This window comes from Macrosteles quadrilineatus, unplaced genomic scaffold (genome assembly GCF_028750875.1).
Source record: "Macrosteles quadrilineatus isolate MER2022 unplaced genomic scaffold, UCM_ALF_1.0 Scaffold_8__2_contigs__length_117827958, whole genome shotgun sequence".
Taxonomy (NCBI): domain Eukaryota; kingdom Metazoa; phylum Arthropoda; class Insecta; order Hemiptera; family Cicadellidae; genus Macrosteles; species Macrosteles quadrilineatus.
This window is the reverse complement of record NW_026542601.1, coordinates 108,717,277-108,772,505: the sequence shown is the minus strand read 5'-3', so window position 1 is coordinate 108,772,505 and position 55,229 is coordinate 108,717,277. Positions and strand designations below refer to the sequence as shown.

The following is a 55,229-nucleotide window of genomic DNA, read 5'->3' as shown; positions in this document are numbered from 1 at the left end:
CTTAACACATAATTGACAAAATTACAAGTGATAATTTAATCTACAGACACAAGAATGTTCAAACTGTTTTCAGTGATCTGATATCAGGGAAAGCACATTCCATCATAGTGTTTAATAATGCATATTTTTTTATCTTACAATAAATTATCTTTACCGTTTTGTGTTAGTATTCAAATTCATAAGTTTACTTAGGAACTATCCTCATTACACATAGTACAAAATATGTTTTGAATAAAATATATAAAAGCAATAAAGTTTAGACAGAAATGACTCAAAGTCAAAGCCATAGGTTTATCTAAGGCACTATCCTCGTTATATATAATACAAAATATGTTTTGAATAAAATATATAAAAGCAATAAAGTTTAGACAGAAATGACTCAAAGTCAAAGCCATAGGTTTATCTAAGGCACTATCCTCGTTATATATAATACATAATATGTTTTAAATAAAATATATAAAAGCAATAAAGTTTAGACAGAAATGACTCAAAGTCAAAGCCATAGGTTTATCTAAGGCACTATCCTCGTTATATATAATACAAAATATGTTTTGAATAAAATATATAAAAGCAATAAAGTTTAGACAGAAATGACTCAAAGTCAAAGTCATAGGTTTATCTAAGGCACTACCCTCATTATATATAATACATAATATGTTTTGAATAAAATATATAAAAGCAATAAAGTTTAGACAGAAATGACTCAAAGTCAAAGCCATAGGTTTATCTAAGGCACTATCCTCGTTATATATAATACAAAATATGTTTTAAATAAAATGTATAAAAGGTGAGACAGAAAGTGCTGTATCCTCTGGAAGATGTATTTCCCGTTGTAAGGTGAATGGTGGAGTTACAGTGAAATATGCAAAAGGCAGATTATAAAGCGTCTTCCTTCTCTCGCTATAATGCTTGACAGTGCCAAAATACGAATACTTCGTCTGTTAAAAATCTCACTTACAAATATGTTAAAGTACTAGATGGGATTGTTTGGCTATTTACTATGAGATTATACTTTTATGTGTAACTAAACCTGTTCAAAAAAAGCTTTTCTTTGATCTCAACATCATTTAAATTATAAACTAGTTATTACTTACAAAACTAAGATTTATTGGACACATTTATATAATATTTAATTCAATAATCTGTTAACACAGTATATTGGAACATTTTTGATAACTCTATTTTTTATATATTTTTTTATAATACCTTATAATCGTTGTAACTTAAATAATAGCTGAAGATAGCTAAGCTTGTCCCAGACTTGAGTAGCATAATAATATCCTTGGATATAAATGCCCTCAATAACCCTACCATAGCTAGATATTTAAATAGGTTATTCCAAATTTTGATAGTTTACCTAATTTAAATGTAAAAACTTGTACAGAAAAAATGCACATATGAAACCCCCTTAGAAGCTATTTATATAAGTTTTCCATTATCAGATATTAATCTTACTTGCACATAGTTGACACTATAAACTGCAAGTGTATTTAATGTACAAACATCCGAATAAAAATAAATAAATAAAAATAAATAAATTATTAACTAAAAATACTCGCACTTTACAACCATCACTAGTAAAAAGTAAGTGCTTGTTTACTTATATGTCATAAGAGGAAATAAATTCTCACAAAAGAACCATGGTAATCGGCATAGGAAATTAAAAATATATGTATTCATAATCTATACACAACTCTGAGTGATAAAAAAAGTATTTTTATTTGACAAAAAATAAAATTAATTGTATGCTGTTTGTAATTGTAACAGAGTTTTTGGAGAGTAGCTTCAATGTTTTTAAATCGAAACACACATTATGTAATAACTCTGTGCAGATACACGTTCCTTTAGGTAGGTTTCAAACCGCTGGCTTATATCGGAACCACATGATTAATGTTTTAGTGATTAGCTTGATTTTAACTTGAAATTTTAAGCCATAAGTCACGTGCACAAACCACTACACCTTCCACACTCCATGCCTCTTAACAAAATCTCTCGTGCCTTTTTCCTAAGGTGGCTGACTTTAATAATGAATTGGTTGGTCAATATATCACAATTGTTATAGATTATTTGCATCAAAAATAGGTAAAAATCATATAATCATCTTTGAATTATAGTTAAACAAATACATTGTATACCTCATATATATTTACTGTTACGTTGCATTACTTTAAGCTTGATTAACTGATTATTAGTGTGCAGTATTACTTTCGTGCACCAATATACTATATATATTTAAAAATGTGCTCGGATGCCAGTTTAGTTTTTTTATGTATAAAGTCGTTAACGTGAACATGCCAAAGAGGGCAGTCAAAAAACTAATACAACCAAAGTGCACAACACATATAGGCTATATAAGCCAAAGTCAAAAAGCTGTTTCATTAAGTTAGCATTTTTTATATATTGTTTTTATTAATTTGTGAAATTTGAATTGAAAACTTTATCTATTCAGTTGATTATTATTTCTGCCTAGCATATATCTTTTTCATTCAGCTACCCTAGCAAAAACAATAAAGTAAATTATACTCAAGAATCTATGTTCTATGACCCTAATTACTCTTCACCATTCCTCATTCAGTTCCTCCCTAAGTACAGTCAAAGGATATAAAAGTGTACGAGTAGATGTTTTATCACACCGCGTGTCCCCGACTACTCGTTCTGCAGTTTATTGCTCGCTTTTGTTTAGTTCCGGTCACAATAGAAGACAAGCGCTGCAAATAAACCACAGCTGCAGCTAAAGTTCCGATAATTGTGCCTTTTAAAAGTATGTAAAAGGTTTCATCACTAAGCTACGATGAAAAACCTTAATAAAATGATAGCTTAAGAGTGTTGAAAATTCTGGTAATTTGAGAATTAATGTGAAAAGACGTGATAGAATAGATAGAAGTGCTATATCAATGATGTCTTAGTATTTTGTGACATTTTATGCTTGGTTTACGTCTTATTTCCTTGTAGATACCAATTTTCTAAAACATTTAAATGGTTTTGCAAATCAAATCATTGAACTTGAATTAAAATATGCATTTTGAACTTTACCATTGTATTAATTTTGTAAATTATACAAATCCCCTTATCAAAAACGCCATTACAACTGTTAAGGAAAATAAACTCACACGCTTATCTTAATTTAAGTTTACTATCATGACCTGGTTTTGAACCCCATAATGATGGAGACAAACCACATGTCTCGACTGGACGAGGATTGATCAAGGTTACATCATAAATTTAGTTGATTGCCAAACCCATACATTGTGAAACCCACCAAACACAAACAAGTTAGTTGGTTGGAAGCTTTTTTTGGTTTTTCGTTGTGTAACCCATTCAGAATTTTCCGTTTTAAATTATTTGAATTTTGATTTAGAGGGTTCAAAATTTAATCTGAATATATAATATAAAGTACGAGTATTTAACCCGTAGCACACATTATAATATGAGTAAGAATCGTAAGTCTTACCATAGCTAAGTTTTTTTTTACTACCATGCCACGTTGAAAATACCATAAAATCAACAAATATAACTATGTTTGTCAACTATAAGTAAAAATATCTAGTTCGTTAGGCAACATGCTGTTGGTAGTTGTTTGACTCAAGGTGTCACTGTCAAACTGAAAAACTTCTACGTACATTTTACAATGTAGCATGGATTGACAGTAGTACTTGTTGTATTTTATGATTACAATATTCTACCTGACGTATGGATTACATTGTTATATTTAATATAAAATTTGACATAAAATATAAATAATGTCAACGTTAGATGGTAACATAACCGGAGTTAAGGTCGGTCCCCTTCAAAACGTAAAAAGTGTCGTAAGTCAGTTTTTGGAAAACACAACAAAATGTGTAGTAACAGCACCTAAAGAACGACATCAGATTTTTTAATTTTGTCTACAGCAAAAGTTTTTTAAAAAATATGCCTCTACTTAGTCGTAGAAATTGATTTTGTAAATTTCCTTCTTCTAACAAAGTAGAGTGTATCAATGCACAAAGAGTTTGTAATTATCTTCAATTGCAAATTTATGCCCATTTGTCCGGTAATCAACCAATGTATAGCATCCAAACGCATTCCAACGATGAAGATAATCTGATAAATTACATAACCGATATCAGCTCCGATTCCATCAATAAGTTCCGTTTCAACAGTACCGTTGCGTCTGAATCATTCAATTTGTGGTTATTGGCAGATCTCATTCAACCCTTGTTCCCCACAAACTCTTTGTTCAGCTAAATCAATCCTCGAGTAGAGGTGTTCAGTAAATAGCGTTGGTCGGATATAGACTCTCTGCCTACACCAAATTGGTTAGCATTAACCTAACAAGAGTAAAATATTACTTTAGATTTTAGACTGTTAGTGCTGTGGTTTTTTTTTTTTTGGTGCTAAACCGGTTTGCTTTACTTTGTTTTCAAATACGTGTTTCAAGGCCAAACGTATCTTTTGGTGGGTAGATTTTAATTTAGAAATAGTTATTTGACACTCGTGTTTTGTATTTAGTCTTGTGTTTGTAAAGGAACAAGTTCAAACATTTTTTTACAACTATTCAACGTAAACCATTTCTTACAAAGTATTATTTTTAGCCCAGAGGGAAATGACTCCAAAACCAATCTCACTCTAAATCAGACTAGTGGCTTTCAGGTTTGTTGTCGAGCTTTATACAGATGTTCAGACATATTTTCTAGTATCAAGGGACAGTGCTTGACTCGAATCATAAGTAAAAATGGTTGGATTCCAGCATTTCCAAAAAAACTGGACCATCAACACCTTTGCTGTTTTATGCAGCAGTAAAGAGTTTTGGGGCGCTTAAAAAGCTGTTGACTCCATCCACCTCACACCGTTGCTGTCAATTGTTAATTTTTTTGGAATTCATATTTTTGGCCCATTTCTGCTATTTGGGTTTTCTCCTATTTAACTGGGAGGATGCGAGAATTCAATTTGGCACAGATTTGTTTTATGAATCAGAAGGTTGTCAGTTGAGGTCGCTCCTTAAGGGGCGTTGCTCTTAAGAGTAATGTAAGGGGCGTTACTGAGAAATGTAACGGATCTAAAAACTCTACCTACAGTACAACACGCAATGTTCTTTTCTCTCATTTGTATGTGATTAACTAATTTGGGGGGGGGGGGCACTTCAAATTCAAGTTTGCAATGCAAATATATGTTTACCAGTCTTATAATTTATTTCTAGAAGAACAGATAATTAAAACAAACAGTAAAAACAATTACTTACTCTCATCCCTAAAGCAGGCAAGATTTTTAGGATTGAAAGTTTTGTGACACGTCTTAAAATCACATTTGAATAGTACACTATAAAGGAAAACTTCACGACACCCATAATTACAGGTTAATTTGATTTTCTGATAAGTATGTTAATGTTTGTTCTGAATAATACATGTAATTCTTCCATCTGCGTAATTAAAAGGTTTTCACACTTTGTAAAGTAAATGACTAAAGTTAATGAATATTCACAGGATAAACAATCATATGAGCAGTGCGCAGCAGTTGTTTCGCAAAGAGCTAACTGAATAATTCATATTTCATATTTTCATTTATAAACAAAAATTACAATCACTCACTTCATTAAATTTAAAGAGTTTTATATAAAACTGTATCCAAATTACTCTTTAATGTAATTTTTTTACATTGCTATAAAAATATTTAGAATAGTTTCTCATTCATCCTATAAATATATAAACAAATATTTTATGAAAAATGGTTGCCGAAATCGTACCACTAAATATTGGGGTATTGCATATTCTTTTTGTCTTATTTACCTCTCCTAAAATAAATTGCATTAAGTTCTTCTTAATGGTTCTTAATTTCTTAATGGTTCTTCTTAGTGGTACAAATTACATTACTGTAACAACTTTTATAGCACTAATAAAGATCACGTTCTATCAGCCTAAATAATGACATTAACATGACAGTAACATGTACTATTTAATATATAAAAAATATGTAGTACGTTGATTTTTGAAAATATAATGATGTTAAATGGTCAAGGATATGAAGTTCCATAAAAAAAAACGAATATGATGTTAAGATTTATAGGAAAAGGAGTTAGAAAGATCAGCGACCACACAAAATTTTACATTTTTTCTTCAACTTTCCTTTAACTAAGACACAGGTATGTACCTTTGTATTTTCACCTAAAATATCAGATACTATTGTTAACTAATTCAATAGCATGGGGTTTAATCCAGTAAAAACAAAAGCCTAGTTCCCTCTCATGTAACATATTCATTTGTTATCATGGTAATGATAACACACATACATTTATAGTAGTTGATGTAAAAAATGTTATTGCATTTTTTGCAAGAAGATCTGGCTGAAATTATAGTTTTTCAATCTTTCGGTTGATTATTAAATGTTTTTAATAATTCATGTTATGTTTGTTTCTTAATCAATTGAAACCAAAAGATACATGGTTAACATGATGTTATATTTCTTTAATATTTCAAATTACAATAGTTTTATACTTGTATATTTTTTAGTAAACGTACTAAATAAAATCATAATATGTTTGCCTTTTTATTTAATGAGCTATTTTATTGTGTTTTACGAATTTCTCTGAAGTCAAATCCCTGATTTGTGTAAAAGGAAATGAAATATGATCACATTCACAAGTCCAAATATACATTCCCGTATTGGAATATGCCCACACAGTTTGACATCCAATATCCCGCCCATTATGATTTCCAAATCGAAATATGATGACTTCTGATATCATATTCAACCCCTTAATTTGGCCATAAACGTATATTAATTAAATCATCTCTTGACATTATTACTTACGAATCAGTTTTGATTGGTGTGCATAGCTTCGTGTAGTTGGTGTCTTTAACTACTTGGATCTTTATGAATTAATCCATTAAAATAATCCTTTCTTACGTATCTTTTCCTACAATCACATGTTATATCTAGGCACTAAGTATGGGAAAGAGAGCTGTTTAAGAGAAGGTTCTCATAAAAAGAGGAATCATCCTTTTCTGTTATCTACTTAGTTTGACATTAATGGTACCGTTTAATGAAGACCTACTTATTAATAAAGGGTAAGGGAAATATCACTTAGGTCATAGGGATAGGAGTTGTACCCGGGTCAACATTATACACTTTCCAGCTGATTAAATGTGTGCTGCTAAAGTTCATTAAACATTATTAATCAATTAAATACCTAAATCGCTTTTAATTTTAAAATGTTAACTATTTTTGCATTGATAATTTAAGAATAAACAACATTTTATCCATAACTATGGCACTTAACGTAATGATTATCCAATGACTTTTCTTTTAACTAGGCACGATTAAAAGACAAAAATTACTAGTTATTTACATAACGTGTTTAATCAAACCTATACCAACATTTTCTTACACAACATCGGGTTTAATAAGTCTAATCAACAAAATGAAATACATTTTGGAAAGAGATTTGAAAAATAGATACAAATACCGATATATATTTTAAATTTGTTTTAAATTTTTAACACATAGGCCTATTAGACTTTTAATTTTAAAACGACGAAAAAAATGGTTTTGGTCGATGAAGGGATATAAAAGATACCTTGGGTCTGAAGGAAATTAAAGGTAACAGAGACCGGACAACTTGTTTAGCTGTTTATCGCTCGCAATTGGACTTGCCACCTCGTCTCATTTTCCCATTCAATTTGTGTTTTTACTACTTAATTATACCGATATTTAATTAAAAACCAAGTTCATGGAAATAATAGTAAGAATTTAATTCAAAATCTAAACAAAAACGTAATAAATAACTATTATTAATTTTTAAAAAATCACCTTTTTATTTATATTACGATTTGAGTTTTTATGGTCGTACTTTACAAATATTTCTTTACGCTTTCATTTAGGTAAAAAAATCAGATGTTATAATAAAAAAACTATGGTAAAACTTAAGATTTTACATGATCGTTAGTTGTGGTAAGTTATCATTACCACACATTTTATAGCTCGGAAGTTGACTTTGTTTTAATTTTACAAGCTTTGGCTGGGTTTGAGTACTTTTCTTGTATTCTTTTTTAATTTTTCTTAACTGACGATGAGCTAAGATATGGTTACTGCATTCCAAGTAGTTTTTCCCCCGTAAACTTATTCAGACCGATGTAAGCAGGGTGACATTGTACAAGGGTATAGTAAGGAAAAAAATATTTGTAGAAAATAAAAATAAAACATTATTTTGTTCAATGGCAATGTAGCAGACTGTACAAATCGTACACAAGGAAGTAACCTCTTTTAGAGTCTGGAGCACCCACGAAAACGTGTTTCCGGTAATAAACCTGGTTTATTATGTTGTAAACCAAAGCAATCGCTGTGCTCAACGAGCCTCGCCTCTGTAGACAGTGAAAGCTACTGTATTAACGAAATGTAAGAGTATTGATTGGACTGAATCAAGATTTAAACAACCTTGTTAATGTAATAAAATTTTTCGAATTAGAGTTTTAAAACTCTTTGTGAAATAGATTCGTTTTCTAGCCATTACTTATCAGGATGAATTGGATTTATATAGATAAGTCTATTTGGTTGTTTTTTTAAGTTAAAGTAGTTATTTTAAAAATTAGTTTGGAATTTCCTAATTGAAACAATAGGAGTAAAACCGGACTAATTTAACCAATAACTGCTAACTTACATATATATATATATATATATATATATATATATATATGCCTAGTTGTGGAGTTCCTTGATATAATCTAGAATACAACGCAGGTCAAATATTTAACATAACTATTACCATAATGTGTGCCACAATACGTTTCTCAGACACTATTATTTTTAGAGGAAACATTAAATAGAGAACATTGATTATAATCTTATGATATTAAAAAATTTTCCCTATTTTTCAATACGGCAGCTAGCTTAAAATATTTAAAGGAGCGACTTTTAATTGGGGTTAAAAACGTTTTTATTAATAATAGTCTTACTATTTTATAAATGGGGGAGCGAGCTGGCGTAGTGGTTAGAGCGCGGGACTTCAGTCACTGAGGTCCAGGGTTCGATCCCCGCCAAATCACCAATGGATTTGATCTAAGTGATAATGCCGCAACCCCTAGGTCTAGCCTATTGTTTTGACAATTATACCCTGATTGAGGTTAGTAAATTCCCCTTTGTAGTTTAGATCAAAAATTTAAACAAATTGTAAAGTTATCTGTCGGAAGCTGCAAAATGAAACTTGAGTGCGCAACGGAAAATGTTAGTTTCGGTACTAAAAATTAAATGATATTAAAATTACCATACGAGAACGAATACATACAAGTCTAGAGTGCGAATATGAGTGCGCAACTTGGTTGATAGAAGTTAGTTTTATCCTGATGAAGAATACCGATCAAATTGTATCTCATATTAATGTAGTCTAGCTACTTTGTAGCTCAAAAACACATCAATCATTAACCATTGGCATATATTCAATTCACACGCAGTTTCAATAATGGTAGGGCTGATAGATCTAACTTGCCTACAGGGTGAATTCTGCATTACCAATAAATGTTGGCTTATTCACCATGGCCTAACTCTTCCATTAATAATAACTCCATTATGTTTAGATTTTTTTATTTAAGGGACATCAGTTCTTTTCTTAAATTATGCAGAACTTTAGATGCGTTGTTTCTTACAGAGCATTTCTGAATATTGCGATACAGTTTGTGACACTCTTTATTGTTCAAAACCAAGGCAGAATATCACGTTATGTTTTCCCAAAGTTGGAGTAAATATTTCGTAAGTTGGCTTTACTCGTTAATTGTTTCTTAAGTTGTTTTCTATCTGCTTACTCTAAAGATAAATTTGTTAAGAAACACTTTTTGTGGGCAAAAGCCTAAAACTTCAGATGAAGCAGAGTAATATAAAGTAGGTCGTATTAATTTACAATAACTGTGTTATTTTTATATTATTTGCTGTCACATCTGGTCATAGAAATGCGAGTAATTTACTAATCTGTAACTAAAGTATTATCTAAAGTAATCAAAACAATTAACACTTCTGTAGCTGAAATACAATTAATGTACCACCTACTTCGTTTCCTTAAATTTGCTGTTAATTTAAGCATTTAATATATATATATTATGCATTGCAGAGTTTGTATTTACAGTAAGCACTAGTGTAACATTCATGATGAGTCGTTTATGTGTATGGCATCTGGAAAATAATGAAGTTTAAAATAATATTGTGACATACTATACTGTAAGACAATATTGATGTATATTTTTATCGATTACAAATTATAGTGCTAATTAGTCAAATAATTGTGCTTCAATTGAATGTGTCATTTTGGTTGTCCTAAAAATATATGTATTGCTAAAAGTGCTAAAAGTAATACAAAAAAAATTAAAAAAGTACAATAAAATGAAATACAAAATTATATATAACATTTAAGGTTTTTCAAATTTATAATGATCCGTTTCAAGGGCTTACACATTTATATACTACAATACACATATGCTTATAAAAATATTTTATAATGGTATAAATACCTCAGACGTATTTAAATATATAATATAGATTATACATTTACTAGATTTGAGTTTTCTTCTCAAGTGAACTTACTTCTTGAAGCTAAAATACGTTAAGTTGTTAATATGACGCGACGCCTAAGTTGACGTCAGACACGAAAGGTGAGTGACGTTCAAACATGAGAACAGATGTTCTTGAAAATCCATTACTTCCACATAAACTATATTAGATACATTTACAGAAAACATAAACGCACCCATTGTTTCTACAACACGAAGATAAATAGTTTTATTTGCTTGTAATTTGAAAATTATATTTGTTAAAAGCGGGTTATGATGATTACTAAAAAATATTGACACTTAGAATGGCTATGGCTATCAATTGTATTTTATATAGTGTAAATAAGGGTACATAAACGGTGTTTTTATGTATTTTAAGTTTATTCTTCATACTCCTGGCTTAAAATAATTATTCTCATCGTCTTTCTAAAAAGATTTTACACTAAACAAAAACATCACATTGATCTGGTTTTAAAGTGAAAGGAGTAGCTTATTCTTCTAATGATAAAGAGATATATAAATGTTCCAAATAAATTTTTTGGTTCATAATAAATACTCTTAGGCCCACAAAATAACTACAAGATGTTGTACACTATTCAATCATGTCAAGGATTTTTAAGTCATTGTAGGCTACATTAAAAAAAAAGATTTACCCATGATTGTATATGACAATATGAAATTTTATGAATTTGCACCTAAAGCGTCATCATTGCTATAATTTTACTAACGGTTTAAAATTTAGGAATCGTTCTACAAAATTTTTACAATGGCTATTTTGTTTAAAATTTCTTAATTTTATAGTTTCGGTCCTGTGAGTTCTATTTTGCACCACACTATTCAGTGGAAAGTCACGAAAACATCATTCCCAGACACAGAACTAAAACATACGATCTAAATGTTCTTTAAATAAATATATAATTATAAAATAACTGATATCTTAAAACAAGGCCTATTTTTAGAATTATTTTGGTGATAAAAAATAAATATAAAGCTTATAAATGAATATTCACACCGAGTTAAATTACTGTAATCCCGTTTATATCGGACTATTAATTAGTGTCACATTTTGTATTAAATTGAGCCTGATCAAAGTTTGGGATTAATCCTCCGTAAGCTGATTAACAGTTTTATTTAATCAAGCTAATTTATTATGTGGCCGGCATTGTATAAGTATTTATGGTTGATTAATCCAATTAAATCATAGAGGATGAACAAATTTGTCAATATTAATATTGCCATTAAGTACATGGTTGTAAATTAAAATTATAATATTCCACTTCAAAATTAGTATGTTCTTTGTAGTTTTATGTTGTTATCTTATTATTAAATCCAACTACATGACTGTTTAAAATATATAAAAAACATTTTAAAAATGTATGCTTTTGGAAAAAAATGAGCTTAATCGAACCCTTGAAGACATGGTTGAAAAGTTTTATTTCGCGAATCTCTTATACTTCGACTTCTACGAATTTCGTCATACGCAATTTCTCCTACACGGCTGAAGCGATAGTTTTTAAATGTTTTATAATGAGTAATACAATATCTGTATGACGTAAAAGGTTCTAACGAAAGTTTAAAAAGTCAAGGTAACCGTTTCACTGTCCGCTAAAACAACTTATTCCTATTCGCTTATCAAATATTTTTCAATGACCCAGGTTTTTATTAGCAAAAAATAGACAAATTTCATTTCAAATCCTTAACAATTATGATATGACTACGAATAAAGGTTTATGTAGTAATGAGTAAGACAATGTCAAAACACGCAATATCATTCGATAACCTTATAAGAAATGGAACATTGTTCCGTTTGTCTTCCACTCCAATATAGCGGAAAAGAACTCTTCAACTGTAGCTATATGTGTAACTTCAAGTTTTTGAATTAGAGTTATGTGTATTTGGCAAGATTCTAAGAAACTTTCCATGTATCTTTCTTCTCCTTTAAGATATACAGGCAGACCAGTAAGTAAAAAAACAATCCCCCGAATCGGTTAAAAGGTTAAAAATAAAAAATAAAATCAAGAATGGCATTTTTGATAAACTCACTAACTTGTTTAAGATATTTATGATAAATATTGGTAAAAATATCTCAAATCTTGAATACATTTTGTAAATACATAAAATTTTAATTTTGTCCAGTTATTGTTTCAAAATTTTATTCTTAAATTTTTCTTTAATTTTGCCCATAAAAGTATTCCCCGGATTCTGGCTTTTTACTTACTGTATTAATTTTGGTTTCGAACCTTGCATTATTTATTGTGAAATGTCTTTAAGGTCTTCTAGGAATATTCAATTGATTATAATCAATAGTTATAGTATATTTTTGGATTGAAAGCCAACAATAAAATCATTTGTTTTATGATTGAAATGAAAATAAAACTAATTAATTATTAACTAAAAAGGTGTTTTTTCGAAATAACCAATCAAAAACTGATTTGAAAAAAAACACTCTAAAATACATAATTTGATGTTTAAATTATTGCTATAATCCTAATTTGTAGCACAAGATTTGGAAGTATCTTAAATTTTGCGTTAAGAAACATATACAATAAATAGGTATATATGTATTCCTTATTCTTAAAACTTAAACTAGCTTTTAAAATTCAACTACACGCCTGGAAACATATTTATTTAAATTTACGTTTTAGATCGTATGGTACCTCAAATAAGTTCCCTTGCACTTTAGTGTTAGAAAAAATTTTATATAACTTATCGATAGTTAGATGATCGAATACTTAACCTGAACTGCACCCGGTTGTAGGTATGACCAATAGATCCGGAGTATGCTTAATCTATATGGTATGACCTATGTAAAAGCAATAATAAAAATATAGCCCGGGTCATTACAAACAATATCAAATATAACACTACAAAAACATATTTACCATTTTTGTAAAATAAAGTTCTTAAAACATCAGATTTGACGGATGTTTAAGTTTTGCCTGGTAATTGGAGTATTATTTGTAGAACCTCCAGCAGACAGGTTGGTTAACTCCCGTAGAATGTGTGGCACAAGTTAGATAATTGAGTTTGTTGTTGGGTGGGATCGGAATTCTCTCATTCGTCGCCACGCTAACACTTCCCCAGCTGTGAAGAAGCGTGTCTTGTTACTGTCCCCTATTTGTAAAACCCTATTTCAAAGTGTAAATCAACAATAATAAGTTAAGAAAATATATTAAAAAATAAAAATAATAGTAATAATTATTATTAGGCTACTATAAACTCAACGAGTGACAAATATGAAGCCATATGACTATGCATGGAGTATACCTTTTACAGGGGGTTGGGGGGGGGGGGGTTCTAGGGTTCTACCAGAGTTAAGTTTTTTATTGCATTCTTATACTCATTTTTTTAATAGACAGGCAGTAAGAGGTCCCTGGATCAAATCACCAATGCATATTATCTAAGTGATAATGCCGTAAATACAATTATTAATTATTTTATTATACTTTGGTGTAACATAGTTAAATTAGTTCTCTCTCGTACGAAATTACATTTAAAGAATATTTGTTCACTAGGTGACGACAAATCGGTAAATGATAATGCAATAATTCGATCCAATACATAATATTTCTATTAATTAATAAACCTAATAATTAACACAGTATTATAATCCAGCAAAAACAGAATGATAATGTAATTAGTTCGGCAATATTTTCAAATCCCAAATGTTTCAATCAATTTAGGAGATTAAAATATTTTACACTAGCTTACACTTCCGGATGAAATGCGATGTTACGTTAACATAAGGGAATAGCAACAACAGTACTCTTACCAAAGTATTAAAGAACAAATATTATTTTTACTATATATATTATATGCAATTGGTCATAGTTGTAGACCCATGATATGATACGTATAAAAAAATAATTGTAATTGTTTTATTGTTACATTATTGTTAACTTGCGTTTGATAACTTTAAACATATTAGTATATTTCACATAACAATATTCCTAATTGAGTGATAATCAATAAATTGTGAACAATTTAATTATTTTCGTGGTGCAAAGTCAACGTTCATAAACCGGAAGTGATTACACTAATGGTGTTGAGGATAATTATTTAGAAGGCAGGGAAGAGGTCTGGATCTTCCTGAGTCACGTAGTCAATTAAGGAAGGTCACGTGGCAAACGTGATACCACGTGACCTCCAGCTGGCTCCTGATTGGTTGTAGATTCACTATAATGGTATATCCACCATCAATGCCAACTTAAAATGTGCCCATACATTCTTTAGAGACTGATTGCAGTTGTATGTCTTACATAAACACTATGATTATGTAGAAATATAAACAGATTTTGCCTCTAAATATTTGGTTTGGCTCAATAATTTTGGTTATCCAGCTTCAAAATTAAATGAATTCAGTTTCACCATTATTATCCAGCCTTAGGGGCATTTCAAGCGAAAACAGTGTATTTTGAATTAATTTCTTTTGTTCTATTTGGATGACGAAAAGCGGTTTATATAATAAAAGACATAAGAACTAAACTTCGATTTTACATAAATAAATGTTTTTATTGTCAATAGAGCAAAAGGAACAAAACGAATAATGAAAATGACAATAGTAAGCTATTGTACGTTCTTTACGCACTAAATTTGTATAGAGGTCTGATAAAAAAAGTATAAAAATGGTCAATTCTTGGAAGTGGTCTAAGTAGTCTAATAACAAAACTAAACTTTTCAAACCCAATATTTCCGTCACTGTCGGAAAGAAAATCCATGCCGAAATATTACAACTTCTATTGGTGAATGTAAATGTATTTCTAGTCACAAAAGGCAGATAAATGTTTAAAACTTATTGCAGTTACGAATGTACATAAGTGCGTGCCTTTTCTTTCGCTGCGACACATTAAATAAGGAGTTTTTGAAAGTGCGCTGTGGTAACTTAAGACTTTTGTGAGATATGTCTACCTGCTTTGCTAAACAGTCGTAAATATAAGACTTTTCATATTTTTGTAAGTTGTTGCTGTTCTTTTAGAATATAATAAATCGGGTTTAAAAACAGTGGTTTCCACTACAAAAATCAGATAAAACATTGTATCTATGTTTTTTTCTCATTAATAATATGTGCAACCTATGATATTTCTTGTAAATAAATTTTATAAATTCAAATAATCTCTATTGTTTTTATTCGAAAACCTATATTTTTAAAGATGTTTATAAGTTAATAATAATGAAGAAACATACTTAAGAGTTTATGTTGTATTACCTTAGCCTACCAGAAAACTAACCTAACAAAACTAAACTTAATAACTAACTAAAAAACTCGTTGTTGTTTAGGCTATAGATTTTGAAAAGAACCCTTACTTGTGAGATATAAAATACTAATGGAACTTATTATATTTAGTCTTTGACGCTTTAAAACCCGCAAAATAATCGCAAGAATCCTGACATTTATGTATTAAAATGGGGTTAAATATTATTTAACCGTCATCCTTGATATTTCGTTAGGAAACATCCCCATGAGAAAATACACTCAAAAGCGTAAAGCAACTTAAAAAAAATTCCATTATTAAAAATATATTTCCTTTCATGCGTAAAAACACTAAATAATTGTCCATTTGTGAAATTTATGCAAAACATGACATTTTCATATTCACAGTAAGTTTGTTTGTTAGCAACTTCAAAAATATATCCCGGTCTTTAAATAATCTTGCTGCTTATTTATACAGTAAATATAAATAACACCAAGCTACAAGTTACTGTTAGCTTCATGCAGCTCATGATTAATGCTTAGTAACGTCAGGAGATTTGCCTTTTTCAAACATAAAGAGATGACTACGTCTCTAATAACTTCCCTCAGAGACAATAGCCTTTGTAACAGCTCTTTGTGATATTAATTACTACGCCCTACAGTCCTTACAATACATATCCAATATACTGTTGTTATTCATTTTATACATCATAACTTTTGGGAACAGATTTTTCATCGGTTATTGATACATAACGCGGACATATAAAATTAATCTTTTTGCATAGGTCATTTCAATTTTAGTTACTATACTAAAACATATGCTCTAGATTTTTGCAGGAAGGTAAATTAGGTTTTGCATGAAGATTTTGTTAGATACATGGCTTAGAAAAGTAAAAAAAACCGTCAGGTCTTCATTAGGACAAGTGGCAGCGGAGACAGTCCTGAATTATTAAAAAGACAGTTTAAAAAGGCTTCCAAACGTTAGTTTATCTCCTTCCCTCCAATTCCAATTATAAATAATGGTTTATCAATATTGTTAAACTACCTTACTCATAAGTTTTCTACAAGCTACTGAATCATCCTAGAACATGTTTTTATGCTTCTCGTACGACATTGTAAGTAAATCCAACAAATCTCTCATTTCAAATATTGTATCTAAAAAAAAAAAAAAGAATTATTGAATAAGCAAAATATTTAATTATCAAAACTAACAAAATAGGTTTTTAAACAACAAAATAATAAAATTTTGCATATAGTTTATAAAAATTAGTTATGTTAAAATCAATGGTAATTTAAGTTGTGTATATTTAATCTTGTTTATGCTATGTAATAATTCCATTAGTTTGAATTGTATTTTATAACATCTAAAACAAATAACAAAACAAATATTTCAGCATTAAAAATCTATATATTAATAGGCAAGCACGTTTCTTTAAAACCTTTTCTCTCAGCTCGTGTGCATTGTAGGTAAAATATAGGCCTACACATACTGTTAAAAATATAATTTCCTGTAGGTGTGCAGAATCTCCTTATAAAATAAAATAGGCTAAAAATAAGCAGAACAAAATTAATATAACATTTATGAAAATTAATAAGCTGGTAACAAATGTAAGAAATTCTAATCAAATGTTTAATTTACAGCAAGGTAAAAATAGATAAGTATGTACATTAGATATTTTAGGACTAGTTTTTGACCACTGGACGACCTCTGGTATTATGAAAAAGCCATGCCAATTTGTAGTTCAAAATAACAAGCTACATTAATACATTTGTTGTCTAGTTACAGAAGTTCTTCAAGAAGTATTTATTTTCATAGTAAATTTGAAACATCAAATTCTAAAAGCAAATTTGATAAGTTTTATTAGTGCAAAGGTTCACTAAAAAACTGGTTGTAGGTATTTTCCATCAATCGCAATATGTACCTGGAAAGGGTTTGTTTGTGTTTGCTCTTCTATCATCGATCTCCAGTCTTTGAACAAAGAATGGTTGATTGTCTATCTCCACTAACATGGAAACGGTTTTTATCTTTTGCTTCTGAATCTTTAAAAGTTGAAATAAATCAATTGGTATCCAAACAAATCGTTTAGGATAAACGTAACTAAAGTTAAATCAAACGATATAAATCGAAAGTGTACTTAGAATGAAAGGATTAAAGCTTAACTCGTAACGTTACTACAAATTCAGAAAACTATTGAAAATACATTCCATGTTTTTTTATGTAAAATATTTTATATAAACTAGTGATTAGGTAAGTGCTAAGGCAATGGTAAACAAATGATTGTCATAAATAGTACAAGGTCACACGTTAAGATAGGATAGGGTTTACTGCCTATAAATCTGATTAAATCGATTAAAAATTAATTCTTGAATAAAAAATACAATTTAAACTCATAATTTACAAATTTGTATTCAAACTAATTGACAATGCTACAATAATTGTATACGGTAAGTAATACAACGAACAAAACATTAGCTGCTTATGCTCATTAACATAGTATTAAAACCATTATCTATAATCATGAACTTAAAAAAAACCTATTTACAACGTACACGGTACGTGGTTGTTGTAGGCCACGTTTTTTAGGGTATTTGACTGTTTTTAAACTTAGACAGTACTATAAATCTTCAACAAGATACGAAAACTTCAATTTTACTTTAATTTTAATACAACACCATTACTCTTTGGATGTTCTTATAAAATGTAAAGGGATTTTATACGAGGTAAAGAGTTGGCTGAAATAATGAAAAATCGAAATTCTTTTTCACCTTACACAATAAAACCCCGAATCACTCTAGGTTATAAATCACAGGTCTGGAATATTATTTCTCCACAACAGCGGGGAAAGGCATTCATCACTATCATAAATTTTAAACTGTGGCTTGATAAACATTGTGGGCAATCTCTTGACCCTTGGTTATTGATGGATACCTTTATTGAAGGTCTTTTGATACCCCCAAAAATAAAACAGAGATCGTAGGCTTTGTATAGTTTCCTAGCTATGTATAGCTTTAGTTATTTGATAAGAAAACTAAGAAATAAATAAAATTAATAACCCTGGTGGGTAGAGATCAAAATACTTGACTGGCACGAGTTTAAATTTTAACAAAATTATTACGATTAATTATGTCATTTGGTGGTGGTTCCACAATTACCTAAATCTATAAATTCATTGATATGGGAAATCACTTGTCTTAAACTAAATAAGAATTTTCCTCCTTTTCCAGAATGCATTCTCTTCAAGTTATACAATACTTATTATTTTAACTATTGATGAATGTAAGTAGACCTAATACTCAAAGATAATTTTATTGTAATAATTCATGTTTATTTTCTTCGGCTTTTCTGACATATTTATTATTATTACATACACATCAATCTAAAATATCTATTAAAGATAATAATTGCTTTTTTAAATCATACACAAAGTTTGAGTAATATTAAATATAGTACATTAGTTAGAAAAGCCTTTTATTTACTCGTTGTTAAGCTGCACTCCACATTTTCAAAAGTATCACAGATAAAGTTTGGATATTATCATTGCTCAATTCTGTATCTGCCAATACACTGGTTGGTGCCGCAAGCCAAACGTCACTGTAACATCTTCTTCGATATTATACTGAAATGTCGTTAAGGCAACAAATCTTTATTCATCATTTTACGTAATGAAATAACAAGATACAAAGGACTGCTAGGTGTTACGTCAGTATCTAAAATGTCAACCCTTCTAATCATCAAAATGTTTAAACATGAGATAAAAAAATAATATCTGATAGTAATGTTTAATTTATAATGGGAATTGTTAAGAGTAATGGGCTTTCAACTTATACAAAACTTTGTATTAGACAAGTGCAAAAACATTGATAATAATTCAAACATTTGATTAAAGAAACTACTGTGTAAGCAAGTGCAACTCCATACGGTCGTTGTCTTCCTATTTTGTTAATAATATTAGCGAAGCAAAATTATTGGGCACACATTTATTTAGATAATGAAGGAGAGTGTCGTTAGGGTTTTTTTGTTAATACTTTAGTGGGATGATATCAGATTTACATTCAGAAATTGAGCTCGTTATTTGGAGAATGATGTAACCAATAAAAGATAAGATCGTTACACCGTAGTCTGATTGAGACCCAACTCTCCAGGCACCAACGTCAATCTCAGAAATGTTGTATTGTGGAATACACGTTATACATACTTTATATTGTATACTTAGTTATATAAATATATTATATAGTTATATATATACTTTGACAATTTCGAACATTTAATTGTTAAAACGTGTTATAAACCTTTTAATTTAAACTAAACATTGAAATTCTACGGTATATTTCCAGTAAATGTGCTACACGTTTAATTTGTACTATAAAATACCTCGGCATAACAATAACACATGATAACAAAGAGGAAAAAGAAATCCAAAATAGAGTAATTGTAGCCTCAGCAACCTACTGGTCCCTAGTCAATATGCTTAAGTCAAAAACTCTGTCCAAAAATACCAAAATTAAAATCTATCACTCCGTCATTCTTCCAGTACTACTATATGGATCGGAAACATGGGCACTAACGAAAGAATGGGAAAAGAAACTTATTATTTTTGAAAACAAGATTCTCAGAAAAATATACGGACCAATTCAAGATGAAGAAGGCTGGAGAATTAGGAAGAATAGAGAATTGAGAGATGTGTATCACCATCCAGATGTAGTAGCAAGGATAAAAAGCAGGAGACTGAGATGGGCTGGACATGTGTGGAGGAGAGAGAACTCATCATTGATCAAAGCTGTGGACCAGAACAAACCAGAAGGCAGAAGACCACTCGGCAGGCCGAGACTGCGATGGAGGAGTCAGGTGCTGAAGGATGTGGCTGTTTTGGGCACTACTCCTGAGGCAGCGGTGGATAGAGAAGAGTGGAGAAGCATCGTTGGCGAGGCCAAAAACCTTCTGAGGTTTCAATGGCCAAGGGGGTAAGGTAAGTAATAAAAATAAATGTAATATTAATTTCGGACTATAAAAACATACGATTGTCCTGGTAGTATAAATAACTCAGACAGGCTGTTTTGCTAAATTAAATTTCGAGATTTATTTATTTAGAGATACAAAAAATGTTTCACATGCATATTTGTTCTCTTAATAGTAGTTTTCATGAATAGGAGCGAAAGTGGCTCTTTTTGGTACACCTTTTGGTAGCCGAGCTTGGGAATTCGATTAAGTACCAAAAAACACTTTAGCTCCGTGTGATAAACAATTATTTTTACCATAATGTGTAAACAACCTTCTAATCGTTACAAAGCTAGACTACATAATCTAAGGTTATAAATAGTCGTCATCAATGTTAATTTCTGTTGTTTAGAAACACACCTTTAAATGTCGTGTGATTAGAATAATCTTTATAATGCACTGATACAAATTTGAGATTAAAGAACTGAAAAAGTTTACCATATGTTTTTTCTGTTCCCTATTTGAAGTTACCCGAAAACCACGAATTTTTGGACGATTTAGAGAACTAAAAACGGTCGCTTACCGAACAGTTTGATGAATTATTTTTGCCATTTACCATTGCAAAAATAAACGTCAAAACTGTTGTACTTCCATGTCTTCTATCGTGGTAACAACGTCCTTTTAGTGACTGGTTTTTCATTCCGTCGTATTATTCAACAAGGTAAGAAAGCTTAAAGGATACAATAATGAAGCTAAGAGTTAATCAATCTGTGAAAACCAAAGCCAATAATATCAACTACTCTTGAGTATGTTGAAATTTTACTCTCTCCTATACATAGTATATGGGAAAGTATTTGTTTTGCTAAAATGTCCATATTAAAGTTTTGAGTAGGAATACCCGGGTTGGGGTCCCAAAAAAACCCTTAAAAGGGGTTCACAGTGATGTCTGTGTGTATGGTTTATCTTTATTTTTGACATTTGTTTAATGGGTAATAACAAAAATAAAAATGTAAAATGTTCTTGTAATTTGTTACAAAACCGAAAAAGAAAGATCTCTTATTAGAAAGAGCTTACACTATTTAAAACCCAATTTTAATATGTCAATAATGCTCTGGGTTTATTTAATCTAGCTTTCTGAAGAAAATTGCTGCCATAAAGTTATAACGAGGATTGTTAAAGTTGTACAGAGTAACGTTTTGCTTGTTTTAACGAGCTTCTATTAATTTACTTGTTTGCAAAAGTGGAACTGTTTTTGGTTTAGTATAAAGGAAAAAAAGCAATGATTCATAATAATTCATATGCACATCATATACGAATGTCTTTGACACAAACCCTTACATTTATCTTTTAATTAAACAATGCCATAAGGAAACTGATTTTTTAGTTTTGGAAAGATAATTATAGAGCTGGCACAAATTGACTTTTTGATTTTTAGGTCCCAGCAAGCACAATTTAAATCGTTTTATGCATTTTTGAACGACTATATCACCCAACCTTTGTAACGGATTTTTATTTTGATAAAATCAAAAACCCTTATATTTGAACTGGAGTACATGGACCATATTAATATAGGTATTTATGTTTTTAATAAGTTATTTAGGTAATTATCCATTATGATATTTGATGTTGACCTTAAGTATTTTACTAAACAGGAATACAAATGTTTGCATTAATGTTTTGGATAATGCAAACTCACTATCACACAAAAAGACATTTAAACAAATGAAAAACAATATAAATTTTCTTATTGTCTTCACAGGACGGCTTAAGTATTCATTTATAAACTTATAAAATTAATTTATATCGTGGATTTTTGTCTAAGGCCTATAGTGTTTGTTTGAGCATTCTCAAATTAGGTCTAAACCCAAATTTATTTTAAATAAAATAATACTTGTTTTGTCATTTAAATAATAGATATTTAAATGTTTTGTGTGTAAATAAATCACTGCACTTTTTGGTTCAATTCAGAATAATATTTTAAGTGAGTTCATAAAATAAAATTGTATTAAGTTAAGCCAGACAGAGAGAGAGAGAGAGAGAGATAGGCAGACATTGCAGAGGAATGTGCTGCGTATCCTGCTTATCAGTTCCAGCCGACATGATATAGACTGACCAGTGGTTTTTCCTGTACACTGCTCCAACTCACTCAGTTACTATGCAGTCTTCATGTGAATCAAACATTATGAGGGTCTCTGAATCCCTCTAATTATTTTACCATGGGTCTCAGTATCCCATATTAAATCATCAATTATTGACTCTATTGTTTCTACAGAAGTTTTATTTAACCGTGAGGAACATTCACCAGAAGTTTGTGTGCACACAGTGTTATATTTTATTTTCTCAAGAAGTGTTAATCTCCATTACTTGGTATTAACGAACATTCGATAATTTCTTCTCTTCGAGGTCGTGAGTACATCTCTACACATCATTCCTCTCTGTCTATTTCAATTTGGACTTAAATATCTCAGCAAGAGAATAGTTTTGATTTTAATATTTTTATTGTAAAGGGTTAATTTAATTTTGTATTATTATAATATTTTCTGAACTCAAATGAATTTATTATTTTTCCAGTAGTAACTCACTGCTTAGACAGATCAATAAACTTGCTTTCTACTATATTAACAAATATCTTTTGAACCAGCAATTATTCAGTTTGGTAGCAAAGTCAGGAATTTAATTTTTAATTCCCCTTTGTTCAAACATATTGGTCCTTCGAGCCGGATTAACTTAGTCATTTGTTAATAAATAAAAAATTGTAAATTAAAATATCCTTTTAAAGAAACATATTTAAGGTCATTTTTAAATTGTCAAAGTAAGGTTAATTGTATTTGAAGGTTATTGTAGATTACAGTTGAGAATTTGTTTGTTTAAAGGTAGTTATCATATAAAATATTTGGTATTCATTTTGTCTTAGATTAAATTAGATATTTAAACGTAAAACGCTCATACATTTCTCCAGTATTGGTTTTGTGATTTATTAATATTTTTAAGAGTTATTAGGGTTGTTTAGAGAATTTAATCTGAAAATATATTCTTCTGCTGAATAGTTTCTTAACACAAATAAATATTGCTGATTTATATTCTACAATCTTGTTCTATGTGCTACTGTAATATTATATAGGCTACAAGCATTATTGAATAATTTTGCAAATCATGATGTGAATTTTTTTATCTACTTTCATTCTGAATTAGTGGTATTCTTTGTTGATTTTTTTTACTATCTTGAAGTATATAGTACTTGTCATGTTCATACTTTTGTAAAGATTGCTCAAACATTTGTGCCTTTGATTATTTAAATTTTCTCTTGGTATTCAATTTCTGAGGGGAAAATGGATGCAGAAGATTTTAAGCGTAAGGTTTCTGCCTTGAAGCGAAAATTATCAGATAGTGCTAAGGAAGTCCAAACTATTAATGAGAAGGGTAGAGCAGCTCTCAAAGATCCTGCTCAAGTGAACTTATTCAAGGGTATGTTTAAGGTGTTAGAGAAATATTTTTCCAAATTTGAAACTCTTTGGGATGAACTTATTGACCTACATGAAGATGAAGGAAAAGTCTCAGAATTTCCTGTCGAAGCAGATCTGACTATCCAAACTAAGGCCAAACGTTATTACTACGAGGCACACACAAGCTATGAGGCACTTATGGCTCTTGTTCAGACAACATCACCTCCCTCACGCCAAAGCATTAATCCTAATGAATCAGTTATATCATCTGAAAACAGATCAAATAAAATTTTACCTCGGATCAATCTGCCCCACTTCAACGGACAAATTACAAACTGGCCTAAATTCCGTGATGCATTCTTATCAATTATTCATAATGATGCTTTGTTGACTAAAATGGAGAAATTCCATTACCTGGTTTCCTCACTTGTAGGCACAGCTTCTGCAGTTATAAGTAACTTGCCATTAATAGAAGACAATTATGACTTGGCATGGAAGGCATTGAATGACACGTTTAATAATAAACGTATGCTAGCCTCTAACTATTTAAATCAGCTCATCCAGTTTAAGCCACAGCAAGGCAAACCTACCATTGATTCTCTACAGAACTTTGTATCACAAGTTTCAGACAATATTGCAGCATTTAAACTGCTAAAAATTCCAAATGAAGCAGATTTTGTATTGTTTCATATTGCTGTTCGATTATTAGATTCTGCGACCAGAGAACAGTTTGAACTTCAACACAAAGATAAAGATTTTCCTGTCTTTGATGATCTTACAAAATTTCTACGGGAACGATGCCTAGCATTACAGCTCGCCCTTGGAAATTCTCATCAATCCTCACATGACAATAACTCTGCGAAGCCTAGTGGCGCTATTAAAGGATATAATACTAGATCTTCTAGCCGTGGTATGCGAGCTACACTCTTGGCTAACTCACCAGGAAATAACATGCAATCGAAAGATAACAATAAAGGTTTCACATGCTTTCTATGCAACAGTGGTAGTCATACACTCTGGAGATGTAAAGATTTTATGAATGCAACAGTTGATGAGCGACACAAGATGTTAAAAAATTGGCATGGATGTAAAAATTGCTTGTATGCCAACCACACTATAGGAAAGTGTAACTCAAAGTGGACTTGTAAATTTTGCAAGAAGAGACACCACTCGTTACTACATATTCCAACCTCAGCTGATGAAGAACTGAAAGATAATGCTACTAGTGCACCAACTTCGTCTTTGACCGCAACTCTTCCTCAACATAGCAACATATTGCTAGGTACTGTAGTTGCTGAGATAAAAGATGCTTCCGGAAGATTTCAACCCATACGTCTAGTGATAGACTCAGGAAGTCAACATTCCTTCATAACTCACAAATGCCTCACCAAACTTGGTTTATCGACAACTCCATATCCAAAGAAGATATCGGCTATTGGCCAGACCATATTTGATGGTGCAAAAGGCAAAGCACTTTGTCATCTGAAGCCAAAAAATCAGGAATCCCCTATCCTCAAAACAGAAGCTGTTGTGATCAACAATATTACTTCATACCTACCCAACTTCACTATGCCTTCTAACTTATGGTCGGAATATACCAAATTTGAACTAGCAGACCCTAACTTTTGGGAACCTGGACCTATTGAGTTTTTATTGGGCTCTGACTTGTTTCCAGATGTTTGGCTTGGATCTTCGATTACTCTTCATGAAAACCAACCCAAGCTGTTTGCATCAGTCTTTGGCTACATTGCTATTGGGAGAGTTCTTGACTGTCAATCATCCACTAATATGAATGCTTCTTTCTTCACCCTTGCTTATGATAAATATGATATTCATAATCAGCTGCAACGATTTTGGGAACTCGAGGAACCTGCTTCTATCCCAGTCAAAGAAAACCCAGAAGATTTAGCTTGTGAAAAGCATTTTACAGAGACTCACTACAGACTTGAGAGCGGCCAGTACGTTGTTCGCCTACCGTTTAAAAGTGAGCCAAAGCATCTTGGTGACTCTGAAAGAAATTCTCTGAAAAGACTATACAGTCTAGAAACAAAACTGACAAAGAATTCTCTACTTAAGTCTGAATACTGCAATTTCATGAAAGAATACCTTGAACTGGAACACATGAGCCCCACATCATCTACTTCAAAATATGTGATCCCGCACCATTCTGTTACTAAAGAAGATCGCTCACAGATTAAGCTCAGAGTAGTATTTGATGCTTCTTCCCTTACTGACTCTAACATGACTCTTAACAACCATCTTATGATAGGCCCAAAATTACAGCAAGACATCAAAAGTATCTTGACAAGATTTAGGATGTATCCAGTAGTTTTTGTGGCGGATATAATAAAAATGTACAGGCAGATTTTAGTTCATCCCTCTGATAGGGTATATCAACACATTTTCTGGAGATTTGATCCTTCTGAAGCTATTCAGAAATATGAACTGAATACAGTAACGTATGGTACTACCTCAGCACCTTTTTTAGCCTTGAGAGTCATGAAACAGCTAGCAATCGATGAAGGGACTGACTATCCACATGCAGCAAAGGCTATTCTTCAAGACATGTATGTCGACGATCTTGTCACTGGTGCTTCTACTGTTGATGAAGCCTTGAAACTCAAGGATGAAGTAATCAATCTTTTACACAAAGGTCATTTTGGTCTAAGTAAATGGGCCAGTAACTCTCAGGAAATTTTAAATGCAATCAATCCTTCAAAACATATCAAACAGATCAACCTCTCATCTAGTGAAGATTCAAATGTCAAGATCCTAGGACTTCAATGGAACCCTTCAAGTGACACGTTTGCATACCAGATTGAACAATTTACACCTGTGTTTACTAAAAGGGCTATCCTATCAGCTGTGGCAAAGATTTTTGATCCTCTAGGATTCGTTTCTCCTGTGATAATGATTGCAAAGGCCTATGGAAATTGAAGCTGGACTGGGATTCTGAAATTCCAACTAACTTGAAGACTCTATGGAATGACTTGACTACTCAGCTAGAGAAACTGCAACATCTTAGTATTCCAAGATTTGTAACATCTGACAAACCATACAAATTGCAAATAGTAGGATTTGCTGATGCTTCAGAAAAAGGATATTGTGCTGCACTTTATCTGAGAGTTATTAGTGACAAAATAACTACAAACCTTCTAACAGCCAAAACTAAGTTAGCCCCAGTCAAGACACTGTCTATCACACGCTTAGAGTTGTGTGGAGCCTACCTGCTTGCAACAATGTTCCACTCTGTTATGGAAACCCTCAGCCAATTCACCAGTAATCAGTTTCAGAAGCCTATTTTCTTCACTGATTCTTCAATTGTCTTAGGATGGCTGAATACACCAACTTACAAGCTTAAAGTTTTTGTAGCAAACAGGGTTGCACATATCTTGGAACATACTCCTGTTTCATCGTGGAGACATATTAAATCAGAGGAAAATCCAAGTGACCATGGTTCTAGAGGACTTTTACCAGATAAACTAACTAACTGTGATCTATGGTGGCATGGCCCTAAGTGGATGAATATGCCTGAAGATAAATGGCCAGAGTCTACAGTACAGTTCCAGCAGCAGCCCCTACCTGAAGTGAAAGCTGAACCACAAGTGCTTGTCTCAAATAGTACTGAGCCAGAGCTTATCAAGATGATGGAAAACTATTCTTCATACTACAAACTTTTACGTGTAATATCTTGGATCAGAAGATTTATCTACAATTGTCAAGCTAAACTACACAGTACTAGTCGTCTTAAAGGACCCCTTCAGCCTAAGGAAATTCAAGAGTCCTTACTAACCTGCATCAAGAAAATTCAATCACACTTTTTCTCTATTGATGGCGACAGAAGATGTGCAACTGCTGTCCTCAATAAGTTTCATAAACTTACCCCTTTCTTTGACAAACTGGGGATACTCAGGGTGGGCGGCAGGCTAAATAATGCAGCTATCCCAGAAGATCAAAGACACCCAATCCTTCTGCCAAAGTGTCATTTCACCTTATTGTTGGTAGATTATTACCATAAAATCTACCTACACCCAGGACCCAACTTGCTTCAAGCTCTGATTCAATTACGATTTTGGATACCATCACTGAGAAATATTGTCCGTCAGCGAACCTTCAAATGTCTAAGGTGCTTCAAGCTAAAGGCTGAAACCTTTTCCCCGATGATGGCTGATCTTCCTTCGCAACGAGTGAATGTAAGCCGAGCATTTTTACATGTTGGTGTTGACTTTGCTGGACCTTTGACTATGAGAGAGTCGTTAAGAAGAAAAGCAACCACTGCCAAGACTTACATCTGTGTTTTTGTCTGCATGGCTACTAAAGCTTTACATTTAGAGCTGGTAACCGCACTCTCAACAGATGCCTTTATGGCTGCTTTCAGACGTTTTATTTCTAGAAGAGGTCTTCCTGAACAAGTGTATTCCGACTGTGGAACCAACTTCAGAGGAGCAGCTAATCGTCTTCGAGAGTTAGGATTATGGTACTCCAATCAGACTACACAAGAAGAAATTCTACAGCAAACTACTAAACTGGAAGTAAAATGGAATTTCAATCCTCCCTATTCCCCACACTTTGGTGGACTGTGGGAGTCGGCAGTTAAATCAACAAAGACACATTTGAGGAAGATAGCTGGAGAAACTGCTTTGACTTATGAAGAGTGGTCAACCTTGCTCACCCAAGTAGAAGCAGTTCTGAATTCAAGACCACTCTGTCCTTTGTCAGCTAGTCCAGAAGAAACTAATTTTCTTTCTCCAGGACACTTTCTTGTTGGATGTCCTCTTGTTGCTCCTCCCGAACCTTCTCTTCTTGATCTTCGAGAAAACGTCCTTACAAGATGGCAACTAGTCCACAAGATGGTTCAACATTTTTGGAAGAGGTGGCGAGTGGAATACTTGAACATCCTGCAAGCGAGAGGAAAATGGACAAGATCTTTTACAAACCCTAAAATCGGAGACTTGGTTCTTCTTAAGGATCAAAATGTACCTATCTTGCAGTGGCCTCTTGGAAGAATCATCAAGACTCACCCAGGCAGTGATGGAATTGTTCGAGTGATGACTGTCAAGACCAGTGACTCTGAATTCCAACGTCCAGCTGTGAAATTGGTACCTCTTCTTTCAATCAATTCTGACCCTTTTAAGTAAGATGCTAGAAATTTCCTTTGAAATTTCGGTGGGCGGTATGTTTGAGCATTCTCAAATTAGGTCTAAACTTAAATTTATTTTAAATAAAATAATACTTGTTTTGTCATTTAAATAATAGATATTTAAATGTTTTGTGTGTAAATAAATCACTGCACTTTTTGGTTCAATTCAGAATAATATTTTAAGTGAGTTCATAAAATAAAATTGTATTAAGTTAAGCCAGACAGAGAGAGAGAGAGAGAGATAGGCAGACATTGCAGAGGAATGTGCTGCGTATCCTGCTTATCAGTTCCAGCCGACATGATATAGACTGACCAGTGGTTTTTCCTGTACACTGCTCCAACTCACTCAGTTACTATGCAGTCTTCATGTGAATCAAACATTATGAGGGTCTCTGAATCCCTCTAATTATTTTACCATGGGTCTCAGTATCCCATATTAAATCATCAATTATTGACTCTATTGTTTCTACAGAAGTTTTATTTAACCGTGAGGAACATTCACCAGAAGTTTGTGTGCACACAGTGTTATATTTTATTTTCTCAAGAAGTGTTAATCTCCATTACTTGGTATTAACGAACATTCGATAATTTCTTCTCTTCGAGGTCGTGAGTACATCTCTACACATCATTCCTCTCTGTCTATTTCAATTTGGACTTAAATATCTCAGCAAGAGAATAGTTTTGATTTTAATATTTTTATTGTAAAGGGTTAATTTAATTTTGTATTATTATAATATTTTCTGAACTCAAATGAATTTATTATTTTTCCAGTAGTAACTCACTGCTTAGACAGATCAATAAACTTGCTTTCTACTATATTAACAAATATCTTTTGAACCAGCAATTATTCAGTTTGGTAGCAAAGTCAGGAATTTAATTTTTAATTCCCCTTTGTTCAAACAGTGTTCCTAACTTAGTACCGAACGCTTCAGCTTGTCTCCATTTTATATTTATGAAAAAATAAAAAAACATGAATTTTTCGTGTTGTTATAAATTGTAAAATCATTCATAAATTAAGTTAATTGGTAAATCAAGTTAGACAGTTCATGTTTCACAGTAATTAATGGAGTTTACGTTTCAACATGATGTAACCATTGTATTAACCTTTGCTTTCCGGGTTGTTAGCACAAAACAACAAACCATTCGTTCAAAATCACAATAACTATTACATATTGTATATTCTTTTATCCTCATTAAATAATCTTTGGAAAATTTTACTAACAAATCATTTGTGTAACATAACACTTTTTTGAATTACTTTAACGTCATTGTTTGGTGCCAAAAATTTTTAAATTTGTAATTCTAAAAATATTTTTTATTTTTACAAAACTTGTAATAAATTTATATAATTTAACAGAAAAACATTAATTATGAATTGTTTGATGACATATTCTGTCGACGATTTAAATGTCTAAACAAACGTTACGACTATGTATTTATATCCCTTAACAAACCTAGAAACAGAGTTTTAGAACAAACAGCTTGGATACCAGTTAGCATAATATAAAGATTCATGACAATATTATAGATTTTAATAATTAAAGCTTTAAACAGCCCTTTTTAGTTTTTAAAGAAAACATGCCCAAACGAAAATTGTTAATGACCCAACTCTTTGTATGGCAAACTAAGCTACTGAAAAAGCTACTGAAATTCTACGCTTCAAAGACTGCACGAGCATTTATGTGTACCTCACACATTTAAGATGTGTACCTAATTAAACGGTCCAGTGCTACTTTTGGCTACAAACATCAACTTAACTACTGTGGACATACTCTTACCCTCATTACCTAAAGCAAACATAGCATTACGCTTTTGCACCTGGTTATAATACAAAGAAGTACAAAAATCTAAATATCTAAATTACATAAAATAACGGATCCATAGTTTATTTATAACAAGTTTTATATGCTACCAATAACTTAAATAAAATTTTACTTTACACACACACCTAATCATTATAAAATATTACTTATTGTAGGAGTAGGCTATGCAAAACCAGTTTTATGATTTTCTTGTGATTAATTACCAGAATATTATATTTTTTATTTTATTAATTGACCATTAATATCTAAAACTTTATTTATTTATTCATTCAAACGGCAAGCAGCCAAATTTACAAAGCTACAACCTTAGTTTTTCAAGATGGCAAGAATGTTTACAAGAGGGTTAAGAGACATAAATTTAACGTAAGACGATGTTAATACGCTTAACATGATATTATTAATAAGACAAATATAAGGTCAACATACAACAAATATATAATAAACAATACAGGGATCTATTTAGAAACAAATATAGAAAGAATACATTCATGAAAAAAGCAGAACACACTTTTTAACCATAGTTACCTTCAATGAATATCTTACAAAATGTAATGTAAGATACCCCATGTAGAAAACTACTATGCTACAATAACCATTCAATATCAGGTAATACCTATGAAGATATTGCAATCTATTGGATAGACAATTTGATAGATTTCCACAGTATCAACAACATCGTAAGGCATATAAAGAAATCTTTTGTTAGTTGTATGATGGTTATTATTGTAACATACTGAGCTTCGCGTCAGACATAGGGTGTTTCATGGGGGGTCTGGCACCCCACTAGTCTGATCATGTTGACAAATAGACAGCTATATACTTCAAATAAAGGCTTCAATTTCTATTGTCATATTATATAATTTAATGTCACGAGCACAACGGACATTGGTTCACAGCGAAATCAACCTTCATAAAAAACAATAAACTATGATTAGTAGTAATTTAATTATTTTAAATTTGTTTTTGGTAATGAAAACTACATTAGTTTATCCTTTTTTTCAGATCAGTTTAGGCTAATTGTATATTTTTACCTCTTTCGAATGCTCTTGAATCTGTCTTGATCGGTATTCCTCTACAGATATTCAAGAATTATTTTTATTTTTATCGTTTTATTTATAAGTTTAGAGACTCAAATATTTCAAACTTAAACGGTCTCAACTATTCAATAATCTTTTAAACATAAAAAATTACGACTCCTTAAAGCTTTTTAAGAAAATACGATAAGTTATTCATTGTGACCCTCGGTTGGAATATATAATTAATAAAATAGAAGAATTTCCTTATCCATACCTTATGTCATACCAGCAACTGTGGTTGGATAAGGTTATTCTTCTATTTTATCACATGACGATAAGCCTACCTAATATCTATGATTGTCCTTATTAAAAAGGTGCTACAATAAATGTTGAGCAAAACTTTAAACTTCTGAGTAATTCATTAGCATTGAACAAAAAAATGTTTATTATCAATAATATAAACTATAACCACTTTTTCATATCATGATAAATTTTCTATCTTTGTATTGAAATAAAATAATCACTACTACTTCAATATTTGGCAGCAATACAGTAAAGATTATAACTTTTAAAATTTAGTCCAGTAAAATTAATGCGACGGGTTTATTAGGCATACAAATACCAATGGTAATTATTGAATTAAAAATAGTTTGCACTTTCTCACCATATACATAGTATACACATAGTACATGAAGGAAGTATTGTTTTGGCAAGATTTTGGAGTTTAAGTTCGGGTCGAAAATTCCCGTTTATATTAACCTGAACCGAAAAAGTGGTTTTCTAAGTGATGTTTATGTATAAGAGTGTGTAAGTTTGGAATTAATTGTGTTTTTCAAATTTAAAACTAAGTTGTATTTTTACTATAAATGTATAAGGGCTAAACACATGGTTTCCTAAGAGTAGTATTATATTTAAATTTGTATTAAATTTGACAGTAAATAGCAACTGAATAGTACCTCTTTAGTTTCAAATTAAGTGTATAGTGCAACAATGTTGTTACATTTGTGGTAGCTGTGTTTACAGTTGTGTGTTTATGTGGTCGCTTGTTGACAGAGACAACACGTTCTTTATATACACAACTGTCACTAAAGCAAACAATTTATATGCTATGTTTTATTTTATTGGAGCTTAAATATACTAACCTTCAAGAAGGCTTCGTAATGTTACTAAAGGCACAAGAATTAAATATACTTCATATTCTGACAAAACTTTAAATTTAAAACTCCTAGCGGAAATAAATTTGTATGTAAGTAAGAAGAAATGTATGTTGACAGAAATACTTCCAATAGGTAAAAAAAATTGAAGCTATTAGAAATATAAAACAAGGCTTCTTATATTTACTGAAACACAGTTTATTGACTTATAAGAAATTTAATTATGATTAATTGAATACACATTTATAGTAACTAGTGTTAAGAATAATTTATGATTTTATAATGATGACGGTGTGGTCCTTACCCAAGAGCCACTTAATTGGTCATATTTATGATTGGTAACTAGGTTAAGCTTAAACATGTCCATAAAGGTACATGATAAACAAGATTTTTGCTTATAAATTACCTATTAGTCAAGAATTGGGCAAGGTTTTGTATCTGTCATTCGTTATATCGTAGCCTTAACGCTTTTGTAACATTTGACTACTAATATGGAAGTAAACCAAACATTTTTAAGTTACACACGATTTGTTTGGAAAGCGAATTCAAATTTTGTTTATATTGTATAATACAGTTGAAGAGTTTAGTTAACACATGTTTTATACATTATTTGTACATGTATTATCAAAATATACTCCTATAAAGACTAACGAACTAAGTACCTACCTTAATCAGGTTACAATTATCAAAAAGGTAGCCTATTTAAAATTAATTTTCATAAACTGTTTCGTTTGTCCGATTTGAACTTGAATTACAATTTAAATTTAAACCAATATAAAGAAAGATGGTCAGCAGCATTGTACTTTTGAAAGTAAACTGTATAAATGATTTAAACGCAATAGGAGGCAAAGCTTTTAAAGAAAATGATCTTTTTCGTTATCATTTGCGGGTCCGTGGGATACTACGCTTTGAAACGATACCTCAATCTTGAAATTTGGTTTAGTTGGACGGATAAAAAATGGAAGTAACAAAGAAACACCTTATCGTATTAATTATATAGATGAAATATAAATTCTAACAACATTTGTCTACGCAAAAATGTACCTGTACCCAAGAACACAAGGAAATACATGTTTGATGAACAGCTGTTGTAGAACTGTACTAGTTATACAGGGTGAATTTTAAATGAGTTCCCCCCCTACTTTTTTCTACATTTCTTAAGATATCATCTCCGGACCACGTCAGATCATTGTTGAGTAGTAAGTACTTCATTTTGACTGGGTATACATTTTTGGCCGCCATCTTGGATCCGCCATATTGGATACAAAGTTTTTTTTTCAAATGTAAAGGTAGGGTTGTGACCCATTATTTCAAACTAGAATTTTACGCTGATTACAATGCCGCAATTAGTTTTTAAAAATCTTGATCCGTTCTAAAGTTATGAGGAATCTTTATAACTTTATTTTTAGCCCATTTTAACATTGTGCATTAACAAACTAAGACCATAATCTCAAAATAGTGCTAGATAAAGATAAGTATACACCACCGTTCATTGTTGTCATATTTTCACTTGGTTATGACGGATGTAGTTTTTTCAGCCGCCATCTTGGATCCGCCATTTTGAAATGTGATCAATTAATTTAAATATGAAGGTGGTGTTGTGACCCATCATTTTGAACTACTTTTTTATACTGGACTCAATGCCGCAATCCGTTTTTGGTTATCAAGCTTACTTGATGAAATACTAAAATACTCTTATTTAAAATTTCAATATTTCAAAATCCAAAGATGCAAATGAAAAACGGTTTGCGGCATTGAGTTTAGCATAAAAAAGTAGTTCAAAATGATGGGTCACAACACCACCTTCATATTTAAATTAATTGATCACATTTCAAAATGGCGGATCCAAGATGGCGGCTGAAAAAACTACATCCGTCATAACCAAGTGAAAATATGACAACAATGAACGGTGGTGTATACTTATCTTTATCTAGCACTATTTTGAGATTATGGTCTTAGTTTGTTAATGCACAATGTTAAAATGGGCTAAAAATAAAGTTATAAAGATTCCTCATAACTTTAGAACGGATCAAGATTTTTAAAAACTAATTGCGGCATTGTAATCAGCGTAAAATTCTAATTTGAAATAATGGGTCACAACCCTACCTTTACATTTGAAAAAAAAACTTTGTATCCAATATGGCGGATCCAAGATGGCGGCCAAAAATGTATACCCAGTCAAAATGAAGTACTTACTACTCAACAATGATCTGACGTGGTCCGGAGATGATATCTTAAGAAATGTAGAAAAAAGTAGGGGGGGAACTCATTTAAAATTCACCCTGTATAGGTTGAAGCTTGTTTAAATGTCCAACATGAAAGCTAATCCACGTAAAACAAACTGAGGAAAAGGTAAACTTTTCAGTCATTCGCAAACCAACCGAATGTTTGTTTATAACCTTGTTCTCTCCAATTTACCTCTGTCGTTAAATATGAATTTCTCTTTTTGTTATTTCTCGTCGTGTATTGTTTAAACATAAATTTGCGTTTTGAAATACAGCAGTTTGTTAGACGTATAATAGTTTGAAGACATATTGTGTATTTCTTTCTTAGACGGAGAATATTTTAATACAACACATTATAACATCGGTATAAACCTTATACATGTTCAAAGGGACAATAAAAACCCATCACCATACAAAGAATAAGATTTTTACTGTGCACATCCATTTTTAAAATTACGAGCATTTAGAATTTTTGCTTAACGACATTTTTATTGTTTCTGTTTTTCCAATGTATTACCTTTGTATTACACACTGATTCAATACACACAAGAAACAATAACCACCTTAAGCTATAACCTATGTCGGTGGTCTTTTATATCGTTTATGAATGAAACACCACTGATATCACCATTGATTAAAATGAATGTTTTTCGATAAGTGTTGTTAAGTGTGTGTAATTGGTTTATAGACATCTAAGATATTTAAACTTTTGTGAGGTATTTTTTATACATTTTATATTAATGTGTTCTCACCGGCTTTCTAGTAAGGTAATAGTTACAGTATAACTTACTTGTTTATGAATATTGCCTACTCGTATTTTAACATTGCTGTTTTTTGTAAAACTAATAATTTTGTATAACCCAACATTTAAAAAAATCACCTTTAATTGATACAACCTGGAAATATCAAACTTTTTTAAAGATTGTTTGTAAAAAAAAATTAGGAGCTAACCCAACCATTCTTAGCCTAAAAAGTTTTGCATCCACTAAAAATGACCATATTGGCAAAAATAATGGGATGATGACAATTTTGATCCTATGTTTATGAAATGTGTTTTCCTGTCTCAACCTAAGAAAAAAATACACAACCTTTTCCTAGGAAGCTTGTATGGAATATGAGCAACTCATAGTATTTCAAAGATTTTGTCAAAAAAATCTTGGCTAGGTGAATTTCACATACCATTAATAACGAAACATAAAATTATTAAAATACTTATACATCTTTCAAATTAAAATCTTTGTAATCTCAAGGAAAAAACATTAAATGTACACTCAACTTAAAGTTTCTTTTCTTAAAAGGCGAAACAAGTTATAAGCATCCCTTACGTTTTATAGAAAGACAATGAACAAATTATAAACAATTTTGGGTTCTTTAATGTCTGTTCCAATAATACATAGTTTGTTTGTAAGCACATTGTAAATTTTTGCAGAATTAAATTTAGAACCATATAAAAATGCTCAAAAAAATCACAGTCAAACTTTATTTTAGGCAATCACCAAGTAAAAAGTTAATACTGTAACTGGTTGGTCAACGTTGTTACGTTGTCGCTGGTTTGATTTTGAAGTGGTTCCACATGACCTATCGGGTTGCCCTTTACTACAATCAATTACTGACCCATGTCATGCCATAGAAAACTATGTTATTACAATAAATTCTATAACAATAATGAACAATCATAAGAAAAAATCACTATTTATATAAATATTGATCACCAATAATATGAGATAGCACAGGTCTAATGTATATTTTATGACATGTTATATATTTTAGTATAGAAGTGATTTTTCTTTACTAATTTATTAAATTCAGTTATAAAGAAATAACAGTAACACACTTGTTTCAAATAGTTCTGTACTGTTGAAATTAATATATTGTTGTTGATTATTTAATAACGATTAAATAGTATATTTTATTATAGTTCCAAAATTGACATTATCCAGTTTCCGGTCAAGTATAAAGTGTGAGACAAAGCCGAACACCGGAGCACCGAATTTCAAATTCCTGTCTTTGCCTTACATATAAGAGTAAGCTTGTATAATTGAAGATTATTGTTTAATTAAGTATTGGAAGTATAATATTACAAGTGAAGCTGTAACGTCATCAGCTGTAATGATGCTCTAACCACAGACAATTAAATACTATCAGTAGTTCTCCATATATGACGTCACGAGTATCACATGACTGTACTGTTACCATGTGACCAGGGCACAAACAGCTGTTTAATTTGTCCTATTCGAAAATAAACAATACTAAGCTTGTATAACCATTTCCGTTATGAACAATACGGTGGTGTTTAAGACGTAAGAGTTTATAAGTCGTACTTATGTACATCCATTATTATATCGTGGTATTTTGCTTTAAAAAGAAATTTTCCTTAAGAAAATTTCCTCTTCAATATCTACAAAAGATAAAATACAAATCATTAGCAGATAGATAAACCTAACGCGTGACAAAGCTAGGTAATCCTAAGACAAATATTACATATTTAACATACCATAATATTTTATTTATAAATGAGCCGTCTTTTACAATAAGCAAACACACTCAGAACTCCACCAGACGTTTTGTTTCAAGCTGTATGTTTTTCCCTAGAAATATTAATGTTGAATAGTCGGCATTATATTACATACATCACTCATCAAAAACCTCAAAACATAATACGTATTCTCATTATTATCGCACATTGCAAAATAAACTAGATTCTACATTTTATTACAGTAAATTTTAACTCATATTTAATATAAAGTTAGTGTTTTAGCCACTTAATGAAAAAAGTACTTCAAGCAAAAGTCAAAATTTGGTGTTTCTTTGATTAAAATATGTTTAAGAAATATTCAACATTTTGGCCTAAGGGTTAAGAGTTTTTCTAAAGCTGTGTAGTTATTACTTAAAAAAAAAATAGTAAGGACAAGTCTCAATCTACACAGAGTTACATGCACTCAACGCAAAACAAAAAATAAATAACCCAAACATTTCTGTTTAGATGCTCTCCCTAAAAGGTATGAATCCTGGACGTACAAAAAAAGTTTAAAAAAGTCACATACATCTCTTTCCATTCTTTCAACTGGCGGCCTTCTTAACAAGTAAATGCACACATTAAAAGTAAGTAGATGCATCGCAACGTAAAACTCCTGTCAATAGTTTTCAAACAGTTTTTAGATATTCTATTTATTAATTCCATAAACGAAATATACTTTAATACTTCCATATTTCAATTAGCTAATTACATTTTAAGCAAACTTTTAAGCTTTGAAAAATATCAAAACCTATAGTTATTGGCCGTGTACGTGATAACTGTAGTTGTGATGCTACTTTATCGACTACTTGTTGATCCATCAACTCCAGGGTTTCATTACAGCAAGTGGTTGTTGTGTTTTCAAGACGAGGATATTGAGAGCCAGTGGAGTACTGGGAGAGCAGACGCCTCTAATTTCAGACCAACTCATCAGCACAAGCATTGCCAGTTGTTTCTTGTTTTGTTTTGTTTACATTGGGATCGGTGTAGTTAGTTACATTTTATTTATTTAACTTTTGTTTTTCCTTTAATTATTTAAACATAATGCGTTAAAGCTAAAAATTTTAAATAGGTAGTAATTTATTTAAATTTGATGGTTTAAGTAGATTTTACAATTCAAAAGGGTTACATACAGTAATAAAACAATCTCTTGGTAATTTATCAGGTTCATATTTTTTAAAGGAGAGGATAAGAAATTGCGTCAATAAATGTCATAAGATACCAGCTCCATTTTTAAATCTATATATTTAATTCCGTAAGCGAATTGGTCCCCACGAAAAATCTCAAGCTAGTAAGAAGGTAACATGGCTATTTTTTTTATTTATAAGCTTATGGTTCAAGGATGGTGGGAAATAGTTTAGAAATGTCAATAAATTATGCCCTGCCCAAAGACAGTCAAAGATCCAGTAATTTTCTAAAGGAAGTACTGCTTAAGTGTTTCTAGCTGGTTTAAATATACCAGCTGATGTAAACATTGCGTATTTTGTTTGTTGATTGGTTTAAGTTTTCTGTTTTAAAGTTAGAATGGTAATGCAGTGTTGAAACGTATCGTTATAGGGAAGACTGCGACTACGAAGGAGAGTATTTAGGAATGGTCCACAGCATAAGGACCAATTACAATGGAGGTGAAGGGCAGCAATTTCTGCTATGGTCATCTAGTATACAGAGTGTCCCACAAAGAGGTTTAAAAGTTTGATTTTATATTTCTTGCTTAATTAAAGACTAAACATTTTAAAAATTTTGACAATTTATAAAGTTTGTTTAAAAATTGTCTGGGATAATTTTAGCTCCCTCACCCTTTTATAAACAAAATGGTGGTATATTGATTTTTTTTACTGACCAATTATATTAAAATTATTATTTATTAACTGTTGATGGATCGCAGTTTGCATAGTTTTGTACTATACTTTTAGCTGTTTTATAAGGCTATTTTCTGATTTCCTTCTGAAAAAACTTATTTCAATGGTATGTGTTAATACGACTATTTTTCAAAACCAAAAACACGATCTTTAATGTTTTAAAAGCATCGTTTTTAATATGCCACCCTTTGGTTTACCCTTTGGTAAAAGGGGTAGGGAATTTTTTCATAATATTGCTAAAACATTATTTATAAATTATGTAAAGTTTAAAATTTTAAAATTGTCTGTGCACAAATGGGCAAGTAATATGCAATCTAATAATAAAACCTATTCGTAGGGCATATATTATTGAACCTATCATACATGGATATAATTAGTAGTTAGTTCTATAGAAACTAATCAAGCAGTTCTTTATCAATCTAAGTAATTAAATACATTGTTTCGTAAATTGCGTACTTCGAATCATGTAGTTTTACAAAAATTATGTGGAAACAATTTATACCCAGGATTAAAACCATTACTTATTATTCAACTCACGTTATATACGTTTGTATGTGTTCGGTTTGAATACTATAAAATTTCTCATTAAAATTTTAATAATATAGTTTTTCTAACATATCAAGTTAAGGTTACAGCATGTATAAAAAAACTACTTTCAAAGTTATGAAAAGAGTGATTCGACCACCATAAAATCAGAAAGATTTTTAAAACAGCAAATGCATTTTTCAAAAGACATAAATCGAGGTTGCTCTTTCAACTGTTTAATCTTTATAAACTTAAACACTTATCGTTTCAAATGGGGTAATCTATTATGTAATTATTTTCTAGTAAACAATTAATATAATTATCGGTATACTTTTGTTGTAAATTTGTGCATATAACGTAAGAACGGCACGAGCACAGATATACATCCAAAGGCAAACGACCAGAAAATTTAGTTAGTTTGTTCAGAAACTCAAGGGAAATCTCAGTCAACATCTTAGATACTCTAAAATAACAAAATGTATACAGCTTACCTTCCTTTCTTTGTAAAGGAACACTTAAGATGTGTGCGATTACAAAATTTCCTTTTTTTGGAGCACTTAAGATGTATGCGTTTACCAAAAGCATTATAATCAATTTAGAAAATTGTAGGTTTTTATAAATTTAAGTAGTATTTTACCATGCATTTGGTTAGTATAATGGTACAATATGTTCTTGAACCAAATCCATATATGTATATATAAAAGAAAATTTGAATAAATGCGTTTTATTGACTATATATGTTCATATTTTAACTAAAATGCTTACTACACAGTGGCCTCAACATTTGTAAATTGCACACTTATCTTATTTCTTTAAGTGTAACAACATTGTTTCACACAACATAACTTGGTTTTTATTTTATTTTATACAACTTTAATAAAAAATATAGTGTTTAATCAAAGATTTTATGGGACAGATAAATTAAAAGTCTGGTGTACGGTATGAAGCAGCCAACAATAGCGTTAGTAATGTACAGCTGCTATTATCTTCCAAACACATATCAGCTGACCGATGGGGTGTTTAATGTCAGCTGTTTATAGAGGTGCTAAACATCGACGAAACAGTTGCCCAGTTACTGAGAATCCTTCTCATTGCAGTTGCTGTAAGACTATCTAATCAACTTAAATGTTTTTCGGTAATAGCTACTTTCCCTATAGGGAAATTCGCTAAAAAGGAAATTAAAATCTTGTTCTGCCTGGGATTGAAAAGTGAAATTATATTGTATGAATTTTTATTTAATTAGAAACGAATATCAACACTTATGGCTGATTTGATGCTGAGTGAACCTAAGTTGCCAGTGTAAGCACCGCTAGGTTTTTACGTCATTGATATGAACTTCTGGAGGTGATTTGGCCTCTGGAGAACATGTAAGGACTTGAATGTTTGGCAATTTGGGCCAGAGCCACGACAGCGCCGCTTATGAACGACGCTCTACAACTCCGAGGCTTGGATATTAGATCTGCTGATAGTGAGAACCCCCCCCTCTCTCTCTCTCTCTAAAGGGGTTTCTGGTTAAAACTAGTACCTACTTTATTTGCTTAGAATTTCAATCATCAGGTTTTGGAAGATTTATTAAGCATACATTTTTATACGACAACAATTCTGCCATTTGTAGACTATAAGAGGACGCTGTTTAGTGTTACTCATTGTAAGTTATTACGAACATAATTTTCATTCAGTTAGGATCAATTATCGGTTTGCGTTATTTATTTAATGATATGAGGTAGAGTCCACATTAAATGGATTCATTTTCAAGGAGTTTGATACCTTATAAAATTCAATCGTATCTCGCTACGAAACTATATATTTAACAATTGATATGTGGCACAATAATTATTAGTTTTTAAAAATTTTTAGGAGCGTAATGCGTCTCTCGTGATACAATAAACAACACAATTCTAATCGTAAAACAAGTAGTCAATATTGTATTTCTTTTGTTATATTTTGATACTGTTATGTCAACCACCAAATTCTTAGAGTGAATGGTTAGATCGAGTTGTTGATGGCAGTTTTAACTTTAAACCCAAAGGTTAGTCTAGAGTAAATAAAAACATTTTCTCAACTTTACAATTAAATTACGTGTTCTAGTTTCTATATATGAAGTGCCAAAGCTCTGGCAATAGAGAGGAGGAGTCAACACCAACATTCAATATAGAGATGCTTCCATCAATCCTGCCCAGCCAAGTGACACAGTACTTCACAACAAACCCAACTGACCACAGTAGTAGAGAGGAGTCAACACCAACAATCAATATTAAGCTGCTTCCATCAATCCTGCCCAGGCAAGTGACACAGTACTTCACAACAAACCCAACTGTCCACAGTAGTAGAGTGGAGGAGTCAACACCAACATTCAATGTTGACCTGTTTCCATCAATTCTGCCCAGCCAAGTTACACAGTACTTCACAACAAATCTAACTGTCCACAGTAGTAGAGAGGAGGAGTCAACACCAGCATTCAATATTGAGCAGCTTCCATCAATTCTGCCAAGCCAAGTGACACAGTACTTCACAACAAACCCAACTGTCCACAGTAGTAGAGAGGAGGAGTCAACACCAACATTCAATATAGAGCTGCTTCCATCAATCCTGGCCAGCCAAGTGACACAGTACTTCACAACAAACCCAACTGTCCACAGTAGTAGAGAGGAGGCGTCAACACCAACATTCAATATTGAGCTGCTTCCATCAATCCTGTCCAGCCTAGTGACACAATACTTCACAACAAACCCAACTGTCCACAGTAGTAGAGTGGAGGAGTCAACACTAACATTCAATATAGAGCTGCTTCCATCAATCCTGGCCAGCCAAGTGACACAGTACTTCACAACAAACCCAACTGTCCACAGTAGTAGAGAGGAGGAGTCAACACTAACATTCAATATAGAGCTGCTTCCATCAATCCTGTCCAGCCTAGTGACACAATACTTCACAACAAACCCAACTGTCCACAGTAGTAGAGTGGAGGAGTCAACACTAACATTCAATATAGAGCTGCTTCCATCAATCCTGTCCAGCCTAGTGACACAATACTTCACAACAAACCCAACTGTCCACAGTAGTAGAGTGGAGGAGTCAACACTAACATTCAATATAGAGCTGCTTCCATCAATCCTGTCCAGCCTAGTGACACAATACTTCACAACAAACCCAACTGTCCATAGTAGTAGAGTGGAGGAGTCAACACTAACATTCAATATAGAGCTGCTTCCATCAATCCTGTCCAGCCTAGTGACACAATACTTCACAACAAACCCAACTGTCCACAGTAGTAGAGTGGAGGAGTCAACACTAACATTCAATATAGAGCTGCTTCCATCAATCCTGTCCAGCCTAGTGACACAATACTTCACAACAAACCCAACTGTCCACAGTAGTAGAGTGGAGGAGTCAACACTAACATTCAATATAGAGCTGCTTCCATCAATCCTGGCCAGCCAAGTGACACAGTACTTCACAACAAACCCAACTGTCCACAGTAGTAGAGAGGAGGAGTCAACACCAGCATTCAATATTGAGCAGCTTCCATCAATCCTGCCAAGCCAAGTGACACAGTACTTCACGACAAACCCAACTGTCCACAGTAGTAGAGAGTAGGAGTCAACACCAGCATTCAATATTGAGCAGCTTCCATCAATCCTGCCAAGCCAAGTGACACAGTACTTCACGACAAACCCAACTGTCCACAGTAGTAGAGAGGAGGAGTCAACACCAACATTCAATATTGAGCAGCTTCCATCAATCCTGCCAAGCCAAGTGACACAGTACTTCACAACAAACCCAACTGTCCACAGTAGTAGAGAGTAGGAGTCAACACCAGCATTCAATATTGAGCTGCTTCCATCAATCCTGGCCAGCCAAGTGACACAGTACTTCACAACAAACCCAACTGTCCACAGTAGTAGAGAGGAGGAGTCAACACCAGCATTCAATATTGAGCAGCTTCCATCAATCCTGCCAAGCCAAGTGACACAGTACTTCACAACAAACCCAACTGTCCACAGTAGTAGAGAGTAGGAGTCAACACCAGCATTCAATATTGAGCAGCTTCCATCAATCTTGGCCAGCCAAGTGACACAGTACTTCACGACAAACCCAACTGTCCACAGTAGTAGAGAGGAGGAGTCAACACCAACATTCAATATTGAGCAGCTTCCATCAATCCTGCCAAGCCAAGTGACACAGTACTTCACAACAAACCCAACTGTCCACAGTAGTAGAGAGTAGGAGTCAACACCAGCATTCAATATTGAGCTGCTTCCATCAATCCTGGCCAGCCAAGTGACACAGTACTTCACAACAAACCCAACTGTCCACAGTAGTAGAGAGGAGGAGTCAACACCAGCATTCAATATTGAGCAGCTTCCATCAATCCTGCCCAGCCAAGTGACACAGTACTTCACAACAAACCCAACTGTCCACAGTAGTTGAGAGGAGGCGTCAACACCAACATTCAATATAGAGCTGCTTCCATCAATCCTGCCCAGCCAAGTGACACAGTACTTCACGACAAACCCAACTGTCTACAGTAGTAGAGAGTAGGAGTCAACACCAGCATTTAATATTGAGCTGCTTCCATCAATCCTGGCCAGCCAAGTGACACAGTACTTCACAACAAACCCAACTGTCCACAGTAGTTGAGAGGAGGCGTCAACACCAACATTCAATATAGAGCTGCTTCCATCAATCCTGCCCAGCCAAGTGACACAGTACTTCACGACAAACCCAACTGTCCACAGTAGTAGAGAGGAGGAGTCAACACTAACATTCAATATAGAGCTGCTTCCATCAATCCTGCCCAGCCAAGTGACACAGTACTTCACGACAAACCCAACTGTCCACAGTAGTAGAGAGTAGGAGTCAACACCAGCATTCAATATTGAGCTGCTTCCATCAATCCTGCCCAGCCAAGTGACACAGTACTTCACAACTAACCCCATAAAATGTGGACAGGAGTGAGTTTATTGAAATTCCACAACCCTTAGCTATTATCCATACACTATGGTGTAAGTTCCCTAACATGCATTATGATGCAACTTAACAAACATGTTGGTTTGGTATATTTTTAGTACATGCTTTATCCTACTGTTAGGGAGTGTGATAAAGTGTGCATCACCTGTCATTGCCGTTTCTTAATGACAGTAAATTATCTGTTTTATTTTTGCTATATTTTAAGTACATAAAAACCACATCAGTTTTTACAGACATGATTGCCCACAAAGGAGGGGTTAATTTCAGTACCTAAACACTGTGGTAAAAAAAAACTTTTGTATACAGCCTGATTCAACAAAATGTTTAGTTTACATTACCTTAAAAAATAATCACTCGTTCATTTCAAATTAAGTAGTTCAAAAGGCAGGGAATTGTTAAATTAAAATAACAGCCGTTATAAGCATGAGTAATAATTTAACGCCATAGGAAACATTTAAAAATTGCTTGGACTCTATTTGAAAGTGGAATAAACGTTGTTTAAATACCTAAACATACAGCAGTGTATTTCAGACCTTAACAGGTGAAAAATTATATAGATCCAGAAACAAAATTAGCTTTTGTTAAGGAGTTGAGTGGTTGAGAGGACTTGCAGTTCATATTTAGCCTTTTGAATATAGAAATTTTTATTTAAATTATTTCATTTCACTTCATTTTCTGCAAAGTGCGAAGTATAAAAATAACACTAAAAGGCCCAAGTGATATATTTAGTGATATGTTAAGCATGACAAGTGTTGTTTACTATGTTATATCTCAAGGCGGCCTCAGAGTCCAATGTATTGTTTCCAATGTGGTTGGCCTGGTTCCAGCAACAAAACATTATTGCTTTGCATTCTTCTCTTTCCTCTTAATTTTCAGACACAAACAAGAAATTCCCTTTATCCCTTAAATCTATCTTGATAAAATATTGGAGTAGTTGACATTTCATGTCTATTGGTCTATCTTGGTAATGCAAAAGAAAAATAATAAATCTTCATACATCACAGGTATACTAGATCAATGTATGTGTACAATGCAGTTTTTAGCTTGCAATATTGAGCGGAGCTTACGTATTAATCAAATACTTCTCTAAATTCAATGCTAGATTTGTTTCTCGTAAATGAGATATATACGTGCAGTATCCAAACTCTTCGGTAGGCATTCTTTTAGTACACATAAATAGAATGACTATTTGGAGTATTAACCTAACCCCTAATTATTGGTTTGTTCATTTTGTTGTAAATTATGTTAAATAATCCAATTGTTCTTTCCTTTTTCTTTGTATAGCATTGTAATGTGCTATTTTAGATGAGTCGTTGACAAACATATTTTGCTACTCTTGTTCACCATTTTATTTTTATCTCGCGAAAAAAATGTAATTGCGACCAATTATTTAAGGCCCACGTTAAATTTCTAAAAGTTTAATTTGACGTAGGGAATAGTCCTGTGGTCTGATTTGTACCATCTAGGATCCATACCTGTTACTATGACTGTGCCAAATTTCGTGCAGATCGCTTCAGCCGTTTAGGAGGAGCATTTGTAAAACAAGAGCAGAGGTGTAGTATAAGAGCTTCGGTCGCTTCGCTTCTCTCAATTAATCTGATAGTAGACATTGTTGACATTATCGATATTTGAGATATTCTTATTAAGTTTTGTATGTATTATATCATACAATTTTGAGCATGCAAGTAAAGAAATAATACATGAAGAATAACATACCCAATCAAGTTAAATTAAAGTGTACTAACATCATAATGAATGTAAATGAAATTAAGTAAAAGGTATATAGATATATGAAACTAAAATAAATATTTATAAATCTAAATATTAAATCTATTGCATAACAGTAATTAATATAATACATGTGCAATACGTTTCCAAATAATATTTACAAATTAGTGCAACGATCATTCAATATCTACGTCACTTAATAATTTACTGATAAACATTTGTAGCTCTAGAAAAAAAATAGTGTAGTGTTCATAACATCGATATTTCATCGGAAATATTTTGCTCTTATCATGAATATCTAAGGTTATATCTAAGGTTGATATATCTGTAACAATTTGTCAGCACCTTCATTCGCACCTGGTACCTTTTTATTCTTTTAAGAATTTACTCTGTGTAATATGATCGTTTACGTTAATTTATGGTGTTTCAGTAAGTCAAAAAACAAGTCCAGTAATTATTGACGTCCGTTCGGATACAATAAAATCACTCCACTTTACCACAATCAACAAAATTATGGCAATTGTTGATGGAGTTAGCATTATTTGGAATAATTCTTATTCGTGTTTATCTAATATTTAATTTTCATCAATATAGTTAGCCATGGTAATCATGTAAAATCTTAAGTTAAGTAAATACCCTAAAATATCATAAAATGTTGTATAAGCTATACTTTTGATAAAATAACTTGGGAAGCAAGTGGGAAAATTTAAATCTGTGATATACATGGTTTCATAGTAGTTTATATTTTATAAAAGCTACAAGTAACAGTTTGAAGGTATAATATATGTGTTTATGTTTGTAATTTTACACGCATACATAACCTGATGTCCTACTAAATAAAGAAGGAAGTGTTGTTATATTCAATATTTTAACATCCCAAAGTAAGAATGTGTAAAATTGTCTAAAATTTTACAATAGGGTTATGAAGGGACATATCATTGCGATACTGGAGACAGAAATTAAATGTAAGAATACAAAAATAATAGAATATAAACCCAAATAAAGCCCATGAGAGAAACTGATTCCAGCGTACGTAGATGAAACTGTAAAAAAATTATTCGAAAACATTATGTTTACACTTTAGGTTATTTTCCCTCTAAATGCTGTTTTATTTCCATTACATTTATTTTATAATTTAGCATTTCACTTTTATTTTTTAAATCAATTTGGAGGCCTTCTTGAAATTGGATAAATTAATTTATCTTTCGGTTTGGCAGAGTGCCCTGCCTGGCTTGGGAGGTTTTGTTTATTCAACAGTCAGCTCTAGAAATACAACTCGTGATATATTTTTATTCAGACTGCCTCTGACAGAAAGACAAATCCACACATATATTTTGCTTTGGGTAACGTAAAATATTACATGGATTTAAAGTGAGCGAGTTTAACAAATTAGTGTTCAAAAGATGTGGGAATTTGTGCATCTTAATAGAGTTCATGAAATCCACTTAATAGAAACTTACTTAGTCATTTACTCATCGAACTAAATTGTGAAACTAGATTCGAACATGTATTTTCATCAATAGTAAAACTAAAATACGATCTATCTGGTTAATTTCTTTTTTGTATTTGTATTGACTAAAATGTAAACTACTAGAATGCCTGAAGGTAAAACCTCAATATTTAAAAATACTTGACGTTTCAATAGTAGAATAGGAATCTTACTTGATGAAGGTTTGTATATTATGAAATAGGTACAGTTCCACAGAAAACCTAGGGTAGGCCTGTAAAATCATATAAAATATAAGTTCAACATACAGGGTAGGGTGTTCAAGTCCTGGAAACTATTTGTTGTGCAAAAATTTTAAACCAATAGAGTAACAAGAGTAAGGTTATATTTGTTTTAAGATAATGAAAATAAGTAGTTTATACAATCGCACCAACATTAGTACCCTTCCACAAGTGTCCCGTTTGTGTCCCGTACTTACCAACATCTCTTCAGTAATTAATGAAATTCTTTTATTAATTCCGGCCTTCAATACGTTCACACCCGAGACAGGTGTATCATACACTTTTCTTTCACGAAACTCCAAAAGAATATGTCCATTGGTGTGATGACTAGTGAACGGAGATGCCATGGTATGGGCCCAAAACGAACAACCAAACAATTGTCAAAAATGTCATCAGGAAGATCTCGTACAGGCAAAACCAATAAGGTGGTGCTCCGTCTCGTTCAAAAACGACCAAGGGTCGAAACCCCTCTAATTAAGGCACAACGTACAGTTCAAGCATATACAAATATGTTGTTCCAGTCATTAATGGTTCTGCAAAAAAATAATGCGCTATGACTTTGTTGTGTGCCAAACCGCACCAGAATTAAGTTTGGACTGTTTATTTCATGTTGTAAGACAACTCTTGTGGTTTTGCTGGTATGAAATCAGGCATTATGCTGATTTAATACCCCACTTACGTGAAATGTAAACTTGTCTAAAACATACATGTTTAAGCTAGTTGCTGTCTACTCAAATAAGATATAAAATTTCAATTGCAAAATAAGCCCTGAAAGGGTAATTGTTCGGCTTGAAATATTGTACTTGTTGAATCTTGTATGCACTTAGTTTGGGGTTTTTAAGCAAAACCTTATGTATAGAGGTAGATGGTAAACCAAATTCCAAGTGCTCCGCGCGCTGAGTACTTTGGGCGGTTACTAAGACCGAAGCCAACAGCTGATTAGGACGAAATTGCAAGTGCTTTCTCGCATTAGGTTGTCAACGGTTATTATGGGTAAGCAGTGTTAGTAACTATATTTTATAAGTAAAATCTCACAGGTCGCAACAACTTTGAACTGTATTTTTTACAAAAAATTGCAGGATTTTGTTTAGAATATAAGGACTATAGTAGCATTATAATTTTAATTACAACCGGTTCGTGTAATATGTGAATTTCTATTGTTTTTTTTTTTTTTTATAACACAAGTTATTTAACTTTTGAACCATAATTCGTTCAGCGATGGGATTTGTAAAATTTCGGTCAGAAATAAAAGTAATAAAACATACAACATTATTAGGGTAATTTTTGAGAAGGTAAGATTTGTCCTTTATTTCGTAGGTTTTATGGGAAACTCTTAAATCAAAATTAAAAATTAAAAGAAATCCTGGTGATACCATCGATTAGTACCTGCCTACTCAGTTTCTTCAAAATTGGACTACCTGGTGTAGTCTGTATCTCTCACTTACACATCCACACATACATGTAAACAGACGTACACTAAGACCGTCAAACTCTGAAAACCACAGCGTAAATATTTTAATTTAAGGGGCAAATAACAAAAAAAATGTACGAGTTTAACTATAAAAAAATTCACGGAAGTTTACAATGTGGATATATTTGACCTCTAGGCTGATGGCTACAATTAGTTTTTATACTTTTGTTGTGTGAATTGTTTGATAATGAAAGTATAATATAATTTGCTACGAAAAAAAGATATTTTCTTAATCAGCTTTGATCAAACATTTATTATTGAGGTAAGCCTAATATTTTTTTCTGTAAATCAAACTACTAAATTATTGGTACTAGTTTTAAGCTACTAAAATTCAATCGTTAACCACTTGTACCAACAAACCATAAACGCTATAAAATATACGACGCATTTAATACTTAAGTTTAGTATTACATATTTAGATTGCAATTAAAGTGTGACAAGTGAAACTCTTGCACAAACATATGTTCTTAACTGTAATCAGCTGTTCACAGACTATCGGCTCGTGTTGCGGTATTTACCCTTCAATTGCAACATTTAACCACATGAGGTGACATTATGTAAACTATGATTTTTAAAAGCAGAGATGTAAAAGATTTCGTTATATGTAAAATTGTGGTAGACATTATTAAGTGACTCTCAACAAAAATCATTTTGGCGAATTTCCCAAATTCAGGGAATAAGCTATTACTGTAGGTTTTTTGGTAAGACCTAGACCCGGGACAGAATAACTTTTTTCAAATTGAGGCCCCAGAGCCCAAAACACGAAAAAGGGAGGCGATATATATATATATAATGCCATACCAAAATGTTTATAACCGGTGTAGTAGGTATCTAGAATAGGAAGAGTTGGTCCAATGAGCAGGTTGTCAGTAGAAACTATATTAGATTCATACGTCTAGCTTAGTAGTTCTGAAAGATTCACAAAATTAGGCTCTTCCAAAAGAAAAAAAATACTTATTGCTGAGTTTGAGAATAGATCGAGAGAAAATATTCGGACCATTTCAAGATAACGGAGGTTGTGATGAGAAAGAACAAAGAGCTAAGAAAATGTGAACCTGTGAGGGAATTTACTTGCGACTCTACTCTATACGACCAATTTAGAAATGGTCATTTTTGGTGAGTTTTTACAAGACGTAAAATCATCTATATCCAGTCTACTAAACACAGACACACCCATATTTAAATCACCTCATAGTGTCGATAGTTGTTTATTCAGAAACTTAGGTCATATTCATGTTATGCAGCTGACGACTTATTACTAAATTTCAGCTGTTGTGCTGTTATTTTTAAGTATGGTCAAGTAATTTTTGATAATTTTCCACTAAAGCCAAATATTTTTTTATAAGTAAATGTAACGACAAACATGATATACCACCATTAAATATTGTACATATGGTCCGATGAGTAATGACTTTAATCGGTGCAAGCTACATTTGTCAGATAAAATACGCCACGTGCAAGCAATTTATGGCAAATCATCGATTATTTAAACCAATTTCCAGATCCAGATCCAACTTGTGGCTGCAAACAGTTCATTCCCTTTTGCTTCACCATGGAGCTAATACCATGGTTGGTTTTTGGAACGACTCTGGTAAGATGTAATCTTAATCTACTTATATAAATATTAAAAGATATTGGGTTTCCTTTGCTGAGTCGCTTCTCGCTCATCGGTTCTCGGGTCGGAGGTGGCTCTTCTACCCGACCGTTTTTTTTTTAAATTTTTTGTCTTAAAAATAAGGCATGCACGCACAGCTTTGCAATATAGCACCATCGTTTATTTTTCGAGTCGTGCACAAGAACTCCCTAAAAATTTCTTATGGGAGATAAATTTAGTTTTTCCGAGGTCGTTTGGCTTTTCTACCCGACCGATTTTCATATATTTTGTCTTAAATTAAAAGTATGCACGCACATATTTGTCACTAAATATCATAATTTGTTTATCAACTGTAATCTCCGACCAAAAAAACAAAAATTTTAGTTTTTTTTCACTTCAATTAAATATGTATATGATCAGTTATAATTACGTTATCCTATTCGTTTTGGTCTAAGAACTTTCAGTAAAACCCAGCTTTCATTTGAGATGTTAATTATTAAGGATTGGTCCTACCTTAAGCACGCTGCTGTATCATAAATCAACAATAATTATAATCATAAAAATTGGTTTTTCTTTTCCAAGTTCATTTGATTCTGCTACCCGACCAATTTTTACTATTAAGGTATCAAATTTAAGGTACTCACGCACAGATTTGATATCAAGCATAGGCATATTTATCTATAATCCCACTCGGCTTATACGTAAACGAAATTTGCTTCTTATGTATTTCTTATGAAAGTTAAATTTGGTTTCTATATTTCGAGTTTGTTTGGCTCTTCTACAGATTTTCATGATTTAGGTCTCAAATTGAAGAAATTCAAGCACAGGTTGCACATCAAGCATTGGCATATATTTACCTACTGTATTACTTGGCCAAAAACATAATTTTATACATTTTAGAATTCTTACTTCAATTTAAGATTATAATTAAGATTATTATACCAGTTATAATTATATAATCTATTGATCGTTTGAATCAGGTAAGCTCAAGATACTGTATTACTCAATTAAAAATCATAAATATTATTATTTATCGGATCTATTTTAACGCTGCGAAGCAGAATGGGTCTGATCTTACTATATTCCTATAAATGAAGTCTTTCATTCGAGATATTTATAGCATTAAAAAGAAATATATTCAATTATATCAAATTTATATTCTATATATATTTCAAACTAAATAAAATATAAACAACTTACATGCTATTACTGATTTCTGAAATCTGTGTAAGTAAAGGTTTAATATCCAGTTTATTATTTTTTTTTTTTTTATATCTGATAACCTTAAGTAAATTACTGACTCCTTGCCAGTAATGCACAAGGAGGTTGTTGGTATGTTATAACTGATATATAGTTAAGTATATTATATTATAATTTCATAATATTTATTTCAATGGTGCGGAGCAACACGTATCCTCTAGTATGTATTAATCCCCTTTCAATAATTTCGAACAATAAGTGTTTAGTTAAAAATTGTGTAGATGTATTTTTGTTGTTTATACAGTATAGCAGAGAAAAATATTTTCACCAGAATAATGAAATTTTAATTTTATTCATAATGAAATACACATTTAAATTAGTTTCATTTTCCAATTTGATGATTAAACATCTAAATTCTTCACCAATATTCAACTTTGCTGGTTTATTTGTAAACATGACATAAATAAATTATATACTTTACTAACAACTGTATTCTTTAATAATAATTATATTAACATTGTAACTTGTTATCCATGAGAAATAACTCTTGCTTCAAATTAGTTTGAAGAAAACAATACAAAAGTGTCCTATTATTTGTTTTTTTAATGATGATTATTGTTGTGTTGATCAATTGTTAATTTTAACAATTTTTAGTAGAAACTAGTTTTGAGCCAAATGATGTATGACAATATTTTATTTTAAGTATGTTTGTAAATATTTATAACAGGAGTTTTCTTAAAATGCAATGTAAGTGTGCACAGCGGATTTCGTAAATTGGAGTAGTATGCGTTTTGAAGTAAACAACAAAGTTTTTAAGTAAGTTTTAAATAAACATATTTAAATAGGCTATATATTTTAATGATATATTTTTTTCTCCATGAGAAAAGACACTTCAAAAGCCAAAGACACAAAGACCTTATTGTAATAAACGGCTATTTTATACATATTTTATTTTCCAATTCATTTTCAAGAACTTTTATTATATTAGATTGCATTTCATGATGTAGCCTGTAACTTTTAAATACGTAAGATGGTTGCACCACCTTATGCATTTCGCCAGCTTGTGAAGGCTAAGTATTTTTGTAAATATAGCAGAAGACCTCTGAAGATGCCGAACAAGTGAAATGTATAGGATGTCACAAACATCTTACCTACTCAAGAACTACAGTCTACAACAACAAAGACAATTAATTATCTGTTAAAATATCCATATTATAATGCGAAAACAACACAGGAACTGGTATTCATCATAAGTACAACGATGAGCAGTGCAGTACGCTTAGGCTTTGTCATGTTATTGCAAAAATAAATACAAATATTAATAAAACAAATTATTATTAAAGTCGTAAAACGATTGTTTTGCAGTTTGTGTTTCTTCATCACCATTTGCCATTACTTCCTATGTTTTTAATGAATGTGTTTATCATATTTATACATTTATCACTTAGAGATGCTCAGGATTGCCCGAAGTTGAATGTTTAATAAATGGGTTCATATTGTTGCAGATCGTTCACAGCTTAGCTTGGCCTTGGAAAACAAAAGAGAGAGTCACAGGCCATGGTAACATTAAAATTTTAATCAATAATCTTTTATCTTTACTAGTCGATTCGTGCGAAGAACTCGCACTGAACCCTTCTCAAATCCCTCTTATTGAAGTACACAACATGACATATAATTCTGTGTAGTAAATACAACGTTGATAAAAGTATGCGTCTTTACTTCAGGAATAGGTGTGGGTCAATATTTCAAATAATTAACTTTCAAGAAACTTTCAAAATTTGTTGTTGAGTTTTTTTTTTTATTTTTTACATGCTTACAGGACCTCTTTGTTTGTCACAGACATAGGTTTCACTGAAATAGCGCACCCTTGTCTTAAGCATCTTTCCATGTGCCTTATTTTAAGTCATGAAAAAGGTAACTTTTAAGGCAAAAATCCCTTCTTAGTCATCAGTCTAAGATTACGAACTATTGCGTAGAATGACAGTTTAGCCGGAGTCAGCCATTATCGCTTTGAAAGTGTCTAGATTTCCAAAAGAGATACAACCAATCTTGGTCCCTGCAAAGGTCCCTCATCAACAAGATAATAGAGTTCTTTTCATCATGGGTTTACAATGAGACAAACCTAAAGGGCTTAATGAGTTAGTAAAAAAAAAACAACATAGGATACAACAGAGCATTCTACGTCACTTCCTGTCAAAACAAATT

The 55,229-nt window shown here is 31.8% G+C and overlaps 2 protein-coding genes across 2 annotated transcripts; both read left to right on the top strand.

The window, feature by feature from the left end:
• The first annotated feature begins 23,961 nt into the window (after positions 1-23,961).
• On the top strand, positions 23,962-27,012 carry LOC129000647 (uncharacterized). The gene is made up of 2 exons (XM_054427608.1): positions 23,962-24,097; positions 25,358-27,012. The coding sequence occupies exons 1-2, from the start codon at positions 23,962-23,964 to the stop codon at positions 27,010-27,012; spliced, it is 1,791 nt and encodes a 596-aa protein (XP_054283583.1).
• Positions 27,013-28,238: 1,226 nt separating this feature from the next.
• On the top strand, positions 28,239-29,213 carry LOC129000646 (uncharacterized). The gene has a single exon (XM_054427607.1). It carries the CDS (start codon positions 28,239-28,241, stop codon positions 29,211-29,213), a length of 975 nt encoding a protein of 324 aa, XP_054283582.1.
• The last annotated feature ends 26,016 nt before the right edge of the window (positions 29,214-55,229 follow it).

What these genes read in the sequence shown, in the direction of transcription:
- LOC129000646 (XM_054427607.1), top strand. Translation starts at nt 28,239, where the DNA reads ATGGCTGATCTTCCTTCGCAACGAGTGAATGTAAGCCGAGCATTTTTA.
- LOC129000647 (XM_054427608.1), top strand. Translation starts at nt 23,962, where the DNA reads ATGGATGCAGAAGATTTTAAGCGTAAGGTTTCTGCCTTGAAGCGAAAA. An exon ending in TCAAGTGAACTTATTCAAGG is followed by an intron (nt 24,098 to 25,357) that starts GTATGTTTAAGG and finishes ACATATTGCTAG; the next exon opens with GTACTGTAGTTGCTGAGATA.